Below are 72,089 nucleotides of genomic sequence, written 5' to 3' on the forward strand. Positions count from 1 at the left end.
GAAAAAGTGTAGTCCATGGTTGAGAACAAGCGGTTGTCATATATCTGTGATTGGTGAGGAGATAACAAATGAAATGTCCGTTACTCTTTTCGCAAACGGACTGACATTATGTTACTTGAAAATTTTCTCTCAGAGAAAATGACACAAAGGGATGGACCGCCCTCCGGTGTACATCATGAGGTGTGCCGAGAAGGTGCCGTTCTGGCTGAAGCACTTGATTACTTCTATGCTGTGAGTGAACGCATGTGCCTGGCTACATCTCCAAAATTAGAGAAGCTCTTGTGGAACTCCGAACTCTCGTGCAGTAGTTAGTGGGACGTAAAGCAAAATAACATTAGTATTAAATCACGTGCGGCTTCATCACGACGTGACGTAACGCTCCTGCGCCGTCTGGCCCGTGTGCACCGACAGCGTGGGGCCGCACGCGAATGATTTGCCACAAAACACGGAGCAGTGCGGCATCTCTCCAGTGTTGTTCACATGTGCGTGGTTAAGTTACATGATTCACTGAACATTTTAACGCACTACTGAGCATTCGTGTGTGTTTGGATCTGAATTGTTAGAATGAATTTCTGGCTGAAAATTTGCCACAGACATTACATAGTATGGCTCCTCACCTGTGTGAGTCCGCATGAGAACTGCTAGGATGGTTTTGATGCTGAAAATTTTCCACAGATATTCCAGCTATAAGGCTTATGCCTTGTGTGAGTCAGCATCTGAACTGCTAGGTCGCCTTTCTGGATGAATGAATTGCCAAAGACATTCACCAGTGTGGCTTATCGCTGGTGTGAATACGCATGTGGTCTGTTATATGGACATTCTGGCTGAATTATTTTCCACAGTCATTCCATCAGTGCACCTTTCGACAGTGTGAATCCGCATGTGACGTTCTAGGTGGGATCTCCTGCTGAATAACTTGCCACAGACATTGCAGGAGAAAAGCTTCTCACCTGTGTGAGTCCGGATGTGATTTACTAGGCTGGTTCTGATGCTGAAGAATTTGCCACATACAATGCATCAATTGGCTTCTCACCTGAGTGTGTCCGCATGTGAACTGCTAAGTCGTATTTCTGAACGTATGACTTACCACAGAAATTGCAACAGTATGGCCTATCTCCTGTATGAATATGCATGTGACCTGTTAGATGGAATTTCCGGCTGAAGGATTTTCCACAGACGTTGCACTGGTGCGGCTTATCACGTGTATGAGTACGCACGTGATCTGTTACATGGCCTTTCTGGCTGAAGGATTTGCCACAGACATTGCAAATATATGGCTTCTCGCCTGTGTGAACCCGCATGTGAGTAGCTTTGTAGGCTTTCGTTCTGAAGGATTTGCCACACACAGTGCAAATGTAAGGTTTCTCACCTGTGTGAGTCCGCATGTGATAAGTTAGACCGCTTTTCTGGCTGAATGATTTGCCACAGATATTGCATAAATAAGGCTTATCGCCTGTGTGAATCCGCATATGAGTAGCTTGGTAGAACTTCGTGCTGAAGGATTTGCCACACACATTGCATATGTAAGGTTTTTCGCCTGTGTGAGTCCGCATGTGATAAGTTAGAATGCTTTTACGGCTGAATGATTTGTCACAGATATTGCAATAGTGGGAATTCCAGTCTGTATGAGACCGCATGTGGTTGTTTAAGTACGTCAAGTTCTTGAACTTTTTATGACACACTGAGCACTCATTTGCTAACAAATTTGTGTGCAACTGCATTTGATCTGTCAGCATGTTCATCTCTGTAAAGCATTTATTGCGACATCCGCACACTAGAAGCGAGTGGATCGAGAGGTGTTCCGACAAGCTGCTTCCGCTGTCGAAGAGTTTTTCGCAGTGATTGCACTTGAAAGGATGGTCATCTTTGTGTCTTTCCAGATGTTGCAAGAGGCCCAACTTCCCAGGCAGGAATATACCACACAAATTACACCTATAACAAGGTGATCCACCATCCGGAGATTGATGATCTCTATAGCTCACCTCGGGTCTCGACCTACAGTAACAAATTAAAACCATGTGACCAATAGTTCAACAACCTACTCCACTGTTTCTCTCACACAAACGAATTGCTACTGGACATTCCAATCACTGATATACTGTGCAGAGAGCTCATTACTCATAAACACCACATTCCTAAGAGTAAGCATCTTCTGAGGTCAAATTCTGAGCATAGACTTAAATTTCAAAACCTCCCTCTTGTTACGCGGATGTGTTGCGTATTTTCTCTCGAATCACGACATCACGCGCAAGAAACTCGTCACGATTTAGGAATGTACGAGTTAATAGACAACCAGAGGTCCAGCCTAAAAGGAGAAATGCAAGTTCTTTAGTCCGGTACATATTTGTCTATTGAAATCTCTATACGTCTGTTCTCCTACTTAAAGGACGACATTTGCTTTGGAGTTCCGATCTTGTTCAACCGCTCTGCGCTTCGTGGAAGGCAAGTAGTATTTTTGTAAAAGCCCTTGTTGTTGAGGTTGTTTGAGAGAATCTGTGTTGTAGATATTAATTAAATGAGAACATTAGTTGCTGACGGTCAGCAAAATATGCTGAACCATGGCTAATCTTTTATGAATGTTATTTTGTCACACATATATACATATTGTATTTGTACATTGTGATTATATCCGTGTAGCATTCTATTACGTCACTGTGTGGTTATTCCTAAATATATGGCTTTGATGTGCTATCAAACAGAGCCATCCTACATATAGGACGGTAGGCTTATACCAGGACGTTCATACCTACTACCATGTATTACTTCAGTCTACGTCTTAATTGATGTCTTTAACACAAGCCGTGCGCAACATGGAAACCACTCATCCTGATGAAATCCTGGAAGAGCTGAAATATAACAATTATATGACGGCTTTCTCCCTAACACTGATGATGTCTTTTCTCCTCCAGGTGCCGCTCTTATAGACATTATAAAGGCAAGACAGATTATGGCTGTGGTGGTAGTGTTTTATTACAATGCTCTGATTTCCTGAATTTGAATCCAAACGCAAGCTATCATGCCTTGAATATTCTTACAAGTATTACTTTAACAATACGGTTAGAAGGAGCATGAAAGTCAAGGCTTGAGCCAAAATTCGAGATGACAAGACGTTGAATTTCACCGTAGTGGATATTGCTGCTATGTAAAGGAAGGAATGAGATTCCATTTATTTCAAAAGATCACGGAAAACGTGATTATGTTTACTGGATTGATAACATAAATCGATAGCAATGCCTGTCACCCCACTGCAGATGGTTCTACATATTCTAGGAGAGAATGGCGAGAAATACAAATTTCTTGGTTAAACGCGAGATCTGCTTACAACTGGTACATGGGAAAAGTCGATCACGCAGGCCAAATATACGGTAGCATGAATTGGTACTTCCCAATTTATGCTGTGTGCACTGAATTCACATGGCCCAGTCGAATGCATGACTTCCTCACAAGGAAAGTAAAGGGAAGCTCGACCACGTGTTATCAGTGCACTCTTAGGAGAAAATAAGTGGACATATAAAAGAGGCACATTGATTCCAGATATGACAGAATCGACCTCTTGATCATCTCACAAGATACTCATGTTGACACCACTAGACAACAGGGGGCAGAAAATACGACACTGGATTGTATGTCATACGTTTTGTGGCATATCACGCCAAGCAAAAGGTGCAACAGTCTGTAACGGTTCTTCTTTTATGTGATTGCGTGTTTCTTGTGACAAGTAATTTATCATGTTCACAATTATTTTTTCAGGGAAATGGTATTTCATTTTGCACTGATAAATATTCTCCACGAACCCGCTATACTCCTGTAACACGTGGCGTGTCCCAGGTGACGGATACGGGTTCCTCACGGGCCTGCCGACGAACTTGAGCAAAATATAAAAGCTGTTGCATACCAAACACGTACAAAGTATTTAATGGCATTTTTGGCGGAGATGGAGACGTTCGGTACGGAGCTGTTGCCAGAAGACGATTTCTCCCTTTCTGGAAGTTAATGCAGAAAAGAGCGTAGAGTTTCTTCTCTAGAGGAGCGGCTGCAAAAGGCGTCTGTTCCCCATGTTCGGAGCGGCGTAACTACTTGCTGTCATGAGCTCTAATCTGGTTCAAGACAAGCCGGCCGTAAATTAATACCGTCACATGATTACAGAAATATGTCTCGTAATCGGAACCAAGGTAAGGGCGTCCTCTGAAAGGGACGCGCGTTGGCAGGGCCCAGTCAGCCTGAAAAGTATGCAAGGGTTACCGTCGCACGGGCTGTGACTGCTGAGTAAGTGAGTACCCCCATTCTGTATCCCATCAGAGAACTATGCCTGGATGAAGTTGCAAATAAGCCAAAGAACTTGAGAGAAGGCATATAGGAATCTGTGAGGTGCAGGACAAAAATGGAGTGGAGAAAAGTCATGGTGCTGATATTGTCATATCAGCTAAATTTGACGGTGCAGCCTCCGAGGTGCAAAACTATGACAATCGCTTGATGTAACTCATCCGCACTGGGGAGAGAAGGAACTTCAAATTTTTCAGTGCAACGCTCTACAAACTGGCGTGCGCACGGAAACCAAAGATGCGTTCTGGGCACTTCCTGACAGGAAGACCGCTGACTATCTCATCGTTGCCGATGATCTGAATGGACGCGGCGGATGGAGGAAGGTATAACACACAGTCCATGGCGTTCATGGATATGGACAAAAGAACAACGACGGCCAACAAATTCCCGATTATGTAGAAACTGATCAACGTGAACACACGGTTCTAGTCACGTAGTACATACTAGTGACAGGAAGCAAACTCACAACAGTTGTCCCTTATTATATCTACCAGTCATCTGTAAGCTGCTGATAGTCAACAAAAGCCCAATACTTCGCAGGAAATGGACCAATTGGCGGCGCCTGAAGAACGAGACTAACGTTGTTGCAAAAGTTACAGAGCCACAAATCACCATCTTTGAATTGAGCCGAACTAGACTGAAAGACGCCGTTCGCTCTATTCTTGAAACAATTGATCAGGGCGACGACAAGGAACGATTAACCGTGGCATACGGCTAAGGAATGAAGATGTTAAGTATGCAGTACGGTTGAAGAAACAACTGTACCATGAGGTTCTTGCTCGTTAGAATACCTACAAAGCAGCCACTAGTAAAGTGAAAGAGGTCATTTCTGTAACAAAAGCAAACCGGTAGATATGTCTACATATTAAACTTGACACGCGCGAAAACGAGTGGAATATTTAACGGCTAGTCAAATCGAGGCATCGCAAAACGGAACAAATCCAACATTTTTACGGCATCAATGAGGAAACAGATGATTTGGTACTCGACTGGCGGGAAGCGCGAGTACACTGTCGGAACTATTTTGACAAAATTTCAATCACGGAATTTCCGTATCTACCAGTCCTAATCACCTCCGCTGCTGAAGGTCCAATATAGGAAAATCACGTCACTAAAGTCCAGGCTATACTGAAGGAAATGAAAACAGGGAAGGCCATCTGTCCTGATTATCTTCCGGCCGAGTTTTGTTTCTCTAAATGGGGGGATGCAGCAGTGTGGCTAAAGGAAGCTTTCAAACCAGTTCATCACAGAAGGTCAAAACCAAACAGACTGGCGACGGAGTATCCATATAAAAATAAGGGAAGCCCTGCCGATTTCTCTTATTACCGCCCGAACGTACTTCTGAGCCACGCAATGACAGACTTAGAACAAATCTTGGACAAAAGGATTAGCGATTTAGCCAAACATACAACAAGCCAATCTGGATTTGTGTAAAATTGTGGCGCAATGAGAGAAACCCACGCTGCAGGGCTGTTATTTGAGAGACACTCTGAACAGAATAAGAGGCTTCATCACGAAATTCTGGACTCTGAGAAGGCGTTCCATCGTGTACCTCATAACCTAATCAGCCAGCGCTACAAGTTCATGGCATCCTAGAGCACATTGTTGAGAGGGTATAATTGCTCTACAAGGAACAAAGGAGTTATGTTCAAGCTGCCGCAGGAGCGTCCGATGACTTCCGCATAAGTGTAGGAGTCCACAAGGGCCTGCCTTATAACCACTGGTGTTCATTCTTGTAATGGACACCATTATATCAAACTTGCACAGTCCAATACCATGGACACTTCTCTAAGCAAATGATATCATTTTGGCTGTAGAGAATAAGCTTGATCTCCAGCGTCAAACAGAAGACTGGGGCAATCGTCTAGCCCAATAAGCCCCGCCCCTCAACAAAAACATTGCATTACATTGTCAAGAAGTTGGAACCATGCATGTTGACGTAGAAGATATAGCACGAGTAGGGAAATTTAAGTATATTGGCCCCACAATCTCTGATGATGGCCGACTTACTGATGAAGTCAACTTAAGGATATACAAAGCCTGGCTGAATTTGGGAATAACAAGCGGCGCACTAAAAGCCGTCGGATGAAGGATCACCTGAAATCTAAGATCTACTGAATTGATATCTGTCCTGTCGTTTTCTACGGCAACGAATGCTAATCAGCTAAAGAGGAGGTAGAACGCCAACTAAGCATCATGGATACGAAGTTGCTTAGGCACAAGGCTGGCATAAATAGACTAGATCACATTTCAAATGATGTTATTAGAAAACATTTTGGCATTGCACCGATCCAGAAGAAAATTGAGGAAAGGTGTGTGCGGTGGTTGGGGATGTGTTGCGTGCAGGGGGTGATATATTGGGTAAGTCAGCGTATACACAGAGAGTTGGTGAAAAGAGGCGCAAGAGACGAACAAGTCATCATAGGACAAATAAAGTGCACAACGACCTGAAAGCAGTGAGACTACATACAGACATGGCCCGAGATCGAACTAACTGGAGACAATGAATCACAACACCGGACCCACCAGGCAGGACTAACACTAAAGAAGCAGAATAACAAGTAGACTGATGAATAAACTGTTATAAAAATGGGATGCAATGGATACTTTACGCATAATATCATTCAACTTAGTATGTTGTACATTCAAATTCTCTCCCCTAAAGCCTATGTCCGATATCTATAAAGACTTATTTTCACAAAATAGGGTTTGAATGGCAGAACGCTTCAGGATTTCATGTTACAGTGACTCCTATAAATGCATTATAAAGAAAATATATAAATCAACAAAATACAATTTTAGGATTATCTGTGTTAAATGGGAGGGACAGTTTGAATATCCGGTGAAATTCTACGAGTACCAACAAGAGGGGAGTCCGTCAGTGCATTCTAGCCTGAGTGGAATTTTGCAATTCATATTTCTGCATACATACGTCATAGATAGTAGACGATCATAATAATCAGTTTATTTTCACCCCAATCAGTCTATAAATATAAAGATCATGGAGGAGTGGCACAAACTGGTCAGCACAGGGCCATGTGACAATCGACACGCTACTAGTGGAAGGAAACCACATCAGTAAGTGGTTAGTTTAGGACCATGTGTCTTTACATAAACGGAAGTTAGCCTGATCACTAATCATTTAGCCCAGGACGATGCATCTCTCCACAATGGAAGGTAATCCAATCACTAATTGGTAAGCTCAGAAATACGTGTATTTCCGTAAGTCAGCAAATAGGATATTTTATGAATCTTAAAACATATTCTTATGTAATTGAGTACCAAACTGGCATGGAAAATATTTTAGATATTTTAAGATAAGTCATTTAAGTTGCTGCATGATATTTGTACTGCTGAAATGAGTCAGGATAAAATAACGCCTGATGTGAGATGTAAAACAAAGTGGGAAGTAGTAGATAAGATCCGGTCGACTGAATCCTTCAGAAGCATCTAAAATCTATGATACACAATAGACTAAAGTAGGTAGACAACGGACTGTCCTCTGCCATATATATCAAGGAAAACGAAGATACATAAAACTGAAGTCGCTTTCATGGTCCGAGAATACCTCTGCATAAAATATGTTTAGGGAGTAGGAAGCTAATTTAGACTCCATCAAAAAATATAAATCTGCATTTTGTGTGTGAAAAGCATTCATAAGCAACATTTTTACTAGTGGTCATAATAAAAGATTGTCTCTAACGTAGCCCATTGTATCCTGTTACACACGAATTACAAAAAAACAGCAGGATTTGAACCTCGAAGAGTTGACATATTAGTGGGATCTTCAGTTCTGTGCATGGTTCTACTTTGACTAACGAGAGAGTGTGAGCTGGTACTGGGTAGTTCTGAGGACTGACATGAATATTTCTTGCCACTAGTTGTGAATGTACAGTATGAACAACTCAATGCATTGCATAAGAGTCGAGAATATTCTAACCACCCTCAAAATAAAATAAACTATTCAGAATTTTTAGTTTCCATCACTAATCCGGTTTGAAGTAAAACCTTAGGCCGTGACTTGCCGATACAAGGGCTTGGTTAAGAGCAACAATTCGAGACTATACAATCATTTCCCAGGGATTATCAAAGATCATTTCACTCAGCAACCAACAAAGGTGTGAGAGCAAAAAATTAATTAGCATTGGCACACCTACAATTCAAAAAACACTATGAGATTAAATGTTTGAAAACAGAATATAAACTTGTGTTACTCTGTAAGGTCAGTGACAATAATTACAATTTTGAAATAATATTATATCATTGCACTATTTGCCTACTTTTATGAGATAATAACATCACTTGAATAAATCTGAATGTTTTAGGCAAACTGCACAAGTTTAAAACTCCACTTGTCCATTTTATTAGTCTATACTAATTGTGTAAGTATGGTTGCAATCAACTCATTACAAGCACTTACACTAAAATGGTTCAACAAGTGTGACCACAACACTGGAACAAACATAAATTCAATACCAAAATGTTTTACGCTTACAACAATGCAGAAATTTTATTTGAAAACTATAATATCGAAGATGTAGAACTACTGATCTGAACGTTTCATTTCTACAACACATTATCTGCTTTGGCATTCACAAATGGAGGAGACTGACTCAACACACAAGAGAACAGAAATGATCATTAAAAAAAGGAATCTAACCAAATAATTTTAAAATGGCATTCTTTGATTATTTCATTATTGAACTCAACCATCATTATATTGATTAATGAAACTGATTATGTCAGTGGAAATAATTATATTGTTTGAAATGTAAATAAAACTTAACAATCTTGAATTTGTAGATTAAATTGTAAACTACAAACATTGCTTTTTCTGTGTGTCACTGTTGGTATCAACGTACAAAAACTTACTCAGAATATCTGGAGGCAATAGATTCAGATGGCATTTCAGATGATACGAATGTGATGAACAAATGATGCAGAGACAGTGAAAGAAAGAACACTTTTTTCATATTTGCTTAAATGTATTGTATATAAATACACTTAAAAAATATTCAGCTTCACCAGATATTCTTTTCGTAGATATATATTCAATCAAACCATATGATGGAACATTAAATATGATCATAAATTTCCTGAATATTCTAGATAATTTTAACCAATAGAATTTTAAGATACTTGCATTTAAAGGTAACCTTGTAAGGAAAGGATTAAACGGACGAAAATGGCCAGTTTATGGAAATAAACCAACCACTACTGAACACAGCTCTGAATAGGTACAACATACTGCATATTGTGTAGGATTTGTAGTGTACGTACTTTGTTTCTTCTTTGACGTACGGCAACGGCTGATCATCAGTATGTTCCTCTACAAAAATTTCCTCCTTAATATCTTCGGAAGGCTATAAGTAAGAAATAAAAAAGCAGAATAAAGAAGTAAGGGAATAAAAATATATAGGCCTAAACAAGGAACAGCTGAGAAAATAAATTTCATAGTGGCACAATAAGAATATAATTTATTTAACTCCTATTAAAAATATATAATGGAAAGGAACAATCAAATGAAAATCACTTTAAATGCAAGAGAGGTGTCTACCTTGGTGGCAAATGGTACACAGAAATACATTATTATGAAGCACTAAACTTTGAAAGAACAGAGAAGACCATTTCCTAAAATACAGTATTACACAAACTATTATTTTCTAATAAGCACACAGCTCATCCATAATGAATGTATATAATTTACAAAATTTTACTCATAATACCTTCTGTATTACAAACATAATCAATACATATACAACTTGTGCAACTACTTCAAATAATACTATAGAACTTATATTAGATTAAAATTTACATTGAATTTATTTATTTGTTTACCATTTTTGAAACATAACGACCTGCTGCGTTTTAATTCGAGTCCCATTTGCCACAGCTTTTCAGACAACTGATAAGAGAGATAAGAGCATGAAAAGGAATACACTGTTGGATAGCAGTAGACAAGGTAGCATAGAAAAGGAGGAATATTTGTAAATACGTAAATTTAAAATTACCTACATATTTGTGAATATTCAGCAGAGTATATGTACACATACATGTGTAGGTGGACGCACTACCGAGTATGTGAACAATTTAAGGAAAATAAATAATAATAAACACTATTTTCCAAATCCTTACCCTATACCATTCCTTGCTTCTTTTTCTCTTTCTATTGGTCCCTATTTCCACAAAGACTTGCTATTTTATTCATCCTCTTATATTCATATTCCACTATTCCCATCTTTCTATATGTGAATCAATGAATCAATCAAACAACGGCATTTAGGACTGTTGGTTGTTTATATAGAAAAGATGAAAGAAAGTGTGGAAATATATGAAACAACCCCCTTCGTAAATTATTTCAATCACTAAATCATCTTCCTATAAGTGAATATTTGCCAAATATTTGTCCCCATGAATTACAACTTATCTTCATGTTGTGACCTTTCCTACTCTTAAAGAACATGACTTAAATGTATTCATCAACTAATGTCATTCCAAGCCATCTCTCCAACGACATCTCAGAATATACTGCTTAATCGAACAGCTTGTCTCCTTTCTCCAAGTCTTCCCATCAACACAATAATTAAATCAGAGAGGACTATTTCTATTTGTGAAACAGAGAACCTGACTTTCCACAACGTTCGCCAATATAGCATTGCCAAATGTCCATCTAACAATATTGTCAAGGTCTTTCTGCAGTTACTCACAACCGTGAAAATTATTTATTACATATATAAATGCAAGTCGGTCTGAAGCGATGTATATGTAAATATTTAAAAATGAAAATAGGCGTGAATTAATGAGGCACTTCCAGAAATATCAGAAATTTGAAGCTTGGTACAGGAGAAACTGATGACCCCAGGATCCCTAGAAAAATCGAAAATTCTAAAAATTCCCTGAAGAGGCACACTAGGGCCCTCAAATTTTGGGCTTAGCATAAGAACACAGTCCGATAATTTATCCAAAGCGACAACCTATAGGTTTTGAGGGCTTAACATTTTCAGTAATTCCCAATTTTTATCCAAATCAAGATGGCGGCACAACCTGCCAGAAGAGGTAGAAAATTGAAAATTGGATACATTATAGCTTTTAGTCCCTAACCGACGGAAAATTTCCAAGATGTTCAAATTTTTCACTTTTACCCCCAAAGATATCGAAATATGGAGGCAACTTTAATGACTGTGCAGACATTCCTTTTGAGGTGTTTGATGGCTGAACGTTAAGTCGTATCACGAAACGGATGGCACAATATCCGTTCGACTTGGAGTGTTCTACAACTTTGCTCCTATGACTTTTTGTTGTATCTCTCTCCCTTATACGTCATATTGGGGTCTGTTTCTTGATTGTACCTGAATTTTGCACCTTGCAACTGATGGTTTGAATCACTTATGGGAAAGATAGGATCATCAAATTCTACACGAATATTAGCCCACCGAGTAACTATATGTGTGCTAAATTCTATGTTTTAAGCTGTCACATTAGTATCTGAAAAGTAATTCAATATGTGAAAAGCTTACATCAATTTCACCCTATTCAACTTTTCTAAAACAATCTTACCCTTAAATAGAGGAGATACTTGAACATATCACAAGACCAGCTATTTAGATCGCTAAATGTCGCCAGAGGCGTCTTATCGTACTATCCGTTTTTCGATATGATGTGCCGTTTAGCAGAAGTTATTCTGTAAATGAAGGTAGACATCCATATACTTCCGTATGGCGATCTATATTCATTCATTGATGTCGATTTGTAGCGATCTAGATAGGGTTTGTCTGCCATTGCAAATCGATAGTGACTGTGAGCAGGAGAGCGTCTGCTATTGTAATCAGTCCTCCCAACATCGACATTGACAGGCAGTAAGAATGGGGTCGTCATCCAACACCTGAGCATCACTGTAATGAATAGTTCCCTTCTCGATTCGACTAACTGAAGACAAGGGAGCGTGAATTTTTTTCAAAACTCTTTTACCCGATTCTGTTTGTCAGTAGGCAAGGGTGTCTCCCATTATAATTAAATTTACCCATCTAAAATGTGACTGACTTTAGGCATAGTGGCCTGCTATTATAATGGAAACTCACCAACTCGGTGTGACTGGCAGTAAGCTGACTGACATTAGAAAATGCGTCTGCCATTATAATGATAAGAACACAACTCAATTTTGACTGGCAGTAGGGAAGTTCCTTGGAAATATAACACAAGTTCCTTAACTGTGATCTATCTGAAAGTAGGAAATGGGGTCTGCCATTGTAACGAAACCTCCCTAAATCGAATTTGGCCGCGCACTAGGCAATGGGGCCTTCCGTTAAATGAAAATTACCAACTTCTTTGTGAATTGCAGTAGGCAAGTGGGCTCTCCGTTATCATCGCAATTACGCAAATCGCACTTACATTGGAAACAACGTCTGTGTATTTCACAATGCTGTAATCTACTTCGATATCCGTATATAATGTAGAGTACCGTAGCGAAGCACGGGTACATTTGCTAGTTGTTTATATACATAAAAAAATAAAGATCTCATAATACTGCCCTGTTGGAGCCAATCCAATAATTGTTACAGGATCAAATAAAGCTTCACCTACCCCAATGTTCTGAGTTCTATTTTCTAGAAAAACACCAGATGTGGCCAAATTCTTATGGTAAAACGTATATTTTTATCTTCATGTAAATTATCAACCTTTATAGCCAAATCCTTGAACGTGTTTGATGGTTGCCACTTGGAATATCCCTGTCTACACTACTGTATTTTTTGATACAGTGACTACAGTGAGAACCGCAATGTAATTTCATTATTCCTATGGTTTTGTGTCATTTTTGTTAGTGAACATGTTCTGTTGTTTATTGTGTATATCTGCATATTGTTGCTGTATGGAAGTAAATAATGTGACCTATTGTTACTACTGTGCATTCTGTAAGTTACACGCATTATTGATACTATTCACGAGTTTAGTTGACATTTCTTCAGAGTGGTTCTAGAGAATTGTAAAATTTTCAGGTTATGGGGAGACGAAAGGACCCTACGCCAAGAAACGCATTGTCAGAGACCTACTTTTGAGAAACGTTATTCACAGCAAGAGATATATTCTAGATTGCAAATATCACAGAAATCTGTAAGTAGAATTTTAAAATAAGGGGAAGACAAGATGTCAACAACGTGTTGGAAACTGTGGGCGAAAGAAGAAACTAACCCCAAGGAGGAAGCAAAACTGATTAATTTGTCAGTAAACAACCGCAAGGTTACTAGTTTGGATTTACGTAGGAAATTAGAAGAGAATGGGTCATTGGTACCAGCCAGGACTGTGAGACGAAAGCTGATTAACGCTACAATGAGAGCAAGACGACCTCAAAGAAAAGCGAAATTATTCCTGCTATGGCTACAAAGAGGTTCCAGTGGGCCAAGACACTCCAGAATTGGTCATCTGATGAATGGAAACAGGCAATTCCATGACAACTTCTGTAATTCCTAAATTATCATTCATTATTCCATTTTAACCCAACCTAAGTGGTGTAACCGTACAGTAGAGTAAATGAATGATTTTTTTCTTTCAAACGGTACAGCTTATTGCATTTAATGCTAGGCTTATTTGTTTTATTTATTTCAGGTTTGTTTTAGTGACGAATCGGTATTTCCTGTCGAAGAAGAGACAAGTCAATGTGTCAGAAGGAAAGGACAGGCATTCCTTCCAGATTGAGTGAAGCAGAGAGTGAAGCATCCAACTTCAGTGATGGTCTGGAGTGTGTTTTCTTGGTACGACTGTCAATTTTGGTCCAGCCGCAAAATAGTTACTTTCTCCTTCCTTTGAGTTCAGTGGTGTGCAGTGTTTATCAGAACTATACCGACAAAAAACAAGGATGCTCCTCGTGTTATGTTAAGAACAATGGTTCAATCAGACTGGAGGAGAAAATTATTCTTTTTGAGAAAATGAGGTTAAATTGTTACCTCCCGGTGCGCGATTCAAACTGACGAGCTGCTGCCGTGTTTCAGGGAAGACAAGGGCAGGGAGGGGTTGTAGAGTGTATGGTGCAGCCAGAGATAATGCTTCCCCATACGACTTCAATAGGATTGTCTGTAAGAGGAAATATCCACAGCCCATTTATTAAATAGCCGTAACTGCACACACAGTTAAAGAACACACTTTATTTAAGACACACTTGTCAGTCGAGGAAAGCACCAGATTGTTTCTCTTCTCATCTGTTTGTCGCAGTAAAATTCTATAGCAATTAACATGCTCGAAGATGCGTCGCGATTGTGTATTCCTTCACTCAGAACACTGTAAATTCAATGAAATACTAAACGAAGGAATCAATACGACCAACGATTTGATTACAGTAGATGTTCTATATAGCTCCCTCCTATTTTGGTGCATAGTTCACAATGGTGTAGTAGTGACTCTGTCCAGGATGTGTAATGTGTGGCGAACGACTTGGAAAGCTGCCTGAATTCTTAGTACAAGTATGTCTTCTCTTTCTGAGGGGATCACACAGTAGTTACCGGACATTCCTAACTACAACAGGTTAACAGGAATATAGAATTTAAGTGAGAACTAAATTTCTAAGGAGAAATCTCCCCTACAATGAAAAATTTAGTAATAAAAAAGCAAGAATGATATTTAACAATAAAATAAATATTGTACAATAATTCTAAGCCACATTTAGATGTATCCTAATTACAATAGTTTATATGAAGCAACAAATATTCCTAAATTATGAATCTCTGGAACTTATGAGAATGTGACTTTTCATTGACTATGAACATAACATTTGGTTCCCTTGGTTTATGAAAGAGACAAAAGGTGAAAAGTCTGAATGTAATTATCAGTCAAAGAACAGTGGCCAGTTATTACCATAAATTTAAGGCTTACTAATGAAAGTTAATTGAACATAACCTACGGCATTTTGCTTATTTGATGGTTTCTAGCATTTCCCTTTCACACCGACACAGATAGGTCGTATGGTGATGATGGGCTAAAAATGGCTAGGAGTGGGAAGGAAGCACCTGTGGCATTAATTAAAGGACAGTCGCACTACTTCATTGCTGTAAAATGTGAAACCATGGAAAACATGCACTTCAGGGCTGTCGACAGTGGGTTCGAAATGCAGGCTGATAGCTAAACGGCCTGTTGTTCAGTACCACAAAGAAGCAATTGCTTGAATTCCCTCTCTTCCAATACTTATTGTGAGAGTATCTTTATATGTAATTTCAAACAAAATGTTAAGTTTCTATTTTTAAAAATCAGTGTTCACAGTTCCCCATATTTACATGCACATTTTGACATAAGTTTTCATATACATGTCCAAAATTTTACGATACATGGAGTTACGTTGGAAAACTAAAGAGTAAAGTAGAACCCCAAATGCACATCTTTCAAAATTCTATACAGAGCTTTCCTCCCTTGAAGTCAAGATGGGCTGGCTACCTATGCTCTTCGTTTCTAGGATCGAGGTAGCCCTTACTTCTTCGCAGTTTCTCTGCATGACATTCACCAAGAATCCCTTTACGAGACTTGTCAAGCATATTGGCATCGTAATTACGATAGACCATGCTTCCAAGTTTATGCTTATATTCTTGTAGGACAGTCCAAAGAAAACCGCACAAAAGAACTCTACTCACAAAAACTGCCATATACATTGTTCTTGAGGTGATCAAACTAACGCAAGTTGAACTTCAGTTAGAGTGAAACACTCAAAAACAATTCACTTCAACTAACATTGGTTGACAATGTGAACATTCAGTACCACACGATACAACAAACAAATTCTCCCTCTGAGGTACAGAGAAAAAGAGACAACAATCAAGATATAGGTTTATCACAATAGTTCTATGAACTTTGTCCTATATCACCACAGACCTATCCATATTAAGAAACAATGTATACACTTGTTTGAAGATAAACCGACGTCCAGAATTATTCCATGGAATATTTGGAAGCTAACACTCAGCGAAGTGTAAGAAAACACTAGTAAACTGCACGGTATATGCTCTAAACGGGAATTATGGTTCAAAGGTATCTAGGCACAGAGAAATGCTCATGGGTCAGTTTATCTCCAAAGGGAAGAGATTGGGTTGGATTAAATACATTTCAATGACACTTGGGTGAATTATCAATCAACAAATAGTAAATGAAATGATTATCACTATTTTACTGTAAAACCAATTACAGTATTAAAATTAACAGCTTATATATAGCTGGGCATCTCAGAAAACTGTTAATAATGTAGAATGACACTGCATAAGCACTGTACAAATCTACAGATAGTTTCACTTTAAAGTTCTACACAACAATTTTATCCAACAATGCAATTATCACATCACACATAGGATTTATACAAAATATCAACGCATCAAAATATCAAAATAATACAATTTTAATACTCCTGTATCATTTAAACAGTAGTATATACTGTGGAAAGAAATCCTTCATCTACAACATATTGTATCCGAATATGGCATAATTACAGTTAACATTGAGAATGCCGCAAAAGCCTAATTTAATTCGGCCAGTGGGCCATTTATAACATCTGTGGTGAAGACCAGGATCTGATAACCTTAGAGCAAGTCTCCTTTAAGCGCATTAGCTGCATGACTGCGTAGCGATCCGTTCCTTTTCTCGTATTGGTCAGGAATTTAGCATGCGACAGATATGAATAGCTAACTTTTTCAAGGCTAGCACTGGCCAGCAAGTTTTCAAAACTCTTCACAAGACCAGTTTCGAACCAAGATTTTTAAAGAAGACGTGAAGAAATTTTATGATTGGTTTCCAACTAATCACATGTTCTAGGCTGGGAACAGTTAACGGCAGTGTGTAATCGATGATCAACTTACTCAGCTCTTACTGTACTGCTTTCATACTGCTCTACTTTAGACAACAATTTCGCTTCGCTTTCCCACTACAATCCTACAAGATATTCTACGCCAAGAATTTCGTCTTCTGCAAGACATAACCACTACAATATTAATTCCAGAATATGTGTAGTATGCTTAAATCATCTGAACCCGCAAGTTAAGTGTCGACTGACATTTAAATAGGCGTGGTTGGAGCACCTATTAATGTGCTGTTTTAGTTTCAGTGTGTGTGTGTGAGGGTGCATGTGGGTGAGGAAGCCTACTGTTAAAGGAAGCCTGCAAGACAAGGAACAAGGGGAATCATGATGCTGTTTGCAATAGAATTCTCTACGTTCATCATGGTGCACCTTGCAAGGGATATTCCTTCCGGAATGTGCTACCGAAAGGGGAGATCCCACCACAACCTGAAGGGTGGTAAAGGGACCAATCATGAGACGTCGCCAGCCAGAACTGAATCAACTTCCATCATAAAAATGTAAATACCTTTTTTAAATATTAATTTCCTTTTCAGAAGGACTTCATTCTTGAAATAATGTTTTCTATTATTTTGTGTTGTTACAGATTCTTATCGCTTCTCATCTACTTATTGGTGTTGGTAAATTTTGTGAGTGACTGAAATACACTCATGTCCTTAAAATCCAGAACAGCTTGAAAGACTAGAGATAGGAAGTTCATATTCACAAGACATGTGGACTAGTATGTTCTGAAGAAATGATTAGCATTTGAACCACGTCGAACCTCAGGTACAAGGTCCACATCGATATATCTGTGCACCACCACTGACTGGTATATTTTGCCTGCGGCTCTCATTGTCGCAGTAAACCGAAGGTACTGGATCAGTGTGACTTGAGCAAATGTGCAGGATGCCTCGCAGACATATGCAAGAAAAGTACTGTCAGACGAGTGATTTTAAAAGAGGTATGAGAGAACGTGATACATTTATCTGGGAAATTGTAGCTCGTATACGAAGAAGTGTGTCGGCAGTGCAACAAGTGTGTACAGAACGTTCACAGAAAGCTGTAGAACACGACCAGATGGGTCTGGTCGCACCGCCCATAACACCCCAAATCCAAGAAGATCGAAACCTAATCCGAATGGCATTGCAGCACAGATACGCGCTCTCCTCGGCTCTGGCGCAACAGTGGAACAGTGTAATATATCGTAATTTCAGGAGTGACAGTCCATCCCAGTTTATTTCGATTTGGGTTACCGGCGCATCGTCCACTCCTCCCCCTACCTTTGACTAATGTGCATAAACATGCTAGACTGCAATGGTGTATGAAGCGACATCTCTGAGGACAGGAATGGCAGCAGACAGTGTTTTCAGACGAATCCAGGTTATGTCTGTTTGAAAATGATGGCCGCAATTTCGTTCGCCGCAGACTGGGGGAGAGACATCACACTGACTGCATTCACACAAGACATACAGCGCCAACTCAAAGCATTATGGTATGGGGTGTTATTGGGTACAACTACAAATCACAGTTGGTGCGTGTCCAGGTCATTGTTACCAGTTTGACCTACGTGAATGACATACCCTTTCTGCACGACATCCCAGACACCTTATTTCTGGAGGACACATATCACTGCAAGAACACGTGCTTTCTTGTAGTGACAGAATGTCAGACTGTTGTCCTGGCCCACCTGATCATTGGACTTGTCGCCAATTGAAAACATTCATGCACAATAAGAAAGATAAGGCCAGCACTTTACCCGGCTAAGCTACTCAGCTAGGCAATTAAACTATTGAGTGCCAAAAACACACACACACTAATAATGATAATTGTACCAGGAGGTACACCTCAACCCCGTGCATTTAAATGAAGCGCATTGAAGAACGCTACCTAACACATAAAAATTGAAACAACTAGTGCAAGAAGTTGGAACGTTAGTCAACAGATGTCACTACTAAAGTGATAGAGTAATGTGTTATATTTAGGTGTTCTAAACAGACTGCAATTCTTTTGTTCCTTTTTTTGGTGTATCATAGTTGGCAACAGCTATTTCAAGAAGTTCGGATATTTCTCCACAGACGTCTTTATTAAACAACTGATGTCATGCACTCTGGTGTAAAGTGGAACAATTAGAAATTTATAGAAATTTTGTGTTTATAGGTTTTCTGAACTGAACGGACTTTCTTTGCTTTGGATACTACTAGGTTTTCAACACTTCTTACCCATCCCGCCAGGCTTGGAGTCTGGCAAATCAAAAATTTTGTGTATTTATTTTTCTGCCAATCATAGGCTTTTTGTAACTTTTCGACTGTCCAATAAAAATGATGGTGTGTGTCTGGTCTTAGCCCAGAGCCTTCAAGACCCTTCCTCTCGGGTATAAAAGCTTACGCTTTTTTGAGTTAACTTGTATTACTGATCGTCGTGCTATTGAGTGTGTGTGCTAAGTGAGGAGGCAGGGGTCTCATCCATCGGCAGGCAGAATATCAGCTAAGGTAATGGCCACCATTTTCCATTTCAGTAGTTATGTATACTCCTCTTTCTTCTTCAAAGTTCGAGTAAATCAAGTGTACTTAACTGAAATTCGGGAATAGACAGTGTGACACCTTCTCGAGTTCCCTATCAACTTGTTTTTGAGGTGACTAAGTTTTTGTAACCATATTTTATCCATAGCCTTTTAACTTAAGTTTCCTCCATATAGTCACCTCAGCTGTGTGGGATTAGCCTCTGCATCGTCGGGCCACTTTGATTTCAAGAAGCAAAAGATACCGCCTCCATACTATTTGATTTTTGGGCCAGTAAAATCAATTGAAATGGTCTTGTTAATTGTACGTTGTGCCTAGAGAGGCCAGAAAGTGTAAATATGATTGAGCAAGACTCTCTAATCACTAGTGTAAAAGTTAAAGGCTGTAAGGCTTTGGGAGCGTAGTCTCCTCAGTAGAACTGCAGAGCATTGAGGCTATTTTATAAAAATGTAAAATATATTTATGTGATATTGAATGGTGCCTTTGGAAGGCGATGACTGGTAACCTTTGGAGCAAAGTGCTCTTGAAAATTGTGATTTAAAATTTCCTGTAAAACAAACTGGGAGATTCATCTCTTGCCTATCCAACTAAACGCTACAGTAGTGATGTAGGGACCTTGTAAATTGGGAGCTGGAAGCTCCAATTTTGTAATTAAACATTTCTACGTTTTTCTGTTTTTATATTTTGTACAAACTACCTCTGTATCTGAAAATTTGTTGTTTGTTAGAATTTAATATCTGAAAAGAAATATAACCTTTATTCAAAGTTTTAAATTAATCCTTGCCTATCTTAGATAGACGCATTCAAACCAGCACCTTCTTTCACCTCTCTGTGATCCACGAAAACTCGGCGACAATAATAATAATAATAATAATAATAAATTACGGGATCCAACTCACCTTCATACTGAACACTTAAGATGCATACTTAATAAGAAAAAAAGTTGGTGATGGAATTTAGTCCTGCAGGAGTCTGCGTCTTATCAGAATCACCTACCTGGTAATAAATAATAAAATCCCTGACCCAGCTGCGAATTACCAAATTTTATAAACTTAAAGTAGCCTGCATTACACAGACACACAAATAAGAATTTAGAGGATCCAACCCACCTTTGTACTGAATATTCTACATGCCTACATAAAAAGAAAAAGAAATCTAGTGCCGGATTGTAGTCCTGCAGGAGTTTGCATCTTGTCAGAATTACCCCACCAAGAATAAAACCCCAACTTAACTGGGAATTACAAAATCTAGAATATTTAATTCAGCCTGGATTACACCTACGTGCACATTATTCCTGTAATATTCAGTCACTACCAAGCAAAATGCTTATCCCGAACCACAGACATGTTCCACATTTAGTTGTCAGAGACCAAAGGGGTTACTATACTGTAGTTTCTAATAATTAGGCTCACAGAAACACAAGTTTTCATGCAGCATTTAATAATGGATCAGAAAACTCATGAAACCTAACCAGTTCTTCAAAAAAATTGGGGTGAATCTGTGGATAGGTTAGTATAATTACATATGAAAGGTAAAAGATGAACGTCGAAGAGACATATGCAAGTGCCGGCCAACAAGGGGTATACCATGAATGGTACACGGGGGGAAGTGTTTCGATCTCCGCTACATGCTACGTATATTTTCTATCTTCGCATGCTGTTTTCTCCGACCACGCCGCCGCTGCTTCACTCACTTTACTGCTCTGGTCACCTGCCGCCTGCCTACTCCGACCACCCAGTGTCTCACCCGTTCTTCTCCACACATCGTTTTCTCCGCTTGCTGTGTGTGTTGGTGTTATCCTGATTATGAAGTTCTTATTTCTGGAACATGCTGGCTTTCAGCTTCTCTAGTCATTTCGACGCTTCCATACCGCTATATATCCCTGCATATTTTGTTGTGATTAGAAAACTGAGAACGCAATATAGGGCTTGCCATTCCCCAACAACACAGAATATACAATAGTAAGCAGATCAAAACATTGAAAATTATCGATCGATCATAGTTGCTACTGCTTGCTAAAGGCTATCCATATAGGTATTGAAGCTATTGTTTACTTCACATTTGAGATCACACTTGACTTCTAATGTTTATTCAGTTTTCTTTACAATTCATTCATGGCATAAAAGACATGCCCAAGATTAATGTTATAAAAATTGAAAAATGTGCTTCTAATAACAGATAAATATGGTATGTCCATCTGGCAGAAGAACAAATTTCCAAATTTTTTTCTGAATTCCTTGCATTTCCTGGAATTCCCGCTATTTATCGAATTCACTGACATTCCCCGGTTTCCGGTTTTCCATATGGGTGGACACCCTGTTAAACCCGTATTTGTACGGTGAGGCCACAGTCTTCCTATTTTTGTTGAAGAAGTGTAAAAAGGTTCATGACTGTGTGTTGCCGTGTATGTCTTTACTAGCTGATGTGATAGCCTCCTCTTGTACTAGTAGTCAAATGGGGACGCTCAAGCTTGAAGTCTGCTACAGCTTGAATGTTGAAATTGACTACTGAGGGATGTTTGGTGAAGAATCTGTAACAAGAGGAGGGTAGAAAGATTTTCAAGATTAGAAAAAAGGGTTAAATTTGATGAAAAACGCTGTGTATACATTTACTTACCCCCTCGACATATCTGGTGTGAACTAGTTGCCTTTACAGCATCAGAACGAATGACACTTGCACTTCTTGTATTCTATCTGTGTGGTATTTAGGGAACGGGGTGTGGCGGAGGAGAGGAGATGGGTGGAGCATTGAGTTTATGCGCTGTCTGCTGTAGGCTGAACATTTACACCAATAATGGCACAAATTTCTTTGGAGCAGCTAAAGAAATCAAGGCCTCTCTGCAAAACAACCCACAGAAAACCAACTCTTCACCCAACTGCAGGCATGAGACTGACATGGCATATCATCCCTCCAGCAGCACCACACTTTGGTGGAATCTGGGAAGCAGCTGTCAAGAGTCTCATATGTATCACCTCAGAAGAGTGATGGATTCTTATCGCTTTACTAACAAAGAATGGACCACTCTTATAACACATACTCACATCCTTTCACCAAACACTTTTTAGAGGTGTCTTAATTGTGTCAATTGTCGTTTGTGAACTTTCAACAAGTTTCCTCATTTTAATAACACATATTCCTCTATGTAACACTTTGACTAGAATAATAAGAATCCCGATTTTTATCCCTTAGGCATGAGATCACAGCTGATGATGCCCATGCAATGGGTGAAACATGTCCCCTTAAATTAGTATGACAAGATATAAATCTTGATTTCAAGAACCCAATATGTACTGAATACGTGGATTTCAATAAACTTTTGTAACATTGTTGAAATAATGTATATTTCAATATGGACAAGTCATGAGATTTGTAACATATAATTATCTGAGATTGTTGTAAAGAAACCATGTAGTGAAACTGAAGTCCACTGTTTGTATTGGAGATGAACCCTGTATACAAATGTTAGATGAATGTTGTGTAGGAAACTATGAACTCATATAAAGACTATACGTCCAATCATACATCAAGAAGGCCATCTTCTTGTTGGTGGAAGACTGCACAATACTCCGACACTAGTGGAGTGGAAACATCAGAAATTCCGTTTCATGTCACAAATATAATTTTGATGGCAGAACACCTTCAACTACTTCATCCTGGCACTCAACACTCTGAGAGAAAAGTTTAGGATCTCCTCAGCAAGGGGAACAGAAAGAAGCCACACTCATACACGTCTCAAGTGAATGCAGATAACTCAGACCAATGAATGCGAAATACACAAATGGTGCCTATAACACCAACATACCCATTCCATAAAACTAGCATAGACTATGGCTAGCCCAATTCTAGTAAAAAATCATGTGCAATCGAACAAGACCAGACTGCCTAGCTGCCAAGGCTGTCTAAATAAACATGATAACCGATCTCACCACAACATTCCTCTCCACACATTATCGACATAGTTCCCATAGAGATCAATCCCTGAACGTTTACAGCATTAATGGCACAAACTTCTTTGGAGGAGCTACAGAAATCAAGGCCTTTCTGCAAAACAACCATCAGAACACCAATTTTTCACACAACTGCAGGCATGGGACTGACGTGGCATTTCATGCCTTCTGCAGCACCATACTTTGGTGGAATCTGGGGAGCAGCTGTCAAGAATCAGGTTTATCAGCTCAGACAAGTGATGGACTCATCGCTACACCAAGAAAGAATGGACCATTATTATAACACATCCTCTCATCAAAGCTAAATGATGACCCTTTTGACACTTCTTACCTAACTACATAGCATTTCCTTATAGGAGAGCCAATTACTACACTCTCTGATCATGATTATACTTCCTCTCTCATCAGAACCTTGCCCACATGGCTAAATTTTCAGCAGCTAACCCAGAACTCCTGGAAGAGATGGTGAAATGAATATCTCAATAAATGGGCAATGAAATACCCCATAGCAACATAGTCATACTGAAAGAAGATGACACGCATGCTATGAAGTGGACAATGACAGTGATCAAATGTGCATCCTGGTAATGATTAATTCATTCATGTAACGAATGTTCAGGTGAGTAACGGTGAACTTACAAGGCCTATTCACAAACACTATCCCATACGAAGAATGAAACAGAAAGGCAAGATAACTCTTGAATGGCTTATTTATTAATTGCATGTTTAAGTAATATTGTTCCGAGATTATCTGTGGAACGCAGAGAGGTGAAAGAAGGTGTCAGCATGAATGGGTCTATCTACGATATGAAAGATTAATTTAAACTTTTACATAAATGTTATATTTCTCTTCAGATCTCTAACTTAAAAAAATTCTTCACTAGGTCAAGGAACAAAATGTCAGGTACAAAATAGCAAACAAGAATAGAAACCCAAGGGTTGGAAATTACAAGTTTTGAGCTTCCAGCTCCAATTCACAAGTTTACAACATCACAAATGTTGTGTTTGGTTAGATAACGAGACATATCTCACAAGACACAGTTCAACAGCACCTTGCTCCATAGGTTACACATACGGCCTTCCAAAGGCCCCTCTCAAAATTACACCTATATCAAAAATGAGTTTACATGCTCTTTAAATGCAACCAATGAGGCTGTGCTCCCAATTCCTTATAGCCTACTCAAGGAAACATTACACAAAACCTTACAATTTCTGGCACCTCTAGGCACAACCTACAATTTACAACTCCTTTACACAGGGGTATCTAGTACTCATACTATTGGGCCTTCGTGGAAAAGAAGAACAGGTTAAATTACTGGCCCAAACTCAAAATGTATGGTGTAGTAAAATTGCGCTCATTGAAAACCAAGTTTTAAAACCCTGCTTGGGCTTGTGGCCCGATGATGCAGAGGCTAATTCTACACTACTGAGCTGACTCAAAAGAGAAGTTAATGAGTGAATTCCAGGAGACAAAAAGGTACAAAATCGTAGTCACATCAACATAAATTGAAGGGGAATTCGAGAGGGTAATGCACTCTCTATCCTTGATTTACAGTTTAAGTCTGTATGAAATTTTACAGTAGCAGAAGGAAAGTTTACATTTTCGAAAACAGATGGTTACATAGTTGAACATTAGAAACTTCCCCACAGGTGAGTTTGGGAAGATAGCTAGAGATAGCAAATTGGTGGCCATTACCTGGGCTGATGTTCTGCCTGCCTACGAATTAGGCACCTCGCCTCCTGTCTCAACACACACACACTCAGAATTTCAGACGAGAATAAGACAAGGTAACTAGACAAAGCTGCGGCTTTTATACACAAGGGGAGGGTTCGAGAAGTCTCTGGACTAAATCTGACCACACCTTCTCATTTTATTTGATACTCAAAAAGTTACAAGAAGCTTATGAATGGCTGAAAAATAAATACAGAAAATTTATGATTGGCCAGACCCCAAAGCTGGCGGGATGAGAAGGAAGAGTTGCAAAACATTGGAGTATCACAATAAATGAATGACAAATTAGTTGAGAAAACTTATAAACCCAAAACTTCTTTAAATCATTAATTATTCCACCTTGCACCAGAGTACCTGACCTCAGCATTTTTTAAGGACTTCTATGGAGAAAAGTTCACTTGATGTACACCAAAACAAAACAAAGAAATCCAGTCAGTTTAGGAAACTTTAAAATAACATATTACTCAGTTATTCAGAAGTGACATATTCTGATCCATGCCCCAAATTTATGCATTAGGGGTTTCAAGTTTTGTTCGATAGATAGTGCTCCTTAAGGCGCTTCTTTTAAATGTGCGGGGTTGACATGCACCTCCCGGGACAAATATTATAAGTCACAATGGACTAGTACCATCACAGACCACATTAGGGGGAAAAAGAATATTTTCACTTGCCAAGAGATGGCTACAATGTGTATAGTATACAAGCAAACACTCACAGTAAACAAGCATATCATCTGCAACTTGTATCAACAAACTACTGTATTATTTAGAAAACAATAATTAATATAATCAATAAGATAACAAAGGTGTTTCATTTGGAAACAACTAATAAAATATCCTGTAACAGTAAGAAAACAATGTATCTTTTAGCTACTTTGTGTTCAAAACTAATTTACGAATTCAGAAGTATTATCAGGAATGATACCAGCTTCCAAATGACAGAGTAGAGGTCTTTGGAATAATCCTAACTTCTGCACAATTCATAATGCAAGATCATGGAACAACTTGAAGGAAAAGTGAAAACTAGGTAAGTAAACAGTCAATCTCATAAAAAGGTATATTTTCTGTAGGACTATCAATCATGTCCACTACAAAGATAGATCAAACCCTGGTATCTGTTGAGCCATTTTCTACCCATTTGCATAACCTGACGATGGCTTATCAAATTATGTACATTACCTCAAGAGAGTCTTCCTGCGATGACTCTGGCTCTGTTAACTCTGATTTAACTTCTTCTTTCAGAGCTATCACTTCTGATACATGTTCAAAATTCTCCTGTGGAAAATAAAATATATTAGGTATGCTCATAACACACATCTACAAATACAGTCACTAACAAATAAGCATGTTAATTCATTAATTTCCAGTATTATAGTTACTTTCAGAATTTCACTAATGTTTAAGGAAGATTTCTACCAGCAGAGGATTGTTACAACCAAAGGCTGTATTGAGAATGGAGTTACTATTCTTGCTCACTACTTAACTCAGAGAAAGGATGAGACTGAGAACAAAATATAAAATGGGAAACATTTTCTAGCCATATCAGAAGATATAATACCAGGGATGGAATTGGGGCCATCTCACACAGAATTTGGAAGGAAGCAGCCATAGGCATAAACACTGAATTGTATGAACTGTTTTCATATGTACAATCATATCAATCAAATCATAAAAGTTGTCTGAACCAATTAGAAGCATTACAACTTTTCTAAATGATTATTTGTTCTCAGCACAGAGTTTGTTTATAGACAGATTAAAATAACTTGAAATAATAGAATCACATACTCTACTATGGTTTTGCTGAGATCACAGGGGATACATAAAACATTAAGACAGATCTGTTTCAAATAGCATATTTCAATGACTCCAAGTGTAAAATAAAAAAATTAAACGTCAAAGTCATATAACAGTGAAAGATGTGATGTAGCAAAGCAACTAAAAATGAAATATTTGACTACTACAAGCATGCTATGTACTGTTCTGTGAGGAACTCTGGGGATGAGGACACTGTCAGTGGAGAATCAGCAGTGTTGGAGTGTACATCTGCAGTTTCAGAAGATCTTTTATGATCTACTATGAGACATTTAAATTTCACACTTGGATTCATTAAACCTTTTCAGCATTAAAAGGGGGAAGGGAGTGTGATTAAAAGCTTATGTTCTAACATAACTTCATAATAAAAGTGAATTAAATTAACAAATTCTAGTATATACCTACTTAACACATTCAATATAGAAGAGAACAGTAGCTCAACTAAGGAATGGATGAAAAGGATGCACAAAAAGGACAGTAAAATAATGACAAAGAGGAAAGAAGAAATTCTATTTAATGTGCCTTACGTCCCTAAAGTGTCAGAGCCCACTAAGAAGGAGCATGTAAAAAAATTATTCTCAAAAATCATGCATTCTAGAGCCCTTAGACTTAGTTCTCTATATAACATAGAATGTGACCTGTATTTGAGGAATAAAATGAGCTAATCACTATTCTGTCTGTCTAAAAGAATTCAACATCTGAGCAAAATACTTATTTTGAGAGAACGTACATTCAGATTTTGAGCAATTTTATCCCTCGTATCCCATAGGCAAATCTGCTCTTTCGTAAAAAACACATAATATAATCCAGCACATTGTGGATGTCAGGGTAACCCCGGATAATCACACCTGTATTGACATTATGTTTAGCAGACTGGTGTAACCAGGCTCATAAACACTAACGAAAGATTTGTGATTTAACTTCTTCAACACTAATTATGGTAGGAGTGAGAATTTTTAACATGTGGTGCAAATGATGATGCAGTAGGGTTGGAGGATATTAGTTTTTTTTAAAGTATGATGGGCCATCCATCCTCTATTACAATCAGAGGGGAAAAATAGAAAAGGTGCAACCCCTAAACCAAAGTAATTTCGATACTGACAATAAAAAGTACAGACTAATCCAACCCCAACCTTAAGTTCCTAAGAGTTAGTAGCTTTGTGTAGCGCGTTGTGGTGTATTCCCAGACAAATAAACAAAACAGAGTCGTACTATGCATAGATGCTCATTCAGCAATTGGTGACTGCTGGTGTTAATACTGAGGAAGCACACAGAAAAGTATGCCCCTGCCAAACTTATTCAGCTATTAAGGGTTAATTTCTGATCTGTATAAAGTTATCTGGAATGAGACTTACAAGTGATGCAGTTGTTGTTCCTTCAAGCCAGGCTGGTTCCTCTTTGATCTTTACTTCCAGGTCCATTTCGCGCTGCAACTGAAGTAGTTAGAAGTTACTGGGATTGTTGATTACTTCCAATGACCTTACACTGAAACATAAGCCAGAAAAATATATTACCTTATTGATGTCATTCATACTTATGGTGTTTGTCAACAGACTAAGCAACCACCTTGTAATTTTACATGACCATCAATATTATGATCATACCGAAAAACTCAAAATTTTACATGACTGTTGATATTGTGTTCATATCAATAGACCTCAAGTTTTCCATGACAGATAACTTTGATCACAGCTAAGGACCCCCAGTCTAACATGACTTCTAAAACAGTGATCACTACCATGGGAAATATAAGTTAACATATCTGTCGATATCAATATCATAGTCAAAGGACCCCTAGTATTACATGACATCTTATATCGTATTAATAGCTATATAACATACAGTTTTATATGGAATTGAAACCGACACAAGTTGACCTTTCTTGTTAAAAATCCAATACAAAATACAAAACTTCTTGAAAATTCAGTGACTATACGGTTTGCGTAACACTCTGATCACCCGGGTCCATATATTGGAATCTTCCTACCATTTTTATCCTTTGCAATCAGCTTCAAAACTAACTGAACAAGTTCACAGATATGTTCTATCAAAATTTTCCTTCCCAGGACCAGAATCTCTCAAACCTATCTCCTCTCATCAAGATGATTCACTATCACTTTATTTGAGACATGTTCTATCAATCTGATCTTCAAGAACTGCTGATAACACGGTCTTTAAAAGGCTTCAACACTGTTTTTCTCAGCACCAGTTATTATCTGTGTTTCACTTCCATACGGTGTCATACTCCTTACTCAGTGCAAACATAATTTTTAAATTTTTCAATCTGTTGAACCTAAAGAACGTGATGGAGAACAGATGGGAATTAGGCTGGATTCAGTGATGATATTCATCGATATTGAGAAGACATATGTCAGTGTACAATGGCAAGTGGTCTCCGATGAATTGATATAAAAAAAAGAAGGCAGGGAGAGGTGAAGAACCAATTATAAAAGCCATGAATGAAAAGTGAGTACGTAGTATGAATACTACGATAGGACAAACAAACTGGTTCAAAGTAGAAACAGGACTTCAGAAAGGATGTGCTTTATCCTCTCCAATCTTCATTACAGTCATGGATGAAATCCACAAAACTATACAACACAAAATGGGAACCAAGGAGGCAAAGGCCTCACTCTTTGCAGATGAGAAAGTAATATGTGGAGAAGATGAAATAGAACAAGAACAAGATACTGTATGGAATCAGGAGATGGAGGAATATGGAATGAAAATAAGTGTGGAAAAGAGTATGATAGTAGTGGTGATGAGAAGTAATAGAGAAGGAAGTGGGAATATTGAAGTACATGGAAGACCATTAGATGTTGTGGCAAGCTTCAAGTATTCGGGCAGAATAATTGCAGAAGATGGGAAAATAAATTAAGAAGTTGGAAAGAGAATTGATCAAGCCAATGAGTTTTAGCAATGTGTGAGTTGTATAGTCTGTAACTAGGACATCCAACGGAATGCAAAGAAAATTTTGCAACCCAATGTGTTACACACCAATTTATTTTTTTATTTTTTTTTTGCTAGGGGCTTTACGTCGCACCGACACAGATAGGTCTTATGGTGACGATGGGATACGAAAGGCCTAGGAGTTGGAAGGAAGCGGCCGTGGCCTTAATTAAGGTACAGCCCTAACATTTGCCTGGTGTGAAAATCGGAAACCATGGAAAACCATCTTCAGGGCTGCCGATAGTGGGATTCGAACCTACTATCTCCCGGATGCAAGCTCACAGCCACGCGCCTCTACGCGCACGGCCAACTCGCCCGGTACACACCAATTTTGACATATGCATCAGGCACATGGACAACAACAAAACATGAATGCAGAATGCAAGAGGCCAAGATGAAATTCCTTAGAAAAATAATAGGGAAGGCATAAAGGGATAAAGTCAGAAACATAGAAATGAGGGAGTGAATTGGATTCCCTGAACTGAAAGGCAAGACAGAGACCCGTAAGCTGAAATGGTATGGACACATAATGAGAATGGTAGAGAATAGAGTACCACAGTAAGTATTTACAAAGAAAGTCATAGGAGAAAGACATCACGGAATGGACAGAAAGGGGTGAATGGATACGGTTAGGAGAGTACAGAGAAGAGTGGAGTAAAAGTAGAAAAAATATTCGAGGAAGGAAAGGAGTGGTGGGGAGAGAAAAACTGAGGAGGTTCTTGATTCACATTTCAACCCAGAAGACTGGAAATGGAAAATGAAGAGAATTCTGTTGAAATGAAGACAAAAATTTATACAATACTGCTATCAGCTCATTTCATCGTACAATGCCACCAACATTTACTTAAGTGTCCTTTCTTTATTTTTCTGTGCATGCCATGTCTAATGACACAACCGAGTGGTGTTTACCAGAGTGCCCCTTCTAGGGAGTTCCATGTCAAACAATCGGATTAAATGTTAAGCAGTTTTTATTGTTCCCCAGGTGGTACGAAAATTGTCTATGTTGAATACCTCGAGTGGTGCCTCAGTGAATTCATTTCACCCAACAGCAGTGTTTGTTAGTCACTTGGTGATATTTTACTGGAAATGTAAACATACTGCACTAACAATGAATACTAAAATTTCTCCTACAAGCTTTGTTCCTCTGGCTAACTGAGTCGATTCTTATGCATTGCCAGGGAACAGGTTTCTACGTAAACACATATCTATTCAGGAAACTATGATCAATACTGATGTGTGCTGTGTTTACTTGTTCGGGCCATCACAGGTTAATCTAATAATCTGTTATTGGCTTTACTTTTAAGCAACTACCTTTTACAGTTACCACAGCCAAAATTTATTCCTGAAGATTGTTCCTCCATTCCTGCTAGCAGCTTAATGTTGCACTAACAACTCCAAGGGAAAGGGATAAGATTAGGTATGCAGCAGCATTAATTAAGGTTAATTAACGATAAAATGGGGAAACCACAGAAACGTTTTTTAGGACTGCAGATCCTAGGATTCATACCCATGCAAACTCACCGCTACTCAACCCTGAAAATCTGTTACACACCAATAAATCAGAGAGGCAGCCAACTGTTACCTAAATCATCACAAATAAATACCGGATATAGCTGCTGTGGGGTAATGATGATTGTGATACAGAAGAATCTCCATAACAACACTGATATAACCAGATACAGATATCCTAAATGGAAACCCCTCAAGATTATGAACCCTACTACCATATGTCACAGCATACAGAACAAAGAACAACTCAACATTCACAGCGTCAATATAAAACTGCACACAGAGATAAATAACACAGCAAAACAATAATTAAAATTTCACACCACATATTGAATTTCTTTCTGAAACTACCATCCGCATTTCTTCATCTGCGTTGCTCTTCAGAAAAAAATCCTCATTCCACTAAATTTAGATATACGACATATTGCTACTACCAGGGTGCGGAATCAGAAAGAAGTGGTTGGTGGGGGGAGAAGGAACATGGGACTTAACTACTAATTTTTTTCAGGCAGTACCTGGTGCGGGGTTAAAGTCCCCCTGTTTTTTAATTACCCTCTCCACCCAGAAAAATGTAAATTTGAGATCTTTTTGTTCGAATTTTTGTGTTATAACGGGAATGATAAACATTAGAACGTTATTCCAATCAGTTGAGAAGTTTATAAGTGACTCGCTATCTTAAGAAAGGCCAGATGAGGTGCGAGGTTCCATGGTTTATTGCTTTTTTCATGGAACTTTCCTCTACCAGGGCTATGTGTTGACTGAACAAATTTGTCAGTTTGTACCCTGCTCAAGTGAATATTGTCCTATTGATACCTATAGGAAACACACCCACTCCAAGAAGTACAGTAAATTCGAGGTACTTATAGCAATAACAAGGGAGGATGGACTTGCCAGCATGAAACATCAACAACAGGCTGCAGGTGGGGAGTTGTCACTGCTGCGTTGTTTTATTGCTCAAGGTCTGGCAGACATTTGAATTATTTCTGATGTTTTTATGAAAATATGCCCAGTAAAAATCATTAATTTCAGTAATAAATTATCGGTTCTACATTTTCCTGTTTATTTTATAATGAAAGGAACCCTCCGGGCAATTTTAGTGTGGGGGGGGACCTCTGAGATAAAATCATCGGTGGGGGAGACATTCTTCCCTTCCCCCATCCCCACCACCGCGATTTCGCACCCTGCCTACTACACACAACTTGCAGGCACTTGCAAAGCAAAGGCTGGGAGTTTTCAAAAAAGCAAGCTAGTTATATGCGTATTCATTTTTCATGCTTAATTAAAAATAAAATTTAAGAAAATTAATAACATTAAATATTTAAACTATGTAGAATGCTGAAACTGAGAAAGATTAGTATTGACTTCAAATATTCTCAATTGAGATCTATACATTTAGCAAAATTGAATTATTGAAGTTGAACATTATAAACAGTATAAAATGATAGAAATCACAATACCTCAATGAAGAAAATCCGTAACTCACTTCACGGAATAAGCCGTAGAAAAGGCTATATATGCCTTATTTACCAACATATCAGCCACTTCGAAACAAAACCCCGTATTTGAATGTTGTTTAATCACTTAAAACAAACTCTTGAAGAACAAATTTAATTTGTAACAGTCAGTAAAACAGACTGAATTTAGGAAAGGATGTATTACTAGTGAAAACTGCAGAGTAAGCGACACTTCGTCTTCTCTTGAAATGTGAATGGGCTTGTTATATCACCCAGTTCCAATAACTGTAATAAATCACACTGTAACACTCATACAGTACATAACAAAATACACAACTGTGGGGAGAGTTGTAGTTTAACATATCCGTAATGTCTACAACTGTAGTATGGGACAATTACTGAAAAGAGCACTGGCAGCACTGGGTGCAATGTTACGCTATGTCTGGCTCAAAGAAGATGTGTAAGAGAGGAGTCTCTCCGGGTGAAAAAAAAAAAAAAAACTCGAAAGCAAGTCCATAGGTCTAAACATACCGTGGTCAGCCATGGAAGGAAGGATCAACTGACTGAACTTTACGATCCAATTCTACGTACACTAACGGAAATAAAATCTTACGGTTTTTATACATATATACATGCATTATCATTATAGTCCGCTATGCATTTCAGCGTTCAATCTGCAAGCCTCTGTAAGTTTACCAAAACGGCACGTCGCGACAATCCTCTATTTGCAACTAGTGCCGTGGCCTCATTTAGTTCTATACCTCTTATCTTTAAATCGTTAGAAACTGAGTCACTCCATTGTCATCTTGGTCTCCTCCTACTCCACTTACCCTCCATAGTATAGACTATTATTCCCCTAGGTAACCTATCCTCCTCCATTCGTCGCATATGCCCCCACCACCGAAGATGGTTTACGCGTACAGCTTCATTCATCGAGTACATTCCTAACTTAGCCTTTATCTGCTTGTTTCGAGTACTCTCCTGTCATTGTTCCCACCTCGTGAAGAAAAGATGGTCTGGAGACACACCGATGTAAAGGCAGCTTCGTCTGGGAGCTGACTTCCTTCTTACAGAACACTCTTTATCGCAACTGCCAGCTCACTGCATTAGCTTTAATACACCAAATACAGTGGAGACGATACGCGACACTCTGCGAGATATAGAGGGACAGCGATTTGAGCTCCCTCTAGCGGGGTGACCTGAGAGTTACTGATTCTGTCATAAGAGCACGTATATTTGTTTGTGAAGTTGCATTAAGTTGACATAAGTAAATAGGAGCGTGTGTCATTCCTTTATATCTCCTCTCAGTATGAGTGGAAAGATATCTGCAGTGTTTTGCTGCAATAACTATGAAGTGCAGAAGGATTCGCGGTCATTCTTCCGTTTCCCTCGTGACAAGAAAATATAAGTAGATATTGTATTTGCATATATATTCTTCCAGTTACAAACAGATTTTTATAGTACTTCCCACATTTGAATTGGATAAAAAAATATAATAAGCTTATTTTATTGTATAGTGTAGCAGTTAACCTTCAACACCGATGTGTTGCTGTAGGTGTGATCTGTGGGTTTGATTTAATTCGAGAAAATACATATGCATGTGTGTGTGCTAGTTGTGTTCCAAGTTACCCCATATGGAATGCCGTAATGCGTTGTCAAGCACTGAAGAAAATATAGGCCTAGGTGATTTAAGAAATGTACATATTTGGTTGAAACAATATGATGATGCAAATTTGCTTTACCCTAATGAAATGGGATTGTGCCAAGTATTGCTTATAAGGAAAATTTCAATATTTTTGAGGCTAAATTTATAGATTTTCTTTGTGTTAGTAGGCTTCAAGTTAAAAGGAAAATTGTCCAGCTCTTAAATGTAAATTCATTGAATCATATGTAAGGAATGTGCCGATATTTTTGTTGACAGCGTTTTAATGAGATCATACTATGCTTTCAAACGAGAAAAAAGACAAATCTAGCCGTGAACGTTCAGGCAAGAATGCTAAAGCTAAAAATGTAATGCATAAATGAAAGATCAAGCCCCTTTCATAGCAGTCCATTTCACATCTTGATTATATGTCTAATTTCAGTCTTTAAATAATAACCTATCAAATAATTCTTCATTCATTTACCCAGAATTGCTTTAGCAACTTTGAAGTTAATATCTTAGTAACACTTTCTTTCAGGACATAATTTATTTGTCCATTTCGTATATACATTTCCATTGATTTTTGAATTTAGCGCGAATTTTCAAGTCACGCCACTAGGAGCGCCACTTGCGAATTGCTTCCCATTTAAACAAGGCTAAATACGGAAGTGTTCCGTATTGCCTCTGCTGTATTTGACTACATCTTGAATCAATCTCACTTACTATATTACCATCCTGGGGGAATAATAATAACAATAAGTTAATTTATTAGTTTGACCACCTAATCAATACAATAAGTCTTGTCTTTGTTGATATGCATTGACATGTAATCCTGGGAGAACACATAACAAAAATACTGAAACTTATCTACCTTTTCTAGCTTTGTATCACCAATCTCACATTCAATTCTGTTGACTTTCTCGCCTACTGACATAAATTTAATCTTGGATAGGCTAATTGTTATTCCATACTCGTTGCACCTATTTTCAAGTTTCAAGACATTAGACTGGAGGTTTCGGCACAATCTGCCATTAAGACGAAGTCGTCAGCGGAAGCCAGACTGCTTACTACATTTCCACCAAACTGAATCACTCCCTGCCAAATTACACCTTTCAGCAGATGATCCACGTAAACGACGAAGAGCAAAGGTGAAAGATTACAGCCTTGTCTAATCCCTGTAAGTATCCTGAACTAAGAACTCATTCTACCATCAATTCTCACTGCAGCCCAATTGTCATCATGAATGCCTTTGATTGATTTTAATAATCTACCCCAGTATGGTGAACATCATTTCCCTCGGCACCCTCTCATATGCTTTCTCTAGATCTACGAAACATAAACACAACTATCTATTCATATCGTAACATTTTACATTTACCTGGTGCGTACTGAACATCGGATCTTGACAGCCCCTCCGTGCTCTGTAACCACATTGTTTTTCATCCAACTTCCTCTCAACCACTGATCGCACCCTCCCTTCCAAGATGCCAGTGAATACTTTGCTAGCTATGCTAATGAATGAGATACCTCGATAGTTGTTGCAATCCTTCCTGTTCCCTTGCTTATAGATAGATGCAATTACTACTTTTGTTCAATCTGAAGGTACCTTACCAACACGCCATTCTAATCTTACTATCCTCTATGAAGCCATTTCATCCCTGCCTTCCCACTATACTTCACCACTTCGGGTCTGATTTCATCTATTCGTACTGCTTTATTTCAATGGACTTTATTTACCATCCTTTCAACTTTTTCAAGCGTAATTTCACCAACATCACTTTCTGCCTGCCCATTATTAGCTTGGTTGTGCGCGACACCACCGGGAAGATTTCCTTTTACGGTGCGAAGATCTTCAAAATATATCCTCCACCTCTCCAGTGATACCCTGGGATCTATTATGAGTTCACCTGAATTACCCTAAACACTGCTCATTTCCTTTTTTCTTTATTCCTAAGATTCATTTTTACTGTCCATAAAGGTTTCGCTGGTGTTTGACATAGCCTTTCCAGGTTATTACCAAAATCTTCCCATGACTTCTTTTTGGATTTAACAACTATTTTTTTCACTGTTTCATTCATCTACGTAAAATTCCCTGTCCGCATCGGCCCTTGTTTAGAGCCACTTCTGATAAGCCTCAATTTTACGTTTACAAGCTGCTGCCACTTCATCATTCCACCAAGATGTTCGCTTTTCCCCACCTTTACACATACCGTAGCCGTTCCTAGGCATTCCCTTGCTGTTTCTACTACAGCATCCCTGTATGCCACCTATTCTCTTTCTATACCCTGAACCTGCTTTCTGTCCACTTTTCAAAACTTCACACTAATCATAGCCATGTACTTCTGTCTAATTTCCTCGTCCTGGAGATTTTCTACTCTTATTCGTTTGAGACAGATTTCACTTCCCTTATCCTAGTCCTAGAGATACTTAGTTCACTACAGATCAGATAGTGGTCTGGATCACCGAAAAATCCTAACAGACTTCCTGAATATAAAGTCGGTTAAACTATAGTCTATTTCATGGATCTGGTTCCCCTAGCCCCCCATGTGAATAGCCTTAAGCTTGAAGAATGTATTCGTAACTGCGAAACACAAACTAGCACAGAAGTCCAACAAACGCTTCCCTTAGCGTACATGTATACCCCACATTTACCAATCACCCTTTCGAATACTTCAGTTCTATTTCCAACTCTTGCAATGATATCGACCATTAGCATCCTCCTCATCCTTGCTGTTGACCCTGACTACCGTGTCACTCGATGTTTCATAAAACTTGTCGACTTCATCCTCATCTGCACCCTCACATGGTGAATATATTGAGACAATTCTAGTCGTAATTCCTCCAACTGCCACATATACCCACAGCGTTCGCTCATTTACATGCCTAAAAGAAACTATGCTGCGTACAGTAGTTTTCCACATAAACAGTCCTTCCACATACTCTGCCCTTCCCTTTTTAACACCAATCAAGTACCTTTTATCATCTCCTGTCTCTTCCCCGTTATCTCTTCTTACCCGAACATCACTTACGGTACCCCCAGTACATCCGGATCCGTCCCGTTTTCTGAATCAGCCAGTTTTACTTCCTTCTTCCAGTAGCCCCATTAATACTGATAGTTCTCCATCGAATTTCATTCCGTTCTACAAGTTGTTTCAAAGGAGTCCTTCGCCTGTCAAATGAGACTGGGACTCCATTACTCCCATAGGTCCGAGGTTTGCTTAAAACGTTCTGAACTCGGTAAATTCAAGAAGCAGGATGCTATCCCACTTGCACATAGGCACAGTGAGGACCTCTTCTTTAACGGGTTATGGAAAACCGGTGGAATTTGAGTCCTAGCCTACTGAATACAGAAGGTCCGTTGCACAGGTTACGTCCAAGAACCCAATCCCATTCCATAACAATTGGTATCCCGACCCTCAGCACCACTTACTTGGCCACTCAGCCGTTGCCCATGGTTCATGAACTAGAACGTGACTACAGTAACCCACACCATTAACTATCAATTATTATTATTATGAATATTATTATTATTATTATTATTATTATTATTATTATTATTATTATTATTATTATTATTATTATTATTATTATTATTATTATTATTATTCCGGGAATATCGTGGATCACAGAGGTGTAAGAAGGTGCTGGGCTGAATGGATGGATTTTACAAGAGCATAATTTAATGAACTAAATTTTGAAATTTTATTCCTTCCTTCTTGTTTCTCTTATTTAAAATTTTGTAAATAGAAGATCTGAATAAACAATAAAAATATAATAATGAACTCGTTAGCTCCAACAACAACGACATAAAGTCCGAAATCAAGTACAAAAGTAGAGAGAATTATCAGTAATTTAATATACGAGGGATGAGTATTTTTAGGTCTGAAACAGGTACACTATTGTATAAGCGCAAGTTTTCTCCATTAACTTCCATAGCCTAAGAGTCTGAGCTCCAAACACTAATACAGTCCAGTTCCTCAGAGCCATACATTTCTTATAACGCACAAGGTTATACAATGGCAATCTTTAAATGAGGCCTTTAAGGTCACTCTTCTCAATTTTCATATTACTTTCCTGAAACATAAAGAGGGGAAATAAGTGCCCGTATTAAATATCCATAATATAAGAAGGAAAAGTTTTATGATCGGCTAAAAAACAAACACACGTAGGCGAAAATCCTGCACTCCGTGTAGAAAACTCTTAAAACATTAAGTGGGCTCATGGAACCGAGGTACAGAGGCTAAGGTTATTCCGCGCTAGAGCGACTAAATGATAAACATTAAATACCAAAAACTGTTGATAATTTTGGAGGCTAAGAAACTTCAGTCATCCCGTACCGAATGGTATGGTAGTCAACAGAGGGTAATCACTCTTGTGCCCCTACATTACATATTTCCCAGTAGGGAATAAAACAGAGACCTTAGACTGGCGAAAATTTTACATTTAAACCACCAGATTTAGAAATGTACACGAAATAAAAGAGCTTTGAAGAATTCCCCTCAAGCTATCTCCGGGAGCTATAACATGTTAAGAAAATTGTGCCATTACCTTGAGTTGCTGGGCCTTCCGAACGCCGATCCGCGACCTCTGCCACTTTAGTAAACGCCGCACACAATAAACTGGAGCCACGACAAAGAAAATACGGCCTTAAAGCTCCCAGCTCTTACAGTATCTCGAGGGGAAGTTCCAGAACTCTTTACAGATAGGCTGGATGTTTGTACAACCCCAAATGTTATTTGGCTAGAGAAAATATTCACAAACTTACAAATTTTTTGATAGATAGAGGCTATTCAGGGGGGAGGCAGATGTGTTGATAACCTTGACAAAGAACAAAATAATCTAAAAACAAAGATAAGCCACCTCTCAAGAATAGCTTTCTCTTAAGAATTAATTGTCCTTAATCCCACCAGAGGGGGCACTTAGGCCGATTGTAGAGACATCTAACAGTTGAAAATCCAAGTGTCTTGCATAACATTATTTCTATTTCAATTTCATAGATGGCCTTATAGAATGACCGCATTTATACCGAACGGAGAATGTGCATCCTCGGTACAGGCCACCAGCCTCTAAGCTCTTACCACGGCATGAGCAGCCTTGAAATCTTGAATCTTGTCAAGCATCATTTTTGAGAAAACGTATACAAGTTGGAGTATCACTTGATCGAGTTTCCTTTCTTGTCGTTTTGTTGAATTGAAGAAGTTCAGTAGTGTTTGCGAAGTAGTAGAAGTTCGGACTGTTGCACCCAGAGTCGATGGCAAGAGCGGCTGCCGCTGACGATGGCTGGATGGGGTCGCCCGGACTCCCAAGGTACCTTGAGATACCATCGTCCCGTATACTGTGGGGAACAAACAAGGCGATGGTCACAAAGTACCAAGTAGCATTGTTCGGGCCAAGGATAGAGTGGACGTTCGGAATCCAGCTTCCAAGCCTATCCCAAGGATGATAGTCCCAAAGGAGGCAGTTTAGACGGAGTCACGGCCGGAACGAGGCGGGCCCATACCCCGCGCCGGCATCTTTCGCAGGTTGACACGATGTGGCCTCAGGTGAAAGTTGGGCACTGTAACACTGAACTTTGGGGCAACGGTAACTGATTCGCAGACAGTGTTACATGTAGTGCAGGTAAATGGCGACTTTGGAGGAGTGCACGAAGTTTCTGACACACGTTTGGAGGCAGGATCCTTTACGGCAGAATGGTAATGAAATAATTGAAGGAAAGGTTTTCAAAAAGTATTTAAAAAAATTAAAGTTAACCTAGGATGTAACTTAAATACATATAATATATCACAACCCACAGGGACAGAAGGCCTCTTTAATCTCACTTGCTTATATAAAAACTAATAACATACTAAGGAAAGAAATATAATTAAATCAGCAACATCATCACTTGGCGGCATATAATGAAAAGCAAAGGCCTTCACACAGGTTTTACTTGAGACAGATGGACCCCTAAAATCCTTCCGATTCTCGGGTTACTCACCAAAAGGGTGACAGGAGTAAGGAAATCAAGTATAATGCAAGTTCCATGAAATCTGGGGGCAAGCTCGCCCGCGGGAACAAAATGTTTAACCATGACCTGATCTCCAATTTCTAAATTGGTGGTTCTTTGTCCACGGTCATACCCAAGTTTTACTTTCTAATGAGAGGCCTTAAAATTATTTCTAGATTTTCTCCATAAATCCCAGATATTTTCTGGGTCGTTGTATCTGGCAATAGCTCATTGATCGACTAAAAATTTGACAAAGGAGTATTTGGGACACACTTAAACGAATGAGGAAGTGGAGGAAACTTGTGGGACACATGAACGGCCCAGTTAAAGGCTAATGGTAACCAGTGTAAGGAAGTGTTCGAACGAGAATGGTCTTCGTGGTGGAAAGAAATAAGGGGAGTTCGGAGATTATGATTAACCCGCTGGGCTAGAGATGGCTGTGGGTGGTACGCAGACGTCATGACGTGTGAATAGACAGATCGAAACAGAATTTACGAAATAAATTAGAGGGGAACGCATTAGCGATATCAGAAACAATATATTGACAGGGTCCAAAAGATGGAAAAATAGTGTTGAATCAAGAAACAGGGGACTGATCAGTGTCATTCCTAGTCGGAAACAGCAATGAGATCAGTGTGAAAAGATCCACGCACACAAGAATTAATGTATTCCCATTCCCTTTAGACTGAGGCTAGGGTCCGACGTAATCGATGTACAATCGCTAATTAAACAGGACTTACATGCTTTAACCAGTTCCCTAATCTCGCCGTCCATACTCTTCCAGGTAAACATTTCCCTTATGTTTTTTCTAGTTTTGAAGACGCGTAGATGTCCATCAAATGGGGTCTCATGGTAATACTTGAAAATCATAGGCGCTAGAACAGCTGGAACCACAATTTGCATCTTGTGATCACGCCTCGAAGGGCAAAACCGAACCCCATTCATCAAACCACAATAGACAACATGTTCTCCAGAAGAAAGTGTTTCCATAATAGGAGCCAGAACTGATATTCACGTTGGTATTTCGCTATACCATGAAATAACAAAGGGGCATCAGTTAGTGTCGCACTTATAATAAAAAGTGTGGGAATAGAAGGCAAAGGGCTTTTCTTCGAGACAACGTTAGAATCGCCGGAAAACATTCGGCTTAATCCATCTACGACCATAATTGCAGATCACCGAATGACTCGCACGTAAAAGTGAAACGCTCATATTCCATTCGCCCGGTACGACGGTGCCTATACAGAACCCACCTCAGTGAATGATTGTCAGTCTCTAATTGAAATTGAACATGCTCAAGGTGAAGACGAAAAATTTCTAAGCGGAATGGGAAGGCCAGTCCTTCTAACTCGTACGTAGCGTTTTTGGCGTCTTGAGGTGGCAAGGTTCTAGACGCATGGGCCATTGGCTGCCATCCTAGTTCAGATTCCTGAAGAAGAACCGCAGTGACCGCGGATGGAGAGGCGTCTGTGTGTACAATTAACTTCTTGGAGAAATCTGGCATAGCCAAGCCCGGGGCGTTACACAGAGCCGATTTCAGATCCTCTAACGCTGCTTGCTGCAACGGCTCCCAATCAAACTTCACAGTTTTCCTGCAGAAACGGTTTAGGGGTGCCGCCATATTGCGGAAGTTGGGGACGAATTTCCTAAAGAAACCTAGCAACCCCCTTAACATCCTTTCAAGGCCTGAAGTTACGTATTGCATACGTTCTGGAATGATCGACTGAAACTCCATCAGGTGACACAAAATGCCCCAAATAGGACATAGATGGTTAATCAAAAGATACCTTTTACAACTTGACTGTCAATCCAGCATTTCTAAGGCGTTTTAGAGCTTCATCTAGATGAGCTAAAGGTACCTGAAAGGTTTCAATAAAAATAACAACATCATTTAGATAATGGTACAGATATTCAAATTTAATGTCGTAGAAGACCCTATCTAGCAGCCTAGTAAGAACCACCGTGCCCGTGTTGAGTCCGAAAGGCAAGCGGTTGTATTCATACAGATTCCAGTCGATAGCGAAGGCAGCCAGGTGTTTTGATTCTTCCACCAGACGTATCTCATTATAGGCTTGGTTGAGATCTAAGATGGTGAAGAACTCAGCCTCCTGAAACCATGAGAAACATGAACGCAAGTCGGGAAGGGTTACTGATTGTAGAACAATCTTACGATTTAACGCCCTGTAATCAATTACTGGCCTGAAGCCACCTTGAGGTTTCGACACCAGAAAAATGGGTGAAGGGTACGCCGACTTGGAAGGTCGAATGATACCATCCCTCAGCATTTGGTCGTTGATTTCATTTAGGACATTTATTTGTGGCAGAGATAACCTGTAGGGAGGAAATATCGCGGGGATCGAATTGGTAACCTCAATCTTGTATTCAGTTAAGTCAGTCACGTCTAGATTTTCCGAAAATACGTCGGGTAATGACTGACATAATTTACGAATGCAACTAGCCTGATCCTCTGGTAAATGCCTAAGGTCAAATGATATGTCACTCTGGGGAGGTGAAATAATAGAAGATGCTACAGAATTACATTTCAAAAGAGGTACGGTATATGAAAATCAGTCCTAAATTTGAATGTGCAAGATTTACTTTGAAGGTCGAGCACGATAGAGAAATGAGACAGAAAATCTGCTATTAATATCACAGGACATGGCAAATATTTAACAACAAATAACTTAGATTTCCACCCAAATTTTGAAATACGATTTTTGTCATGGGTTAGTCCTAAAATTTCCAGGGGAGAAGAGTTAGCCCAAACACGTTTTACAGAAGAAGAAACATATTCGGGATGTTTACAACAGTACTTCAGCTTGGAATAACATATTACCGAAATGATGGACACAGTACTTCCTGAATCTAAAACGCCCGTGACCAGTGCGTTATCTCAAATTTGAGGAAGGGCACGAAGTCTGGAGAATCTAAGGCAATTTGGAGGCATTCCTTAGGACCTTTGAAGATGGTCTTACTTGTTTATTATGTGACATAGATACTGAGCCTTCAGATGCAGATAGGATGCCAAGCACCCTAGCTATAGTAATCGCCACTCGAGGCCCTACACTGAAAGGTAAATATCACCGCCCGATTCTCTTCTCTTAAGGAGCGTCACTCCTGCCAACATGAATAGTTACACATTAAAATCACTAGACATAACTATAACAAATTAACCTCAATGTATGCATCCATAATGAATGTTCTCTTACAGCAGTAAATGATAAAATTTAAGATGAAAAATATCAAGATATTCATTATTAAGGCCGTTCCCACGCTCAATGATTAATTAAGAAAATAAACATACTTTGTCACTCCTACTCACATTAATGTTACATATTGCTGCACTTATTTTTGCTAAATGAATTACTATAACCATATCCTTGAAAAGAGGGATGTCTTAAACGATGCAATTTATTTAATAAGTCTTTGCAGTGTAATTTTCGAAAGTTCCAGAAATTAGTACCATTCCTTTCTTTTGCGCGAGCGTCAATCAATCAATCAATCAATCAATCAATCAATCAATCAATCAATCAATCAATCAATCAATCAATCAATCAATCAATCAATCAATCAATCAATACTTATCTGTGTTGAGGGCAGTCGCCCAAGTGGCAAATTCCCTATCTGTTGTTCTCCTAGTATTTTCTTATACGATTATTAAGAAATTGGAAACTTATTGAACAACTCCCTTAGTAAGTTATTCCAATCCCTAACTCCCCATTCTATAACGAACATTAGCCCCAGTTTGTCCTCTTGAATTTCATCTCTACCTCCATATTGTAATATTTCCTACTTTTAAAGACACCAATCAAAACTTATTCGTCTACTGATGTCATACCCCGCCATCTCTCCACTGACAGCTCGGAAAATACCACTTAGTCGAGCATCTCGTCTCCTTTATCCCAAGTCCTCCAGCCCAAACTTTGCAACATTTTTGTAAAGTAATTTTTGTCACATATCACCCAGAACAAATCAATCTTCTTTTCCTTCGATTTTTCAGTTCCTTTCTCTCTTCATTAACCTGTGAGAGAGATTATTCGGTACATTTTCAGTTTTCACGCTGGTAATATCTTCGAGATTATCAAGGAAACATAGAGGAGAACTAATGTGCTATGCTATGTGAACGGAAATTAGGTCAGCTTTCAAGCTCACTGCTGAATTGAGAATAAAAATGTTATTAGTTCTGCTAACTACTTCTATAGTTTCCATAGACGCCAAGGAGCCAGAATTTCCTACCGGTAGGTCTGGAGACGTGAGACTGGGTATTTGAGCACCCTCAAATAACGCCGGACTCGAACCCGCCAACCCGAGCTAGTCATATATTCTCTCCTTCACAAGCATAAATTAAATTTAAATAGTTCCTGCCTTTATATTGATGTACGCATTATTATAACCATATTCTAAAACGGAGGGGGGAGGGATAGAGAAAGGGAGAGAGATCTAGATTGTATATGTTATTGCAAAAATTCATGGACTTACCACGTAGCACCTATCTGTCCTTCCTTTTGTTTGGATGTTGTTTTATTTTTCTTCTTTCTTCAATAAGCAGTAGGGAACGTGGTGGGGTGTCATTTTAAACATATTTTTAGCTTTCAAGTTGGTGTATCTCAAGCTTACCACATTAGAGAAGCCCAGGAAATCTCCAGGGGCACTAATGAGTCAAAGAACATTAACAGATTTTATATATATTGGCTAAAATCACACTGTTTGAAGACAGGTTGTAAGGCAAGACTGGGATAGGAAAGAGGGCTAGGATATAAATGAAAGGAAGAGGTCTTTGCCTTAATAAAGGTACAGCCACAGAATTAATCAAAAGTAAAATTGAGGGAACCACGGAAAAAACAAAAAGAACTTCAGATCTACCGACTGAGGGGATCGAACCCACCACCTCCGAAAAGCAAGCTCACAGCAATGTGATCGAACTGCACAGCCAATTCACTCAGTTCCTTGTGACGTGCAATACCACATGGGCTTACGCTCTCCCAAATTACACAGTTTGGATTTATACCATTTATACCTCTATATGGATCTTCAGTTCTTCAATTATACATATAAATAAGAACATTATGTACTGTAATAAATGATACTTCCCTAGTCTCTAGTCTGATTGGTGCAGGTATAACAAACCTGATGATGATGATGATGCTTGTTGTTTAAAGGGGCCTAACATCTAGGTCATCAGTTTCAAATAGTATGAAATGAGACGAAATGTAATGACAATTTAAAAGTTCAAAATCGTCCACTGACCAGAGTAAAAACGTGATGATGATTTAACGGGTGGATATGATTGTAAAACAATCGGTGGATCCGACCCAGAAACTATCATAAACGATAGTATTACTGACCACGGGACTGCTTCTAAAGTACAATTCTGAATCGAGTATACTTGTTGTAAAAGGGTCCAAAATTCTTGTCAACGGCCTCTCATAATGACACTTATTGGTACTAAATAGTATTTGTCACGTTGTTGTACTAATCCAAAATAGCGTAGACACATTATGGTACTACTCACAAGTACAGGTAACGCAGACCTACGGTGTTTCTCACATTATATCGCTACTCATAGGCAACGGAAATCCATGGTGTTCCTCACTTAGGTGTACTAATCACGGGCGCCGGTATTCCCGTGGTGCTCTTCATATAGTGGGTACTAATTACAGGCAATGCTGATCCACGGCGTCGCTCATATAGTGGCACTAATCACAGACAACGCCCAGACCCGTGGTGTTTCTCACAGTGGTACTAATCACGGGTACTGCAAAACCCATACAAGGACTCACTTTATGTTGCTACTAATCACAAACCTATTGTGTGCCTAACATAGTGGTACTACTCGCAAGTAAAGGCGACCCATGGAGTTCCCCGCATGATGGTACAAATCACAATTAGTTTCATGGCTCTAACACTATCATCCCTTGGTCGCCCCTTATAGTCGGCTCTTACAACAGGCAGGGTTGTATCCTTCATTTGCGGCCCTCTCCCACAGGGGGTGTATAAAATCTATACGGTATCTACATCATAAAGAAGTCATGTTGCCACAGCGATAACAATATGCAATAAAATAAGTGAATCCAAAGGGATAAGCACAATTTACTATATAAAATACTAGATGTTACTCACGGCTTCGCTCGCGAGGATTTCGTTACTTGATAATTGTTCCTCGGTACTGCATTAAGATATCTGAAATTGCCTAAAGTATAAAAACACACCGAAAAATTGCATTTCATTTACCCCAGAAACGTTTGTGGCATTGTCTTTTGGGGCTAAGATGACCAGGCTACTGGAACATCCGACATGGAACTCTACATGTGAGAAACAGTCCTCTTTTAAGTCGAAAAAAGAGGGTTTCTTTATTTATAAAGGAGATTCCAAATACCAATGTTCACGTCTGTAAGATCTTAGTATTTGTGATATAAGTACCCTAATAGAGAGAATTCAACTCCTTCACTTATTATCCATCTCCAGATGAAGTTGATTTTCCGAAAATGAAAAGTACTTGTTTCTTTGTATGTAAAATGTTTTACAAATTCCAATTTTTCACGTCTGTAACTGTTCAGTTATGAGATATACTGTATATATACTCATTTTAAAAATTTCTGTACTCCTTGGCTGAGTGAAGAGCGTTGAGGCATTTGATTCACAGGGTTCCGGGTTCGTTTCCGGGCTGCGTCAGGGATTTTAATCGCATGTGATTGATCCATCTGTCTCGGAGATCATATTAAATCAACACAGCACATTACCATCCCCTACAGGAACACGCAATAATAATTACATCCCTACACACGGGCTTGGCGTCAGGAAGGGCATACAGCCGTAAAACAATGTCAAATACACATGTCCAACACAGTTCGCAACAGCACAGGTGTGGGAAAAGCGGTAGAAGAAGAAGATAATCATTTTAAAAATTTGCCCACTTCCTTATTATTTCATCCCCTTAAGTGGATTTTCCAAAAAATAGTGTGTTCATTTATTTTTAAAATAGATTGCAAGTACCAGTTTTAACGTTTGTAATATCTTCAGTTTCTGAGGTATATGTATTCTCATATAAAGAATTCAACTCCTTCCTCACTTCTTTTGACCCTCCTCCCTCAGCCCTTAAGTGGATGTTATGAAAACAAAAATTCGTGTTCTTTTATATTTAAAGGAGATTCCAAATTTTCATGTCTGTAACATGTTAGGTTTTTGTGATATATTGTATGTAATCTCGCTGCTGTAAGAATATTGAAGCTGACGTTGCCATGGTTACCACAGTTCATTTCTTTATCCGACTGCTGGAGCGGCGTTAGTGTAGTGCCAATATCTCCGTATCGGTTGGATTTAGTGCCTCAAAATTTACGAGCCCATAGGGCTTACCGAGTTTTGTTCTTTGCGTTAACGGGCTTATATTGAGCTCTGTCTCGCCCTTGTACGACAAATTCGATTTCGTGTATATTAGCCTATTATTTTCATATTTTTATATCTCCCCCGTCGCCGCCCCTCGAATTGCTTTGAAAATATAATACAACCCATGTTACTCATTGGCAATATAGATTTCTATAGGTGAAGTAATTTTTAAATCGGTTCAATAGTTTATGAGCCTATCCGTTACAAACAAATATACAAATTTTTCCTCTTTATAATATTAGTAGAGATTAGATCATTTACATTTTAGGGGATATGTAATATTAATAATAACAACAATAACAACAACAGTATGCAATAAAAATAAATATACGGTAATTTACAACATCAAGAGCAATTCTATGATCACTAAATTACCTACAAAGTAGGGAGTGTGAATAAACAAACATAATAAACATGAGTACTCGTATTTAAAAAGAAAAAAAACAAAGTCATCTCCGTACGAGCCATGAGAGCCATTGGAATGGTGAAAGGTAAAGGCTTCCAATATTCATAACTTTAGCACTTGATGGGGTAGAGTGGTTAGCTCTATATTCAGCACGAGCATTGGAACTTGCTCACTGACCCCAAGTTCTTCCCGCCAGGTGTCATTGATTTGTTGATAGGCGCAGAACATTATTTTTCATTATTGATACTTGGTCACAGAACTCGATCACCAGATTATCCTATTCTTCAAGACACTGAACTAGGATGGACACTACCATCAGAGAGCAGAGAATGATGTCTTACTCTAATCGCATTTTTCTTGAAGTCAGAGGACAGGTTAGACAACCAGCTACAGCAGTGCTGGGAAATAGAAGAGCAGTCATGACAAGAGAAGAAAGAGCCACAGAAGGGCACTTTAAAGAGAATACCACTAGGTGCGCCGTTCCCGCGTCCAGGTAAGGACGCACAAGATCCAGGCTAGCTTAAACTATAATAATATGTACCACTACTCGTCATTTACGGGCTATGAGTTCCGGTTGAAAAGAAAGAATACCGAATCATGCTTGAGGAAATCTCTAACTCACGTAGAAGGACGTCTCCTACTCGCTTACTAGCTAGAATTCCCTATGGTTTACTAGATTGCCATGAATATAGGTGCTTATGACTAAGTCATTACTCTACAAAGTTAAAAGAAAGGTTGATGTTTCAACATACTACATTTTATTACAAACTCAGTTCATTCCATAGAAAGGATATCATGATTTCATCTTTGGGAATAATAGTAAAGACTAGTGGGCTATACCCTTATCTAAAGGCTCATTTTTGATAAAATCAAATTGAAGTTCTCGAAAGAAATAAAGTGTCCAGTTAAGATGCTTAAAAAATTACTTAATTATAATCTTAAAAGATCTCAATCATAAACAACTTGTCTGGAATGTCTCTTTTTGGAAAATAAAAAACCTCAAATGAATGACGGTATCGGAGAAAGAAATATTGTGTAATGATAACCTCAAGTAATTAACATGTCCGATTCTCGAAGTACTAAATGATAAAAATGTTGAATAAGTAAAACATTAAATAATTAAAATATTCGCTGATCGCAATATTGATTAAGTAAAATATTAGATTAAGTAAAACGTTATTAGATTAAGTAAAGTACTATTAGATGCATATAATGAGGAAAGATAATATTTACAGTACAACATAATACATACAGTGTCGTAGATTGAGGGTGGTTTTAAAAATATACAGGACGCTGGTTTGTATCTGGCATTAAACCCGTTTACGAAATTGGAATCACATCTTTTCTACATGAAATCTCACAAAATCGAAATTAACTGTTCTGTTTTTCTGATCATATTTACGTCAATCTACAGAAATGAAATAATTTTCCTTCCTCCTAATTCTTTGTGTTTAAATACACAATCAGATTAACTTGGAAAATATTCTCATAGTATTTATAACATCTGATACGTGTTGTATTGCATGTAATGTTCATATTTCTTGACACATTATGTTGCATAAACATCGATAAGTCCCTTTTAAATTAATGTATACTCTCAAAAAGAATGACCAAACATCACATTTAGAATATTAGGTAAATTATCATTTTAACTTGAGCTTATTCATTAATTCAAGTGCGTATCCATGCTATTATAGTATATTACCAAGTTTATATTATCATAATTCCATCAAAATATACGTTGCTTACATGGTCTACCTTGTGCGAAGACTCTACCTCAAGAATAGTAACTCTTATTCCTGCAGTCAGTCAGTGATACTAGATAACGCCTTAGAAATAACTTCAAAGTTCACCTAACACGTGAGAAGAATCTTATAATTAGAAGAGATATATGAGGGTGTTAGCTAGTTCAAATTCATCCTCCTTATTAGAAATCATTTGGTGACTTTACGCATAAATGTCAATATACGGATGTCATTTCGATCGCATTCTAACCTGCTCTGTGCTTTCTCACGGGTAAATAATCAAATGAAAACAGTATAAGTTCACTAATTACTTCATGATGCTCAACTTGGAATATTATGTCCACCACAACATGACCATGATTATATTCGCGAAGAATAACAACTACTACCAACATTAATTACCAATCTCACACCATCACTTTCATTAAATAATCATTATTTCATATCTTAAATAAATATCACACTTCAAATTACCATATATGTCCCATCATATTCTAATTCGACGTATCTCTTTCCTTCATCATGGTTCGTGAACTTATTCAGTTATAGCTTTGATTCCTTCATAATTCCAAAAATAATACTACCACATTTATTTATATAGCAAGCACTTCATATATACGATCTCTGTGTTACAATTCTTAAGTCACATAACTTCTCACACATGCCTAACTTCCATTCTGACGTCGTATAAAACTAACCAATACATTTAAAAAAACTAACCTTCTCTCAAACTATATATTGACAGCGTTACGAACGAAGGCTTTCTAATCACTGAATGACTGTTTCCTACATATGGATTTGACGTTTCAGGTTTGAAGATCACCTAACATCTTTTAACCTAACTTGTAATCCTCTGCTCGTATTAATCATCGCACTCATGTTAGTTAGTTTAGCACTTTAATAAAAGGAAAAATAGATAATTTCTTACTTGTCAACTTCTGTAGTCAACTCATGTCCGGGTGACTGGACATGCAGACATATCTCGTTTCGTTTCCCTAGGTATTTGGGAATGCTCGGGAACGTCTCATCTGGTTCCTGGTCATCCTGGGGCTGGCAACGTCATCCTACGGTGCGTTTATCTGGGTAGTCTCGCCTTCCGTCTTCTTAGAACATATTGATCATGGCTTGAGCAATTGGAACAGAATAATATGTATTTTTAGTCAATATCGTCATCTTAGGGCTATGTTCTGTTATTGCTTGCTTATGTTGAAAGAACGTCTTTCTTGGGAGGCGATTTAAAATCTTAGTTTTGCGTCAGGAAGGGCATCCGGCTGTAAAACAATAGTTCGTGATACAGCGATTTAAAATCTAAGAAGAGCATCTAGCTGTAAATCCCCGATTCTCGTGTTAGAAGTAGTAAAACAGATTCTTAATCCGAGTTCTTTGACGTCAGGAAGGGCAACCGGTCGTAAAACTATGGTGTATGATCTAAGGGGCGGGGTGTGCAAAAAAGCTAGCATTAAGTAAGAGTTGTTGATGGGGACGTTAAACCTTATGCAGACTCCTTCGAAAATGATTTTGAGTACAAGAGTGTTGAGGGTGATTCATTTATCGGATGGAGGCGTATCACGAACTATTGTTTTACTGCCGGATGCCCTTCCTGACGCAAAACTAAGATTTTAATCGCAAGAATTTGTTTTAAGACTAGTTGCCCTTCCTGACGCAAAACTGACAGTATCTAACCTCTTACATCATACACTATTGTTTTCGACCGGTTGCCCTTCCTGACGTCAAAGAACTCGGATTAAGAATCTGTTTTACAACTTCGAACACGAGAATCGGGGTTTTACAGCTAGATGCACTTCTTAGATTTTAAATCGCTGAATCATGAACTATTGTTTTACAGCTGGATGCCCTATCTGACGCAAAGCGAAGATTTTAAATCGCAAGAATTTGTTTTAAGACTAGTTGCCCTTCCTGACACAAAACTGGCAGTATCTAGCCTCTTACATCATACAGTATTGTTTTCGACCGGTTGCCCTTCCTGACGTCAAAGAACTCGGATTAAGAATCTGTTTTACAACTTCTAACACGAGAATCGGGGTTTTACAGCTAGATGCTCTTCTTAAATTTTAAATCGCTGTATCACAAACTATTGTTTTACAGCCCGATGCCCTTCCTGACGCAAAACTAAGATTTTAAATCGTAGGAATTTGTTTTAAGACTAGTTACCCTTCCTGACGCAAAACTAAGATGCCTCTTACATCATACACTATTGTTTTCGACCGGTTGCCCTTCCTGACGTCAAAGAAATCGGATTAAGAATCTGTTTTACAACTTCTAACACGAGAATCGGGAATTTACAGCTAGATGCTCTTTTTAGATTTTAAATCGCTGTATCACGAACTATTGTTTTACAGCTGGATGCCCTTCCTGACGCAAAAATAAGATTTTAAATCGCAAGAATTTGTTTTAAGACTAGTTGCCCTTCCTGACGCAAAACTAGCAGTATCTAGCCTCTTACATCATACACTATTGTTTTCGACCGGTTGCCCTTCCTGACGTCAAAGAACTCGGATTAAGAATCTGTTTTACAACTTCTAACACGAGAATCGGGGATTTACAGCTAGATGCTCTTCTTAGATTTTAAATCGCTGTATCATGAACTATTGTTTTACAGCCGGATGCCCTTCCTGACGCAAAACTAAGATTTTAAATCGCAATAATTTGTTTTAAGACTAGTTGTCCTTCCTGACGCAAAACTAGCAGTATCTAGCCTCTTACATCGTACACTATTGTTTTCGACAGGTTGCCCTTCCTGACGTCAAAGAACTCGGATTAAGAATCTGTTTTACAACTTCTAACACGAGAATCGGGGATTTACAGCTAGATGCTCTTCTTAAATTTTAAATCGCTGTATCACGAACTATTGTTTTACAGCCGGATGCCCTTTTTGACGCAAAACTAAGATTTTAAATCGCAAGAATTTGTTTTAAGACTAGTTGCCGTTCCTGACGCAAAACTGGCAGTATCTAGCCTCTTACATCATACACTATTGTTTTCGACCGGTTGCCCTTCCTGACGTCAAAGAACTGGGATTAAGAATGTTTTACAACAAGTTGCCCTTTCTAACATGAGAATCGGGGATTTACAGCTAGATGCTCGCCGGATGCCCTTCTTGACGGCATAAGTTGCCAAGATTTGAATCGCGGTATCCATCATTGTGTCTGACTTGCATGTATGCAAGCTCACGCGTATTTTATTCTTTGCTGAGATATCATGCTAGTTCCGTTCGCCAGCTAGAGCGGAAACTCGCAGTACTGCGTCTATTTCGTCTTACAACTTGGAGGAGACAACATGTGTACATATAATTTATGATCTTCCATCCCCCTTTTTTTAACGTGTATTATGTAGTATCTCGCAACATTCTTATCCGTGTGTGTGTTTCGAGAAAAAAAAAGAGTAACGTGTATCAGTGTTCTAGTCGTGTTGCAATTACTAAGCGAGTGACCCGAGCGAGTTGGCTACGCAGTGTGCTTTCTTGATTTTCGTATGACATATATATCAGTGTATTTGCAATTACTAAGCGTCTTAGCAGTGTGATGAACGAGTTAGCTACGCAGTACAGATTTTTTTATTTTCGTACTAAGCAAATCATTTGAAGTGTTGTCGAGTTAGCTATGCGATATGTGCACAGTGTGTTTTTTGATTTTCATACTAGGCAAGTGATAGGCGAGATAGCTATGCGATATGCGCACAGTGTGTTTTTTGTTTTTTACACTAGGTAAATCATTAAAGTTGTAATTTTGCTCTGAACACATCAAACAATGTTCTTACAGTGTTCGATTCTAGTCTTGCTATGTTTCAATCTAATTTTCTTAGAACAAAGGTATCCCCTAACATGTTGTATCGGATCACATGTTAAGGTTAACGACATCGAGTGCAGTGTTCGATTCTAGTCTTATGTTTTAATCTAATTTTCTTAGAACAAAGGTATCCCCTAACATGTTGTACAGTGTTCGGTTCTACTTGTTTAGTGATCTGAACACATCAATCAATGTTCTGATCACATGTTAAGGTTAACGACATCGAGTGCAGTGTTCAATTCTAGTCTTGTTATGTTTCAATCTGATCATCTTAGAACAAAAGTATCCCCTAACATGTTGTACAGTGTTCGGTTCTAGTCTTGTTATGTTTCAATCTAATTTTCTTAGAACAAAGGTATCCCCTGACATGTTGTACAGTGTTCGGTTCTACTTGTTTAGTGATCTGAACACATCGATCAATGTCAAAGAACTAGGATTAAGAATCTGTTTTACAACTTCTAACATGAGAATCGGGGATTTACAGCTAGATGCTCTTCGTAGATTTTAAATCGCTGTATCACGAACTATTGTTTTACAGCCGGATGCCCTTCCTGACGCAAAACTAAGATTTTAAATCGCAAGAATTTGTTTTAAGACTAGTTGCCCTTCCTAACGCAAAACTGGCAGTATCTAGCCTCTTACATCATACACTATTGTTTTCGACCTGTTGCCCTTCCTGACGTCAAAGGACTCGTATTAAGAATCTGTTTTACAACTTTTAACACGAGAATCGGGGATTTACAGCTAATTGCTCTTCTTAGATTTTAAATCGCTGTATCACGAACTATTGTTTTACAGCCGGATGCCCTTCCTGACGCAAAACTAAGATTTTAAATCGCAAGAATTTGTTTTAAGACTAGTTACCCTTCCTGACGCAAAACTAGCAGTATATAGCCTCTTACATCATACACTATTGTTTTCGACCGGTTGCCCTTCCTGACGTCAAAGAACTCGGATTAAGAATCTGTTTTACAACTTCTAACACGAGAATCGTGGATTTACAGCTAGATGCTCTTCTTAGATTTTAAATCGCTGTATCACGAACTATTGTTTTACAGCCGGATGCCCTTCCTGACGCAAATCTAAGATTTTTAAATCGAAAGAATTTGTTTTAAGACTAGTTGCCCTTCCTGACGCAAAACTAGCAGTATCTAGCCTCTTACATCATACACTATTGTTTTCGACCGGTTGCCATTCCTGACGTCAAAGAACTCGGATTAAGAATCTGTTTTACAACTAGATGCTCTTTTAACATGAGAATCGGGGATTTGCAGCTTAAAGATGGCGGATGACAGCTGTCAGAAAAGCATATAGGTTTGTAAAGCACGTAGAATTTACCGCCACCACATTTCAAAGGTGAGTAGCTAAAGGGGGGTCAGCACGGTGATTAAAGATGGCGGTTGACAGCTGTCAAAAAAAGCATGTTGATTTGATTGCAAACAAGAGCACGTGGAATTTGCCGCCACCACATAGAGGGCAGCACTGTTCTCTCTGGATTAAAGATGGCGGATGACAGCTGTCAAAGGTAAGTATCTAAAGAGGGCAGCACGGTGATTAATGATGGCGGTTGACAGCTGTCAAGAAAGCATGTTGATTTGTTTCCAAACAAGAGCACGTGGAATTTGCCGCCACCACATAGAGGGCAGCACTGTTCTCTCTGGATTAAAGATGGCGGATGACAGCTGTCAGAAAAGCATATAGGTTTGTAAAGCACGTGGAATTTACCACCACCACATTTCAAAGGTATAGTAACGAAATACCCCAGAAAGTAAATATCGCCGCCCGATGCTCTTCTTTTCTCTTTTTTGTAATGGCTGATCACTGCTGCCAACCTGCCTGGTTACATATTAAAATCACCAGACATAACCAAACAAACTAACCTCAATGTAAACACCGATAATAAATGTTTCCCTACCCTAGTAAATGATAAAAGTTAAGATGAAATAAATCAAGATATTCATTATTTAGTCGGTTTCCACGCTCAATGAGAAATTTAGGAAATAAACACCCTTTCTCACTCAAATTAATGTTACATATATCTGTCTTTATTTTGATATGCAGTAGGCGTACTATAACCATATTCTTGAAAATAGGGGCGTGTTAAACGATGCAATTTGTTTAATAAGTCTTTGCAGTGTGATTTTCGAAAGTCCAATGACTTCCCTTTCTTTTGCGCGAACATTTCCTTCTCTCTTCAATACCGGTAACCCGTAGCCTAAGGAGAGAGATTGGGCATATTTTCAGCCTGCAGGCTGGTTATATCTTCACGGTTATCAGGAAACATATAGGAATACTAATGTGCCAAGCTACGTGAACGGAAATTAGGTCAGCTTCAAGCTCACTGCAGAATTGAATATTAGTTCTACTATCTACTTCTATCGTTTTCACATACACCGAGGTGCCAGTATTTCGTCTCGCAAGAGTTCTTTATGTACCAGTAGATCTAGACATGAGGCTGGAGTATTTGAGCACTTTCAAATACCGCCGAACTCGAATCCGCCAACCTGAGCTAGTCATACATTCTCTCCTTCACTCGCTTAAAATAATGTTAAACATTTCCTGCCTTTATTCTGATTCTGATGTATGCATTACTATAACTGCATTCTTAAAGAAAGGGGGGAGGGAATATAGATTGAATAATTCATTGCGATTTCTGCAAGTTCAAGGACTTACCACATAAGACATATGTCCTTCCTTTTAATAATAATGCTAACAGCTTTACATCCCACTAAGAACTTTTACGGTTTTCGGCATTTGGCATTTTAAACACATTTTCAGCTTACAAGTTGGTGTATCTCAAGCTTTCAAAATTACGGAAACCAATGTACAGGAGCACTATGAGTCAAACAACATTACCAGATTTTTACATATATATTGGCTTAAATCACATGAAGACAGGTTGTGATGCAAGAATTGGATAGGAAAGAGGGCTAGGATTTAAGATGTAAATAAGCGTACAGACACAGCACTAGCCTGAAATGAAAATGACGGGCAAAAAAAAACTTCAGACCTGCCAACTGTGGGGTTCGAATACATCACCATCTCCTGAAACCAAGCTAACAGCAATGTGATCAAACTGCACAGCCAGTTCACTCAGTTTCCTATGTCGCGTAATAGGCCTACCACATGGGCGACCCACTTACCTGTATATGGATCTTCAATTCTTCAATTATACATGTATGCAAAAACATTATGCACCTTAGTAAGAGGTACTTCCCTAGTTGGTTCTCTGATTGGTGCACGTATAACAAATATGTTTGGGAAGAAATACTTTTATTTTATATTTATTTATATCATAAAGAAGTCATGTTGTCATAGCAAAACGAATACGCAACGAAGAAATGAATCCGAAGAGATAAGCATTATTTACTGCATTAAATATTAGTTTATTTACATGTTAAGCGATATGTAGTAGTAATAACAATAACAACAACAAACGTGTGCAATAAGGAAAAGGAAATAAATACAAGTAAATATAAATATAATTTACAACATTTAGAGCCATTCCATGGTCACTGAATTACAAAGCAGGGGTATGAATAAACAAACATAATAAACATGAATACTAATATTTAAAAAGCAAAAAGCAAAGTCATCTCCGTACAAACCATGAAAGCCATTGGAAAGGGGGAAGGTGAAGGCTTCCACTATCCATGACGTTGGCACTTGGTGGGGTGGGGTGGAGTGGTTAGCTCAACGCATGACCGCCTTTGCCCCCAATAGTTAACTGGTACTCATTTATCATACGCAAAACATTCCTTCCAAATTACGTTAAACCTCTGTCACTCATTATTATTATTATTATTATTATTATTATTATTATTAAATTGCAAATGGGAAATACCCCGGTGGCAACGGTCACTTACAGTAATGTGATAATAAAGTTAACATAATTACCCAACTACAACAAACAAACAAACAAACAAACAAACAAACAAACAACAAGAGTACAAGAAGCAGATATATGGAAGGAAAATATAACAAGAATTACTGCTAGTTTAATATTCTAAATCGAGCAACATCATATACAAATTCACACACAACTTAAGTATTTACAGTGCTTAACAATTTGGCTTACAATATTATAGGTTGACCTTACTACTAGCTTAACATTATAAGTGATAATAAAGTGAAGTTAAACCGTAATTACCCTACAACAACAACAACAACAACATTACAACAAGCAAGAAATACTACTAATTAAACTTTCTAAATCCAGTGTCATTATATACATATTCACACACAACTTAAGTATTTCCAGTACTTAACACTACAAATTACAATACTATAGATTGAACTTACTACTAGCTTAACACTACAAGTGATAATAAAGTTAAATCATACTACCCAACAACTACAACAACTCAAGTACAAAAAGGAATTCCATGGAAAAAATATTACAAGAAATACTACTAGTCATTCTAAATCCAGCATCATGTACAGTTTCATACACAATTTAATTATTTCCAATACTTGCTACTATGGCTTACAAAACTATAGATTGAGCTTACTACTAGCTTAACGTTACAAGTGATGATAAAATAAAGTTAAAAACATTGTTAATTAACCAAGAACAACAACAATTACAAAAACATGAGTACAGCAAGCACTTCCCTGGAAAGAGAAAACCACAAGAAAAAGCCTCCCAGTTTCACAATCGAAACCAAGCAGAAAATCACAAATTCAGTGCCCGTAATTTACAACTTTTACTTTTCATTTTACACAAATGGTCTTCTTAAATGACTTGATACCAGAAGGGAATCTATCAATGACTGCCGCAGGTAATTTATTCCAATCCCTTATGGTCCTGTTGACGAAGGAAAACTTGCCCACATCCGTATGCTGGTTTCTGGCCCTAATTTTATGCTTATGATAATTTCTCGATAAGTATGAGGGAGGTTAGATAGATAGATAGATAGATAATGAATGGGTGAACCCCGCCTTCGCAGGGCTCCACACGTAGGTCTGTGAAGACCCTTTGTGTCCCTTAAACGGGTTTGCCTAGTCCAGACCTAGTGCTCCTATAAAGGATACCAGTGCCCGGATGTTGGCATTCCTGATGTCTTCCAGGCTCACGAAATGTGAGCCAAGGTATCGATGTCTAGTGCTTGCAAGAGCCTTACACTGACATAACACATGCGCGGAGGTCTCCTCCTCCCTACCGCATCTTCTACACATCGGATCCTGACTGATTTTCATGATGTGTAGGTGTCTCTGTAAGGTATTGTGGCCTGTCAACAGTCCAACTACCATTCGCATTCTGGTCCTATTCAAATTTATCAGGACCTTTTTATAACTTTGGCTAGGCCCTTTGATAAGTTCACGTGCCTGCCTTGCTATAGTTAACCTCTTCCAAATGTCTTAAGTGAGACTGGTTTGTCCACTGGGATATTACCAGTTTCACGCTTCGGAGTGACACTCCCAGGAAGGGCTCTGGTCCTATAAAAGGACCTTTTGAGCCTTGTTTCGCTAGTTTGTCAGCTTCTTCATTTCCACTGATACCTGTGTGCCCAGGGACCCGTAATAGGGTAACTGAGCTAAATTCACACAGCTGATCTAACATCCTTTGGCATTCCCATACCATTTTTGATGTTGTTTTAACTGCACATAGTGCTTTTAACGCTTCCTGGCTATCGCTGCAAATAGTGATACAATGAGGGAGGTTATAACCTATTCCTAATACAACTCCAAGCAGCCCTTCCCGTATAGCTCTTATAAAGACCACACAGGCGAGCTCTAGTTCTTCTAGATTCAAGACTTTCCCAATTAATGGTATTCCTTCTATTCCCAGTTACGAAACGCATCGCTCTTCTTTGAACTTTCTCTAGGGAATTTATTAAACCAACATGCAGATCCATATTCGAGAATGGGTCTTACAACGTATTTATAAGGTTTATTTAAACCTACTAGGGTGGTGAGCACATAAATAAGAATTCAATGAAAGTATTTTCCTTCTGGACCTTCATGCCAGACAGATTTTTTTTAAACAATTTTTTTTTTCACTATAATATGATTTATCTATAGAGCAAAACCGCTATGCAGTGTGCGTATCATAGCAATCGAGATGGAATTGGTAATGTACTATGTATCTGTAGAGCCTATATACGACTTTTTACAATTACTTCTAAAGTGAATTTCAGCTGTGTGACAACGCTGAAAAGACTATGGACTTAGAGATTGGCATTCCTGAAGAGGGTTTTCTACACTTTCCCATTTTCACACAATGATTCAAGAGTCTGTATTGACTTGTGACAAAACCACTGTATTCTTCCGAAAACCACTGATAGGGACAGGTTTGGTTGTGATCCACCGAAAACAAATTATAATGACCGGTTAGGTAGTGATCCATCGAAAACCACTGATTGTCGCAGGGTTAGGTTAGGTTTGACAGGATTTGTAATTGAGCGACTGTTGTCACTGAAAAAACTGTCGTGACGACTGAAAGCAATAAACATAAAACTGAATCCATTGGTCTACAAAGTTTTCATTCAGTAGATACGCTAGGAACTGGCGAACCAAAACCGTACATACAAAGTTTACAGGAATCAACAAAACAGGATATTAATTCGTGGTACTCATTGTTCTTTAAAGAGAAGAAATATCCTGTCAACAATAGCTGCAGTGAACATGCTTTTTCACTATTATTGTCTGGCCCCATGGCTAAATGGTTAGCGTGCTGGCCTTTGGTCACAGGGTGTGGGTTTGATTCTCGACAGGGTGGGGAATTTGAACCACCGTTGGTTAATTTCTCTGGCACGGGGGCTGGGTGTATGTCGTCTTCATCAACATTTCACTATTATTGTGTAAAATAGAAACTTACTAGTTTTGACAAGTACAGTATGTTCAACAGCGACTCCTGAATGATGACGGGCAGGATGTCCAACCTCACTAATCTATGTTCCAGACTATTTCTACTTAAAAAATTGTATTTGTCCTTTAATGTGATTTTGCAATTTTTGCTGAATATTTATGTGGCTGAAATGAAGGTGGATAAGCTACATGGTCTCCTTTATATAGAAAGAATGTATCGTGGAAATTAACTCAATTTCGGTTTCATGTACATTACAGTTTCTCTAAGATATATTGATAGTAATTCAGTCATGTACGACGACGATGTATTTCATGGTAAAGACAGCTGCCTCTGTGGATCAGTGGTAGAGTGACGGCCTCCGAATCCCAATATAGCGGGTTCAAACCCGGCAGAGGTAGTCGGATTTTTGAAGGGCAGAAAAAAGTCCATTCGACACTTCATGTCGTACGATGTCGGCATGTAAAAGATCTCTGGTGACACATTTGGTGTTTACCCGACAAAATTCATTAAATCTCAGCCACAGACGCCCAAGAGAGTTTCGGTTTACTCGGCCTGCCATCTAGTGGGCCTAGAGTATAACGGAACGTCAAAATTGACGAGCAGACAGCCAGATGGCGTCAACTTGAAATGTCTGCACATGGTAGCTGAGGCCATACGATTATTATTATTATTATTATTGTTATTATGGTAAAGACAAATTACTTTGCAATGCTATCTATCTTAATGGTAATGTACTATGTACCTCTACTAGTGTAGGCTACTGAGTGCTTGATTCGAAGCAGTGTATCGATTCATTCAGTGTCCGAGTGAATCGATTCACAGGAACGGCAAGCTCACGGCACACAAATCATGCACAATCACGGCTCAGTGAGCCACACGACACACACGGCTCCTTATAGGCACACTGGACACTGGCGGGGAGTCGAGCTTTCGCTGCAGCGAGCCACAGTGAATCATGGCACACTGAAAGAATCGTACGCAGTCATGGATCAGTGAGACACAACACACACATGGTTCATTATCGGTACACTGGACATTGGCGGGGAGCCGAACTTCCTCTGAAGCAATACATACAGAGTCATGGTACACTGAAAAAATCGTATGCTATAATGGACTCTCGAGCTCAGCTCATTTGAAAATAATACCTATTCGCATCCACTGTCCTCTTCTTACAGGAAGTTTTAAACAATACATGGATTTATTTGCAGTGTTAAAAAGATAGAACATTATTCCAAAGTACCTAGGTTGTAAGTAGGTAGTCAATTAGGTTATTCTAATTACTGTATTAGTTTAATCAATCAGTATCTTTATAACTAGTTGACGTTCGACAATTACTTAAACTCAGCTCTCTAGCCTCCACACCTGGCTGAGTGGCTCAAACGGTCGAGGCGCTGGCCTTCTGAACCCAACTTGGCAGGGCCGAGCTCAGTGCGGTGGTATTTGAAGGTGCTCAGCCTCATGTCAGTACATTTACTGACACATAAAAGAGCTCCTGCAGGACTAAATTCCAGCACCTCGACGTCTCAAAAAAACCTAAAAGTTGATAGTGGGACATAAAGCCAATAACATTATTATTTAGCCTACCCTATGACTATGAGTCATGCTCATGACCACTCGAAATTGTCTGTTTTATATTTGGAAGAACCATTCGGTATTCTCTTAGTTTGTATGTCGCATCATTGCACAATACTTCAATAATCGAATCACGAGGTTACCAATGTACGTGGACAGTGAGTATGTAAGTAGACTGATGCAATAGATTAAATAAATGATGTTTAATCAGAAAACCAGTGGGCTACTGTACATCTCCTGTAGCCTATACAAAATATGACGATTTTAAAAAAGCCTCTGCTGATAGAAAAAGACATTTTCAAAGATGACCGAGTTAGCTGGCCGTGCGTTTAGGGTCGCGTAGCTATGAGCTTGCATTCGGGGAATGGTGGGTTCAAATCCTACCGTCGGCAGCCGTTAAAATGGTTTTCGGTGGTTTCCCATTTTCACACCAGACACATGCTTGTGCTGTACCTTAATTAAGACCACGGCCGCTTCCTTCCCACTTCTAGCCCTTTCCTATCTCTTCTATCCTCTTTGTCGCCATAAGACCTATCTGTGTTGGTGCGACGTAAAGCAAATTGATTTATATTTAATATGTGGGCTACTTATTGTGTACACAGGTATTTTTATATGTAATTCTCTCTATATATATACAGTATACGTGAGTTGTGACTTTCAGAGAACTGTGGAAAACCATTAGATAGTGTATAAAATGTAAGTTATGTCAGTATTTTAACAGGCGTACAATGTTTACATCGTGTATTGGTGACAGAGTGCTGTCTCCCTCTCTCTCTCCCCCCCTTGCCCGCTCCTCATCACATTGCGCCACAGCAGTTCTAGATAATTCCACTCCGATTGGACACTGATCCCCACCTGCACATGTATACCGCCCTGTAACTTGTAGATACACAATTCCCACAATTTTGAAATGTAACTTCGTTATATCAGAAAGGACGGGGCAATCAGAAATGTATTATTTCCCAGCAAAGTTATAACATTCTTAATCTCATGGAATGGCTCTTACAATGGTACAGCTAACTCCTCGGCTTCTCTTCTTTCTTCTTCTTCTTCTTCTTCATCTTCTTCATCTTCCTCCTCTGATTCACTGCTTCCATGATGAATGACTAGTTCCTCCACTTCAGGAAGACCTCTCACCTCATTATTGTAGAACTCGACAATCTTCTTCTCAGTGTGTTTTACTTCATTTCTCCACATCTCTGCTGTCACCTATAAGATATATTGAAGTATCACAACCTGACAAGTATATTATAAACTCCACTTGCATATATCCAATAAATAACATTTCCACTTGGCCTACCTGATCAAGAGATTCTTTCCACACAGCTGTAGCTCTGTCCAATCCGTGACCAGGTCTTGAAGCCACTGTTTTGTTATAATACTGTTTTGCCACAGACCATACAAATTCGATGGCATTGAAAAATGAGTGGTATGGAGGAAGTCGTAAGACAGTATGGCCTTCACTGTGCAGCATCTCGTCAACAATGTACCTGGTTTTAAAGAAACAGAGAAATATTGTTATGCATACATGAAAGTCAAATACACGAGTGTAAACAACATTATCTAAACTTATGTTTACGTGCTTCTGTACCTCTTTAAGTGACTTCGATTAATATTACACAACCTTTGCAGCTCATCTTTTGTGGCATTTTCTGGTGGAGAAACTCCATTCTGCCTTAACCATGACTGTAAATTAAAGGAAAAATAAAAATTAATTTCTGTAACATCATTAAACATCATTCAGTAGAAGGAAATATTCAATTAAGTATAATTACCACTAATTGATCCTTCCTCCATTTCGTTGTTGGTTGATGCTCAACAAGCTTACAGTGATATGGTGCATTATCCATTACAATAACACAGGGTCCTATATTTCTTAATCCTACGATTAATTGCGTCTTCACCCACATCTGAAATTTCTCGCTGTTCATAGCACCATGGTAATCCTGATTTCTCTTCAAGTTTGTAGCAAATATCAAATCAGCACCTGTAAGAATTTTAAGTTTTAGTATGAAGTTATTTGTTCTAAAAAAAGTATAGGCCTATTAATAAAAAATGTGATTTCTGTTGAATGATACAAAAAGCTGTCTGATTTTAAGTAAAACCAACTACTGTGTAGCAAAGTCACCTGATGATGAAGTCAATTAATTACTACTTACACTACTTTATCGTAACATCTCTCATGAATGTATCTCCATTAGTAGGCCTATATCTGGATTAGAAGTCCACGATCACTTGCATAAAAGATATAAGTATAAACACCCATTTCAATACCTTAGAACAAATGTAATTGCTGCGAACACTGAACCTATATCAGGCAGTAAGAAATAAGAAGCTTGGAAGGTGTTCAACAGTCAGGTATCAAGCACTGATTCAGGTGGAGATTGTCGAATGCAGAATAAACATAATAAATAGGCCTACAATACAAGTAATTTACTGATACAAATATCCAGTAATATTATATGAAAATACACTGAGTAAGTTTTGATTGAAATACCTCTCTAAGGTTAATCATTGGCCTAAAGTGAATACCTGCAAGTCTTTTTAATAACAGTGGAGAAGTCAAAATCAAAAACCACGTACAGAGCTCAATGAGCGGTAAGTTATAATGCCACTTCCGACCTAGTGCCAGTCAATTTCAATCAATCAGTCACCACTGATCTGCACTTAGGACAGAAGATGTAGTTTCAGGGATAGGCCTAGTATTTTCTTCAATAATTGCAAAGAATTTGGAAATTTATTGAACATCTCCCTTGGTAAATTATTCCAATCCCTAACTCCCTTCTAAAAAAAAAAAAAACAAATATTTGCCCCACTTTTCATCAACTTTATCACTGTACTGTGATCTTACCTACTTTTAAAATACCACTGAAACGTATTCGTCTACCAATGTCATTCCACACCACCTATCCACCGACAGCTCGGAATATACCACTTAGTCCAGCAACTTGTCTCCTTTCACCCAAGTCTTCCCAGCCCAAACCCGACAAAATTTTTGTAACGCTACTCTTTTGTCAGAAATCACCCACAACAAATCGTGCTTCTGTCTTTTGAACTTTTCCAATTCTCAAACCAAGTAATCCCAGTGAGGGTCTCATACACAGGAACTGTACTTAAGTTGGGGTCTTATCAGAGACTTATGTGCCCCCCCCCCCCTGCATCCGTACTACAAACCCTAAATACCCTCATAACTATGTAAAGAGAGATCACCTCACTACAATAAAATGAAGTAAAATAAATTAAGAACATACCAGGTACAAAGCCATCCTTCGTTCCAGCATGAACAATAACCAGTCTTCCTCCCTCAGACACAGGTCGACGAATTACTCCTTGAACATCATGTCCAGATTTGTGTGGTTTATTCCAGGAGTATGTGGGTGACCCTGAAAGACAAATGCACAATTGAAACCAAAGACACCTGATGAAGATAAATTATTCCAAGATTTTTTAAATATAAAATGTAATATATAACATATATATTCACCATTCATAAAAATCCAAGTCTCATCCAAGAAAACAACAGGTTTTGGTTTCTCACTGTCCTTATTACGCATGTATTCCCTCAGAAAACAGGATCTCTTAAAACAAATGTCTTCATTTTCTCTAACATACGCATAGGGATCACCTTTACTCCACACAAACCCCATGGCCTTCAAAATTCTTCTTAATGATGTTTCGGAGCCCTTGTACAAATAAGTGTCATAATTTGCTTTCATGTGGTCGAAAACATTTCTTACAGTTACGACTTCTCCTGTGGGAAGAAAAAAGAGAGTTACAAGGGACTCAAAAGAGCTGTATGACAATACATGCACAAAACATTTCTGGGAGCTTATCTCACCTGCGTGCCAATTTCTATAAATAATGTTGCAATAGATTACCTTTATGTAATTTATCATAAATAAACCTTGCTATCGCTTCCTTAGAAAAACTGTCTATGCCGGTCACTGGATGTTCACGCTTTCGGCGTTTACCTGGTGTAGAAAATTCAACTCCCTTCTTGAAATTTCCTATTACTTTTCGGACTAAACCGAAACTACACTGTAAGAATACACACACAGAAATATATTACATACACATATACCATAAGTCAACATGAATACACAAAGGTTAAGTCTACGAACCGTATCGAAGTCGACACAAGACATGGTACCGGTATAGGCCTAGGCCTACATGATCAGGTTAGGTTAGGTTAGGTTCAGAATGAAATACTGCTCCTTTTCAACTGATTGTCATTATGCCAGAAACTTATCATAGAAACAAGATAAAAACGAACACTTACCCCAGTTAATAATGAAACTCTTGCCATTAGCTTCGTATCACTACGACTGATACCTTCTTCGTCGTCTTCCTGTTTCAATTGCTCGTAGCAATGTACAAGCATTTCTTGACCTGAAGCTTGTAAAGGACGTAACCTTGGTTTCCTTTTCGGAGGAGTTTTTGCAGATTTTTCTTCCTTCTTAGACATCCCAATCGAATTCTGTTCGTATAAGTATGGGACGAAATAGGAACGTAATTAATAAAATGATGTGCTCATCATTTCACACAAACTATGTTATTAAATGCATTATCCGAACATGCCACAATTCTACTTACCTGGTATTAGCCAAATAGATTTACAATCCCACAGAAAAAGAAAATATGCTTTAAATATTCTCGCAAATGTATCGCTAGTGACTTTAGAGGCAATGCGGTGGCAACACACAATTCACGCTAGAACAGTGACTGAACGTTGCCAACGTGCCAGATATACGGTAACAGTAAGACGTCGTATCGGCAAGTAGGGTCCCTAAACTGTATGGTTACCGACACTGAAAAAGACCCAACAGCAAGAAAAGTCACTATAAATCAATACCTTAATATTACAGGGGAGAAAGGGTAAGGTTGCACCCTTAGTGTACGTCCTTACACGGAGAGGACTTTAAGTAGCTAAAGAGGGCAGCACGGTGCTCAAAGATGGCTGCTATCAAAAAGCATTTTTCAAATTATCCGCCACCACAAAGAGGGCAGCACTGTGCTCTATGGATTAAAGATGGCGGATGACAGCTGCACGTGGATTTGTTTATCTCACGCTAGCGAGGTTAAGTTGGTAGCACTAAGGTTTAGGCCCGCCAAGATAGCAGCACTGCCGATGATAGGTGACGAATTTACATCTACTACGATAAAGAGGGCAGCACAGTGCTCTGTGGTTTAGAGATGGCGGATGACAGCTGTCAAAAAGCACGTGGCTTTGTTTACCACACGCTAGTTAGGTTAAGTTGGTACCACTAAGGTTTAGGCCCGTCAAGATGGCAGTACTAAGGTTAGCGATGCGTTGTTGTCTGTCAAAAAGCACGTGGCTGTCAAAAAACACGTGGCTTTGTTTACCTTGCCCTAGTTAGGTTAAGTTGGCACTACTGAGGTTTAGGCCCGTCAAGATGGCAGTACTGAGGTTAGCGGTGCGTTGTTGTCTGTCAAAAAGCACGTGGCTGTCAAAAAACACGTGGCTTTGTTTACCTCGCACTAGTTAGGTTAAGTTGTCACTACTGAGGTTTAGGCCCGTCAAGATGGCAGCAGTGAGGTTAGCGATGCGTTGTTGTCGATGACAGCTGTCAAAAAGCACGTGGCTTTGTTTACAAATTCAAATCTCCCGCCAAAATTCAAATTTCCCGCCAAAATTCATATTTCCCGCCAGAATTCAAATTTCCCGTGGGAGGAGGCGCCAGAACCATCCAATTATACTACTGCTGTACACCACAGGAACTGACTCTAGAGATGAGAGAACTGAGCTCGCGCTGATAACTACTAGCAGTAGAACTTTGCTATACACCACAGGACCTGACCCCAAAGATGAGAGAACTCAGATCGTTCTGATAACTACTAGCAGTAGAACTTTGCTGTGCGCTACAGGAACTGACTCTAGAGATGAGAGAACTGAGCTCGCTCTGATAACTACTAGCAGTAGAACTTTGCTGTCCACCACAGAAGCAGACTCCAGAGATGAGAATACTCAGCTCGTTCTGATAACTAAAAGCAGTAGAACGAGGAACTCTCAGTAACGTTGCCAGGTCTAGCCGTTACTAGGAACGTACAACTTACAGGAAGTTCCATGGAAAGGTAAACATCGTCGGCTATGAAATGAACGATACCAATTACACTTCATCAGTGTTGGGTTTCTGCATTTGCGTAATGTGTTAAATCAATTGTATATTAATTTCAGTTGAGACAACACCTCATTTCTCTTTGAATGAGAATCCAAGTGGTTTTAGATGTTTCCTGTTCGTTGAGATACGAGTATAAATGTCCTCCATCACCAGTGACAGAAATTTGGCTCCAGGTAAATAAAACGCAAGGTGCATTCCTTAGCACAGCCACGAGGAAGAACGAAATCACTTTGGGCCCACGAATTGACCTGGTACTAATTTCTGGAGCAGGCTGTGTGAACCTCTGGGTCATGTGCCGCTCCAGAAAATGAAATCTATTTTCTGACGTTTCTCGAATCCACACCCATCCAGGAGAATCAAGGACGTGTTGGCAACCTCGGCTATGGTGCCCCCGTTTAATAGATATCTTACAGTAAGTGTGAGTCTCAATTCTGTGAAGACAGGTGACTTGTGTATTTTTAGGATATTTCTACCTCTCTCGGACGACCCATGAGTTATATCCAAGTGTTAGGTGCTTTAATACGCGTGCCTAACGGGCAAAACAGGTGTTCATAGACACTACAACTGCATTTTATTCGTCGTAATTTGACAATGAACGAAGTTTTAACTTTACACGTTTAGCTGTTACAGGAACAAACAGGTATTTTAGAAAATATCCTCAGGGTGGTCATACAAAAGGCGTTGGTAATAAGCAGTTCCACACCACGGGTGTGACTGTACTTCTTAAAGTAGCTCACATTACGGTACCGGTATCTGTAATGAGAAAGTACAGTACATAAGAATAGTGTGTGGATCTGTTTTCTTCGTGAGAGGAATGGAAACTATCAGGTATCTCCAGATAGATTCATGTATGCCTTTGCTGGCAAGATGTAGTGTTTACAGTGCACTATGTCTTCTGGTATGGGCTATATCAAATTTGTTACTTTCATTGACCTGCCTCAGTCTCATTCTTAGCTTTGACAACATGAAAGTGACTGAGGTATGAGTGATGCTTGTAATACCTATCCTTATGCAGCCAGTCCCTGTTATGAATGGTGTGAAAATATCGCTCATAGGGTCGGTTGGTGCATACATTTCAGTGGGATTGGCATACTGTTATGTAATAGCAACTGCTGGCTCGGTGACGAAAACAACGGGAAACTCTCTCACTCCTCATTTCCCTAGTACGCCTCTTCAGTGATGCCTAGGCTGTTGGCGGAGCTTCGGGCTGAATACCCAGTATACATACAAGTTGAAGAAACTGAAACTCTGGTAGATTTCTACCATACGAGCTACACATCTCTTCAAAGTAGCAGTCATACATCACAATGAAAACAATAACGGACATTGAGCAGGCACGACAATTGCTTGTTTCAACCACTTAGATAATGAACGACCTCTAAATCACGTAATGGCCCACATTGTTTATTTTCGTGTTATATTATTCGATTGTAAGCACTTCTGACACGAATAATGGAAATACTCGCTCGGATCATGAACTTAATATTGGCAATTTAAAAAGAGGTCCTCTAGCGAACACCAATCCATGAGCAAAGGAGGTGGAGGGACGATTGATCAGTCACAGGCAGTGAGTGGGCTGAGAGCACAAGATTTTCAGTATCAGTCAAGTAACTGACCGAGAGGAACAGATAGTTATGCTCATGGCAGAGCACCAGGGGATCGGGGACAGATTATTACAGAACTGATGAAACCCTTCCCCTCTTAACAAAACAATCAGAGGAGAGTGAACCTATCGACAAAAGGAAGGAAAGACACAAACCTAATAGCGTCAGAGTCGGAAAAGATTATGAGTTGACCAAGGAAGGTCGACCGGTGAAGACGAAAGTTAGGAGGCTCACAAATAACTAGATAGTGTGTCAGACTCAGCTACGAGATCCGTGGTCACCGAGCAGGCAGAGAGTCTTCCTTCTCCTACTTAGGATTATGTGATTCAGAAATCTACGATTTGTTGTACAACTGCCCCGTATCAGTTCACTAATCCCATAACTTGGTGGACACACAGAGTTAGGCGCCTTCTTACGATCGCGTTCAAAGTGATTCTGTTCGGTCTTGTTGTTTTTACTACTTTTAGAAAGGATGAGATTCGTATTACAGCCATGCCAAGGGGTTTTAGAGCAGAATGGCACCCGTGGAGTCACAAGCTTGGTCATATAATGATTCCACTCTCCCTGTCCGATATCACTTTCGTCTCTTCTGACGCACAGCGAATTCCTTATTTTCTCTAGACATAACTTTACTGCTCCAAGACGCTGCCTGTGAACATTCAATATTGTTTGTTTACTTATAACTGTGATCTACTGCACGCTGCAATGGACAGCGCTGGTGTCTTTTAAGATACCCCGACAGTAGTAGTATAATTGGATGGCTCGGGCGCCTCCTCCCGCGGGAAATTTGAATTCTGGTGGGAAATTTGAATTTTTGGCAGGAAATTTGAATTTTGGCACGAGATTTGAATTTGTAAACAAAGCCACGTGCTTTTTGACAGCTGTCATCGACAACAACGCATCGCTAACCTCACTGCTGCCATCTTGACGGGCCTAAACCTCAGTAGTGACAACTTAACCTAACTAGCGCGAGGTAAACAAAGCCACGTGTTTTTTGACAGCCACGTGCTTTTTGACAGACAACAACGCATCGCTAACCTCAGTACCGCCATCTTCACGGGCCTAAACCTCAGTGGTACCAACTTAACCTAACTAGCGCGAGATAAACAAAGCCACGTGTTTTTTGACAGCCACGTGCTTTTTGACAGACAACAACGCATCGCTAACCTCAGTACTGCCATCTTGACGGGCTTAAACCTCAGTGGTACCAACTTAACCTAACTAGCGCGAGATAAACAAAGCCACGTGCTTTTTGACAGCCACGTGCTTTTTTGACAGCTGTCATCCGCCATCTTTACACTACAGAGCACCGTGCTGCCCTCCTTATCGCAGTAGCTGCAAATTCGTCACCTGTCATCGGCAGTGCTGCCATCTTGGCGGGCCTAAACCTTAGTGCAACCAACTTAACCTCACTAGCGCGAGATAAACAAATCCACGTGATTTTTTGACAGCTGTCGAATTTGTAAACAAATCCACGTGCTTTTGTGACAGCTGTCATCCGCCATCTTTAAACTACAGAGCACCGTGCTGCCCTCTTTATCGCAGTAGCTGTAAATTCGCCACCTGTCATCCGCAGTGCTGCCATCTTGACGGATCTAAACCTTAGTGCTACCAACTTAACCTCACTAGCTCGAGATAAACAAATCCACGTGCTTTTTTGACAGCTGTCATCCGCCATCTTTAATCTATAGAACACAGTGCTGCCCTCTTTAGCTACTTACCTTTGAAATGTGGTGGCGGATAATTTGAAAAATGCTTTTTGACAGCAGCCATCTTTGAGCACCGTGCTGCCCTCTTTAGCTAGATACCTGTGGGGGCAGACAATTCTACGTGACAGCAGCCATCTTTGAGCACAGTGCTGCCCTCTTCGTGGTGGCGGGAAATTCCACGTGCTCTTGTTTGGAAACAAACTCTCGTGCTTTTTTCTGACAGCTGTCATCCGCCATCTTGC

General features: G+C 39.0%; 1 protein-coding gene across 1 annotated transcript; it reads right to left on the bottom strand.

Annotated features, from left to right (window-relative positions):
• Positions 1-974: 974 nt before the first annotated feature.
• On the bottom strand, positions 975-33,119 carry LOC136881841 (zinc finger protein 135-like). Its single transcript, XM_068229368.1, has 5 exons — positions 33,047-33,119; positions 28,487-28,616; positions 26,499-26,594; positions 9,604-9,686; positions 975-1,995 (listed from the first exon to the last, which is right to left on the bottom strand). The coding sequence occupies exons 2-5, from the start codon at positions 28,550-28,552 to the stop codon at positions 975-977; spliced, it is 1,266 nt and encodes a 421-aa protein (XP_068085469.1). The 5' UTR covers positions 28,553-28,616; positions 33,047-33,119.
• Positions 33,120-72,089: the final 38,970 nt, after the last annotated feature.

The sequence above is a fragment of the Anabrus simplex genome, chromosome 10, assembly GCF_040414725.1.
Source record: "Anabrus simplex isolate iqAnaSimp1 chromosome 10, ASM4041472v1, whole genome shotgun sequence".
NCBI classification, from domain to species: Eukaryota; Metazoa; Arthropoda; class Insecta; order Orthoptera; family Tettigoniidae; genus Anabrus; species Anabrus simplex.

What these genes read in the sequence shown, in the direction of transcription:
- LOC136881841 (XM_068229368.1), bottom strand. Translation starts at nt 28,552, where the DNA reads ATGGACCTGGAAGTAAAGATCAAAGAGGAACCAGCCTGGCTTGAAGGA. An exon ending in GAACAACAACTGCATCACTT is followed by an intron (nt 26,595 to 28,486) that starts GTAAGTCTCATT and finishes TATTTTCCACAG; the next exon opens with GAGAATTTTGAACATGTATC. An exon ending in TACGTCAAAGAAGAAACAAA is followed by an intron (nt 1,996 to 9,603) that starts GTACGTACACTA and finishes TTGTTACTGTAG; the next exon opens with GTCGAGACCCGAGGTGAGCT.